The 72089-nt window shown below is 45.1% G+C and overlaps 1 protein-coding gene, 2 non-coding genes and 2 pseudogenes across 5 annotated transcripts in view; 3 read left to right on the forward strand and 2 right to left on the reverse strand.

Annotated features, from left to right (window-relative positions):
- TFAP2A (transcription factor AP-2 alpha) overlaps nt 1–3492 on the reverse strand; it is a 21305-nt gene extending 17813 nt beyond the window's left edge. For 2 of the 3 annotated variants that reach the window (XM_058285210.2, XM_058285209.2), the window contains exons 1-2: nt 3363–3492; nt 2801–3053 (exon numbers count right to left, since the gene is read on the reverse strand). In XM_058285210.2, coding sequence (XP_058141193.1) covers nt 2801–2873 — 73 coding nt within the window. In that variant the 5' untranslated portion in view covers nt 2874–3053; nt 3363–3492. Of the gene's footprint in view, nt 1–972; nt 1013–2800; nt 3054–3362 lie in introns of those variants that run through there. The other variant, XM_071210962.1, reaches the window with a different exon arrangement.
- Nucleotides 3493–25353: 21861 nt separating this feature from the next.
- LOC101429186 (dehydrogenase/reductase SDR family member 11 pseudogene) lies at nt 25354–34285 on the reverse strand (annotated as a pseudogene).
- On the forward strand, nt 32936–33090 carry LOC111760115 (U1 spliceosomal RNA; annotated as a pseudogene).
- A 21686-nt stretch (nt 34286–55971) lies between the features above and the next one.
- On the forward strand, nt 55972–56157 carry LOC111760121 (U2 spliceosomal RNA). Its single transcript, XR_002793907.1, has one exon. It is a non-coding gene; the product is annotated as a U2 spliceosomal RNA (small nuclear RNA).
- Nucleotides 56158–71684: 15527 nt separating this feature from the next.
- LOC111760119 (U2 spliceosomal RNA) lies at nt 71685–71875 on the forward strand. The gene has a single exon (XR_002793905.1). It is a non-coding gene; the product is annotated as a U2 spliceosomal RNA (small nuclear RNA).
- Nucleotides 71876–72089: the final 214 nt, after the last annotated feature.

Here is a 72089-nt window from a genome sequence, read left to right on the forward strand (position 1 = left end):
GCTTTCCCATTTGTTCCCCAAACACGTTTCTGTCTGTCATCTCCTTCTTAAATGCCGCAAAGTGCCCCCCACGCACCCCCATAACAGTACGTCTGGCCTCAAAGCTGCTAGACTAACGACCTGGGCCCGATTTCCACAAACCTCCAGGCCTCCGGGTTTCCGCAGTGAGTTCCCGCAGAGAGGGGTGGGGACGCCCTAACAGGTGGAGGGGAGGCGAGAGGAGGGAGGCCAGCCCCCTCTCCAGAGCTGCGGGAGGTCAGTTCTCCCTGGAGAGGACCTTAGCAAATCCCCCAAGCCAGGCGGAGGAGGCCGGAGGAGGCCCCCAAGAGGCCAGGGAGGAGGCCAGAGCCGGGAGGGGGTTCGGAGCCGCCAGGAGGCCCTTTCGACGCCCTGAGCGCGCCCGGGGTCCTCTTCGTCCCCCGGACACGAGTCCTTATCCTAGGGCTGCCTGCGGCTCCGCGCCGCACTTCGCCCAAAAAGTGATCAGCTTCTAGCGCTAGCACCCGGTGTCCCCCGGGGGCTGCGGGGAGCCCGCCCCGCCACTCCACCGCTTGGAATCAGGAGCTGGGCCGCGGGGAGCGACGCCACCTTCCCCGCAGCGGCCGCAGCCCGGCGAGATCTGTAGGCCTAGGCCTGCGAGCGCCGGCTTTACACCCGCCGGCGCCGCCACTGTACGCCTAAAGGGAGCTCTAAGTGCCTTTCTTTCATTTGGGGGGCTGGGAAGGCCCGAAGGCCCTGCGTTCCCCCTCCTACCCCCAAGCCCGGCGCCCGGCACCCCGCAGATTTCCGGCTCCGCACCCGCCGGGACTGCTAAATGGTGGCTGTCCTCCCGCCGACGACGCCACGCAGGTGCCGACTGGGGCCTGCCCGGCCCGCGCCGCCGCCCGCGGGGTGCGCGCCGAAGAAAGGCCCGGCCGAGAGCCGGTGTCGCCCCTGCAGCCAGCCGGGCCGCGAGTGTTTGAGCGTCATTACCACGACAAGTCGCTTCATTGCATGTCAATGCTCCAGCCGCGCCGGGGGGGTAGGGACGGGGAGGGGGAGGGGCAGGCCGGACGCCGGGGCGTGGAGTGTCTGTGCGACGGACGGGGACGTTAACAGAAGGGAGTTTCTCCGGTTGTCACCACCCAGTGAAACCGGGGAGCCCAATAGCCTGAGCCCGGCTGATCCGGACCCCTCGGGGCCCCAAATCTACTCGCCCCGCCCGAGATCCAGGCCTCCCGCCACTTGCCAAACTGTGAGCCCGCAGGAGCCCGGCCGCCAGGTCTCTTCTCCCGTCTGCAGGCGGGGATCGCGCTGCTTCCAGCCCCAGCCGGACCTTCGGGGCCCAGAGGCGGCCGAACCACGGCAGCGGGAGCCTCCTCGCCGTCCCGGAATTCTGCGGCGCGCTTTGCGGGGTGCTGGAGAAGGAAACCCCACTCCCCAGAGCTCCACCAAAGGCTCCCCCACTCCTCAGCCCCCAGAGAAGAGTTAAGGAAGTGCTGTGCGGCCCACACTGGCGAGGCCGGGAAAGGGATGGATTCCCAGGAGTTGGGTTTGGTGCAGCTTTTGTTACTCGAACTTGGGGGTTAAATTGCATATAGTGGGATCAATTGGGGGCGTGTGTGTCAAAAGATCACTCTTAATAATAACAGGGGAAGAAATACAAAGTGCAAAACGCCTCGGTTTCTCCAACTGCAGAAAATGTCGTGAAGGTGGGATTTCTCTGAAGCTTACTTTCAGTGCTCTCAATCAGGAGCAAGTGAAAGAACTTGCCGCAAAAGGAGCAAGGACTTGATTTTTCTTGGGGAAGTTCGAGGCGCTTCCCATCCGAAGGCTCGGCTAGCCCGCCAGGCTTTGGGGCACACAGTATCTGGTCCTAACCAGGTCTCACTTGGCTCGGGCGAAAAGAAGGCCCCGCGGTTCCGATGATGAAATCAGCGAAAGGGAGAGGCTGCTAGTCTCATCAGCCTGGTCAGAGCCGCCCTCGCTCCCGTAGGGAAACGTCTGGAAGGTGGAAGGGGAGCGCCGGAGGAATGCACCGTAGCCGGGGTCCAGTCCCGGGCGCAGGGAGGGCAGGCTCCGGAGCGCAGCCGGCCGCGACGTGCCCGCGGCCTAGTAGAACCAAGCTTGGCGGGCGTTGGTTTTTGGCAAACTCGCGACCCTCTGCGTCATCATCCACCCTTTCCCACCACCCCGATCCTTTTACCCCCCAATCGCCGCCCCGGCGCGGAAAACCAGCTCCAGTAGCGAGACTGCGGGGCGAAACTTCGCGCAAACTCTTCGAAGTATCTCCCCAAGGGACACTCTCGCCGCCGCGCCGCGACCAATCCGACACCTTAACACTTTCCACACCCCCTGGGTCCCCAGAACCCGGGGGCGCGGGGATACCGAGAGAGAGAGGTGCACCCGGACCCCATGCGGACGCGAAGTCTTGGGGTCTGGGCAAGGCCCCAAATGGAGGCAGGAAGCAGGGCACCTCCTTGTGCTCAACGCCCCGAACCCCCTCCCCGCCTCCTAAATTAGTCATCCACCAAAGTTTCTACTGGGGGGGGGCGGCTTCAGTGCAAACCACAAGTGACCCCCCGGGGCCACCTGTGGAGCGTGCGCCCGACTTTCCCGAGTGCCGCGGCCGCCGCCTGCGCTCCTTTTCTTCCTGTCCTCCCTCTCCCCTGGGAGCGCTCCTGGGCGCAGCCCTGCTAGGCGCTCTTGCCCTACGACTCCCCTGCCCAGGGCCATGGCTTCCCCTCCGCCTCCCCCTCCCGGCCCCCTCCCCCGCCCCACCCCCGCCCACCTCAGCCTAAGCCGAGGCAAACCCCCGTACCTGCCAGTCTCCCATTTTGGCAAGTAGGGACATCGCGGCTCCGCGCTCCTGGCGACCGATCCCCGCCGGGCATGGGCTGGAGGGCTCGGCCGGGCCCGCTCCCTGGAATCGCTTAGGCAAATCCTCCTTTTTTTACCTGCTCACCAACATCTCACCTGGTCATAAAGAGCTGGGTTGCTACCTGCCGACGCATGCGCGCTGGCCCAGGAATTCACTCCGCCAGCCCCAGGTCCCAGCGCCTCGCGGAGCTGACCTGGGAAGTGATGGATTTATAGCCGCGGCAATCTCGCCATCAGCTCCTGCTTTTTCCCAACAGCCCCAACCCGCTTTCCCGGTCAGTCCCTGGCGGGGAGGCGAGGCGGACTGCCTGCTGAGGTGTGCGGGGCGCCTTAGGAGTGTGGAGTGTGAGCTCGGGCTGGAGCGGTGGGGGCAGCTGTATGCTCATCCAGGGCTCCCTTCCTCCTCGGAACTTCGGGGCCGGGGGAATCGCCACCCCCACCCCCCCTCCGGGGGAGAAGGGACAGGGCCCAGTGACCTGTCGGATCCGAGAGGCCCTGCGCACCTGAACGCGCAAGGTGGGACGCAGCCCGGGGTCGGGCCTCCCCACAGGCCGAGGTTCAGGTTTCGCCGCTGCGACTCTGCCACCCCCAGGGCCACTGCAGCGTCGGATCCCAGGTCCAAGTGTCACTCCGTAGGTGAAGACGACTGCGATTTGGTTTCGTGTCTACGTTTACTCTCCTCCCACTGCAGGAAGCCCAAAATCCGCGCACACTCGCTACCTTCATGCACCCACGCTCTTACACACTCATGCACCTACACGTGCGTTTAAGCTCCACCTCCTCTCCCTTCTTTCACAACTCCCCGCCTCTCCCGCTCTCCTCTATGGCTCCCCAGCTCTTTAATCTTTTGCACTAAAAACTTTTTAAAGGGAGAATGGGGGCGTTGGTGGCTGGGGGGTGGCCAAGTGAGGTTTGGGTTTGTTTTCTCAGGACAGATAAAATCGCTCCAGTGATTTCACCGCTGAGTCTAATTAGAAGGGAGTTTTAAGAGAAGCCACAGGATGGGGCTCCGGAGGAACTCACCTCCCTCAGGCCCACACACCTGACTTGGAGGGAGGAAAGGGTGAGGAGATGAGCCTTGGGATACGTCTGGGCAATCAGGAGCTGGGACAGTGCAGGGCTCAGGCCTGGAGCTCCCCGGACAGGTCCATTTACCTTCCCAAGCTGCTGTTGCAGAGGAACAAAGAACCGGTTTCAAATCGTCTTCTTTGGCATGTCAGGCAAAAGTGTGTAAAAGGTGAACACCCGGCTGCAGAGTGAAAACATGTCTCTGACATCAAAACCTCCCCTTCCAGGCCTGGGCTCGAGCTCCCAATCTGGGTGGCCTGCCCAGATGGCTTGGCACCCTGCCGGCGTCCCCAGGGGTGGTAGTCTGGGGGGAGGGAGGGATGCGATTAGGTATTTTAATCGTCCCATTTTAACCGTCTCTGAACGCTCATCCTGGTGCTGATTCTCTGGATTGGAAACTTTCCTGGACCTGCCTTAGAAGGTTGCGGATTGTCTTGGTGTTTGAGAATCTCAGGGGTGTGTGAGTACAGTCCTAGGTGGCTCAACAAGTTGGCGGGGTTGTTTCGAAGGGACTGCAAGAATTGTAAAGAATTAAACGGCGTTGTTAACCCAGAAGCGTCTACACTGCACTCTTTCTGGCTTTTCCCACATAGTCGAAATTGGTTGGGTGTAAACCGAATTCTTCAGAGGCCAGGTCACTAGCTGAGGTTGCCCCTGTAGCTTTCCGCGATTCCGGCAGGGGGCGGCGGGGTCTCTTACAAATGGGTCACCTTCCAGGCCCTGGAGACCGCACTTCTCAGGAGCGAGGCTGCAAGGCCAGCTGGAGGCGACCTCGGGCCTTGGCCCAGTGGGCCAGGCCGAGCCAGGGAAGGGCTGCCAGGCGCGCAGGGCCGAGGTGGAGGACCCTAGGGGCGCCATCTCCACTCTCGGTACTTTTGGGGCGAGACAGGCACGTTTACGCAGAGAAGGCAAAGCTCTAAGTAAGGTTAAGGTCAAAGCCAAACCGCCCCCCAGGGTCGAGTGGGTGTAGACAGGGTGGATCCGCAGGGATGCTGTGCAGGCTTTGTGCAGACGCTGGGGGGTAGGGGTAGGGGTGCAGATTGGGAGGGAGGAGGGCCAGGAATCCCAGAGCAGCGAAAGCTAGAATTTAGCCTTAGAATAAGACCACGTGGGGTCCAGGCTCAGCGCTGCCATTTTTACTTACTGGTGCGAAACCTAGGGCAAGTTACTGAACTTCTCTGAACCTCCATTTCCTTATTTGTCGAGTGGATAAGATGTGAGAAGTCCAGGAGAGAATGTGTGTGAAGCGTTCAGCATATGCGCGCCCGAGAAAGGCTGCTGAGCCTTGTCAAGATGGTCCACGAGGCCTCCCCCCATGGGCTCACAGCACCCAAGAGGAGTGCAATTCAGGATTGTGTCTACTGCATTGCGCCATCCTCGGGCTCCCTGCTGCGGGGGCCCTGGCTAACTGCACCTCCCAGGACTCTCTCCCCTGAAGCCCTGGTGATGGCGGGTTGCCACCCCCCACGCACACCCCTGCTTCCCCGACGCCTGCTTCCCCCTCAGAGCCTTCCCCACCCGGACCTCCTCCTCCCCGCTCTGCTCCTGGCCAGCCTGACTCAGCCCCCCCCCCCCCCAAGGGACAGAGAGGACACCTCCCAGCTTCCTCCCACCCCAGGCTTGCATTCGGTGCCCAGGCTCAAGTCAGCCACCACTGCCGGCCAGCTGCGCCCAGTACCAGAGTAGGCCCAAGGCCGGCTCAGCACCCAAAGCGGCCTCCGGGCTTCGACCTCCAACCTATGTCGAATCAGAGAGGCCGGCGGCTTTTTTTTTTTTTTTTTTTTGCCTGGAGAGGCGCGAGGTACCGCCGCTAAGAGGGCAAGGGGCTTTTCTGTAGGTTCCCTGAGAACCACGAGGGGACCCGACCTGAGCCCTTGGAAAGAGCCGGATGGCCAGGTGTCAGACTGTGCCGAGGGCCCAGCTTCGGGTACCAACAAGCGAGCTCAAGCTCGCCGAGGAGGCTGGGGTCCAGGGACCTCCTGGTGGACACCAGTACAGCCTCAGCACCCTGGCCCCCCCGCCGGCAGCCCCGAATTTGGAGCGGGAATAATCTCTCCTTTAGGATCACTCTCTGCTTAAGCCTCATTTTCACCCAGAAATCTTTTCAACACCCTTCCCCCCAGGCTCCTTAAGGCGCTTGGAAGTCTACACTCGGTGAAGTCTCACCAAATCTGAGCAATGGGTGAACGCAGAGGTTGACTGGCTTGTGGTAGCCTCTGCGAGACGTTCCCTTGTGCGGGGTTGGGGCTCACCCGGGCAGGGAGGGGAACTGCTCACCGCCCCTTCTTTCCACGGCTCGGGTTCCCTGCCCTTGGGCTGGAGCCAGCCGCACTCAGCTTTGGCGCCCAGGCTCGGGGCGAGAGGAGCGGGCAGACTGGACCTTCAGGGGAGAAGGTGACACGAGCTGAACCGCGTCTCGCCACGCCCAAGAGCCGCTGCCTTCCCTGGGAGCGATTCCTTCGGGGGCAAAATCCCGCTGGACTCTCCAGTTGGAGTAAGCCGAAGGATTAGAGTTACCAGGGTCTCCTGGTCAACACGGGAGAAGAAAGAAGTCAAAACTCTTACCGAAGGAGGTTGCTGCGGGGAGGCCCCACGACGTGCGCCCGGGGTGTCCCGCGGCCGCTCCCAGGCGCGCACTTTCAGCTGGAGTTCTTTGAGCGGTGGGCGCAGAAGGGGTGGGAGGACGAACAGCAAGGCGGGGAAGGGTGGCCCAGAGGCTGAGAACCTGGCGACGCCCTGGAGGCCTGAGGACCGCGCGGGAGCTGCGTGCGCCGGGTCCACGCGCGGCCTCCGGGCCCTCCCCGCCGCAGGCGACAGGTGCAGTCCCAGCCTCGGCCTTCCACGGTGCCAGGGCGGCCGCCGCGCACTGGCGCGGAACCACTATCCGAACGAGTTTGCGCTTCTGTTTACAAAGCAATCCTGCCGTCAAAAGAGGAACAAAATCACCACTTATCACACCCTGTCATAAAGTAATCTACCCTGGAGGAAAACCCGGGCGGAGGACCGCGCCGAGCGTGTGCGTTGGAGCCCGGGGGTGGGCGGGGGTTAGGGGGGTTAGGGAAGGAAAGTGGGACTCACCTAACTCTCTTCTAGAGGAAGTCGCCTGGACACGCGGTGGGGAAGGCCGGGCAAGGCGAGGGGGTGTCCCGAGGTGTGACAGGAGTGCCCAGCCCCGGCCTGGGCCAGACAGAGCGAGGGCTCATGCTCTTGACTTTTTGGAACGGCCTGTCTGCAGCTCCCCGATCTGATGATTGCTTTCGTGGTGTCTTTCTTAGAAGATGCCCCAAAAGCCTCCGAAATGGACCCACGGAGAGTGAAAAAAAAGTCAGTTCTTGGAGACTACGAGGTTCCCTTTGATCTCTCTAGCCACAGAGACTCCTAGAACTGATAGAGTTTAGGAATTCCTACCCGGTGGAGGGGGGCTTTAATCTCCCTGCCCTCCCGTGCCCCTGTGCGCTCCCCCTCCCCCCGCCCCGGCCCCCCAGGACTTGTGCCTGAAGGGGTGGGGGTTAAGGATATAGGGCAGCCTCTGCCTAGTGGGCGGGAAATGGGGGGAAATGGAAAGTCCTGGAAGTTGCAAACAATCCAGTAGGGACCCAGTTCCCTTAAATGACTTCCTCCCCGGGGTGCCTTTTCTAGAGTGAGGTGAGAAACACTTCACAGCCAAAACCTGGGGGGAGGAGAGGGGGAGGGTGTGCCGCGTGGCCTCTCCCCAGGGAAGCTGCTGTGACGATGGTCCTGGTGTCAGTATTTCACAGCGTAATATAACCCAAGTTTGAGTATGTTCCTGAGCGCTCCTAGAAGCCAAGTCCCCTCCCCAGGTCACCTAGCCACGGGAGAGAGTTTTCCTCCAGCCAACACTGATACAGCACGTCAGCGTTTGCAAGTCTGGGTGCAAGTGCGTGGGTTTCAGGACTCGGGCGATCAAGGTCACCATAACTCCAGCGGGAATAAATCTGCAGCCACTGATCCTGAGAGATCAATTCGGTTCCCAATGGGATGTCCTGAGCTTGGGCTGTTGAGCAGGCTATACTGGTGGGTGAAATTCTCAATGTTAAATTACCACGTACATTTACATTTACTGAAGGCCTTGGGGAGATTGTTTCATCCTTAGAATCCCCAAAGGGGTGATGAAAGCCAACCGTCAATGTTGTGCTTGTCTCTGTGCATAACGTTTATAGGGCAAGGATTTTCTTTTCCTGGGATTGGGAGCTAGATCGGAAGCCAGCAGAGTCAGCGAGAGAGTAGTGGGAGAAGCTCCTACCTGTGCCCTGAGGTTGGGTGCTGGCACCGGATGACTTGGGGACAGCAGCTTTGACAGCTTCGCGGTAAATTAGAATCACCCGGAGAGGCTTTTTAAGGTCTCCAAATCAGTGCCCCAAACCTATTAAATCACCATATCTGTGGCTAGGAAACCCAGCATGCATTTTGTTGTTATTGTTGTTTTAACCATCCCAGTCGATTCCAACGCACAGGCACGTTTGAGAACCAGTGGCTTAGGATTGTGGTTTTCAAAGCATGGTCCAGAGACCAGTAGGATCAGCCTCCTCAGGGAACCTGCTGGAAAAAAACAAATTTCGGCTCTACTGAAAACTTTGGGGGTGGGGCCTAGCAATCAGCATTTTAACAGCCCGAATTTGAGAACCACTGGTTTAGCGAAATGCATGACTCTGAAGCAGCTTTGGGGTTGACTTTCCCAACTGCAGCCACTCTTCATCTTTGGCCTTGGGAAACCCCAGGCTTTACCTGTCCCTTCTTTGGGAAACCAGACGTGCCTCAGTCCTAGGTGTGGCGAGGCATAAACCTCACCGCATCACCTCTCCAGCGAACTGTCCTTCATTCCAACTAATCAATTTAAGAACAAGGACCGAGTTCCAAAGTCACTGCTAAACCAGACAGCCTCTGCGTTTCCCGCATCGGCCGTTTTCTCGGGGTATAGGTTTAGAAACCCCAAAAGGGGGCGTCCTCATTTTAAGAAATCGAGATAGCGTATGGGTTATAATAAAGTTTACTTGGGGCCAGATGTAACTTTTACTCCCACTCTGAACTCTACGCTTCTTCTCCTTCCTCAGTTTCCCCTCCTTTGCCCTTTCTCTTCTCCCAGCTCCCCAGCTGCTTCTGCCCTACCAGGCGCCTCAGTCCCATTCGTTTAGCCCCTGTGCTTGGGTCTCAGAATCGGGGAAGTTGGAAAATTCCAGCCACCAACTTCTTTCTGAATAAGGGAGTGAACCCCCCGCCCTGCGTTCCATCTTACCCCAAATTCACTTGGTAACATTTGCCGACCAGGTGCGCGCCCAGTCGCTCCGCCCTATCTATACCCTCCCCGCACACGCGCAAATTTCCGATATGTGTCTATAAAGTGCCCCTGGTCGGCTGCGAGTTGCTGCCTGGATGCCTTTGGCCGCAACCGGAGGCCGGCGGCGGCGGCGGAGTCCAGCCCCACTCGTTGGCATCGGTTTTACGCACGCTGGTGCCCGCGAGCGCGTGGCCTTCCGGCTTCACACGCACCTCGCGGCCTGTCATCTACAGCAGGGTGTGAGTCTGGAAGTGTGTGTGTGTGTGTGTGTTGGGGGGGGGCGGGTCAGTCGTGCCCACGTGGGGCCCATTCGCCATTCGGGTTACAAGGGCCTTACCTGAAATTGGGCGAACAGGTGGGCGGTGCGGAGGGCGCGGACCGAGACGCTGGCGAGCGGCGCGCCGAGGTCCAACGCGACCGCTTTGCGCTTCCTCTAAGTCCCGGGTGGCCCCTGCGCTGCGGGCGGGCCCAGGCGGAGACCGCCGACCCCAGCGTAGGGCGCCGTCCCCTCTGCGCCCTGGCCTCGGCCAGGAGGGCGCTCGGGCACCAGACCTGGGACCGGCAGGGGGGATGGAGGGGTGGGGCGCGGGGAGCTGACGGGGCTCTTTCACATTCAATGTTTGGAGACTGGTGGAGACAGAGAGTCTCCTCAATTCATGCAAGTCTCCTGAAAGTCTGGGAAAGAAGCCCAAAACTTTCCGCCACTCTTCCCTTTGTGCAGACCCCTAAACGTTCACCCTATTTTCCCGCTCCCGGAAGGGGTCCAGATAGTCGATCGACTCAGCGAAGCCCCGTTGAACTTCCGTGTGTTTTAGCTGACTAATGGCAGAGCAGGCTGGAATGCGTGCTCTGAGATTTCCTCGAGGATTTGTCGCCTTAGTTTAGAAGGACAAGGCCAGGCCTTGGTTGAAAAAGTGGCGATCACTCTCGTTGCCTTTTCTACCTTCCTAAAGGGAACTTCTGCTGATGTCCAACAGGCGCGCGGAAACACGTGCCCATTGCTTTTCCACGCAACCGCAGATTTAAAAAGAACAAACCTCAGCGGCCGTTAAAACCTCTCCGACTTCCATGTTTACACGTCTGGTCATTTCTTAATAGTGGAATCTGTTTTTGCGCATGAAGCTAAAAATATTGCTCTACGGTGAAGGTGGGGTGCCTCTGTGCATTTCTCAAGCTGTGCAAGACTATTTATCAAAGATCTTGACGGGAAGGCCAGGCACCTGTGTTTCAAATCACGTGAACGTGCAGAAATCAAAGATGCCTGTCTCTAGCTTCTGAGTCTAGAGAGGCTTTCTTTTTGAAATCCTTAATTATTTTTTTTCCAAAGTAAAACAATATTTAACCTGACTGCAGAACCTTGGGGAGGCATTTTTCAAACGGCAATGTGTTTTGCTGTATTTATTTCAACAGGGCAAGCTGCATTTGAAATTTAAGTTGACAATTTAACAAGGCCAGATAAAGTATATGAGGTGTTTTTTTTTTAAACTAACATAGCACACACCATTTCATCTGTTGCCAAACTCAAAATGCGTTCCCCCCCCAATCTTACAGTATAAACTGTACGGCTTTTCTAATTAGATAATTTCAGTCATGCTGTTGTGGATATAAGAATTTTACAATTTTCTTTTCAAATTAGGTGCTGCGAAGGAAAAGGAAGTTTTATTTTTCAGGAAGTGATTGAAAGCAAATGCCAGTGCTGGACAATCTATACAATTAGCTCCCTCTGACTTGATTCACTCCTTTGAGAATTACTATTTAAAATATAAAAGTTATAGGGTAAAAGTTAACGGTGGTCTTTGACTTAAATATTTTATTTCTAATTATGAAAACCAGGCTTTCATTTGTCTCAGGAACTCTTTAAAGGAAAGAAGTTGTTTAAGTTATAGCTGAACAAAGACTCAGACAATAGGATTTGACTAATTTTCAATGATCTTAAAATTTTTAAAATTTTAAAGCCACAGCTTGAATGAACCTCTCGATTGCACTGAATAAAGAATAAATAGATTTAAAAACTGTTCACATACATGTTTTCTCCTTCCATTGTTGGGTCATCCAAGCAACCATTATATAAAATTCAGGTTAACTAAGACAGAGAAAATACATATCCAGTTTTCATACTCTTATGCATTCAAATATTTATTTAAAAACACCCCCAGGATATTGGCATAATTTTAAAGGTCTTTTTTTCTTTCCCTTTTACTACTAGGAAGAGAGGCTAAACAAAGCAAAACCTCTTCAAACAATGGAATTTCCTTGGAGTTGGCAGTTCTGGTGTGTTCCCATGCCAACTCTAGATAGGAAAAATCTGACTTGTGATACTAGAGATTAAATAGTAGCCTGGCTCAAATTCCCCAAAGAAAGGAAATTCAGTATGCATTCTACACTTTTATCCCAAAGAGGAAATAATCGGAATCACTGAATTTTGAGCCTGAGCTCTCCATCATAACCTGCCTCATTCCAGGTGTGTATACTGAGCCCAGGGACGCGCCACTGGTTGAGAGCTGAGGGACTCAGGACTAGGTGTCCAGGCTGATGGCCTCTCCCTCTCCACGCCTATCCCATGATGAGTCAGGCCACCGTGGCGGGACCATGGTGCTCAGGATGAAGTGCCTGATAAAATACCTTTCCGGTGAAAGAAGGTTTGTAAACCTAAAGATCCAATCTGCTTTAAAGGGAGTCAAAGAGAATATAAATTTGAATCTACTTATGTCAGTTCCTGTGACATGGACTCTCACGAGGGAAGGTGCAGCTCAAACTTAACAAGCATTGCGACGAAGACACGTTTCCTATTTACAAGAAATGCTCTTAATAGTCTCTTAGCTGGGGCACCTTTGGAAGCAAAATGATTCACGTGGTGATTAACACTATCTCTGAATTTACCTGTCCTACCTTGAAGCAGACGGATCATAAGCGATACCAATACCATCAGATAAACAAACAAACAAAAAACCGCAAAAAAAACACCCAAAATAAAACAAAACAAAAACCCCCTAAATATCCCTTTCCCAAACTTTTCCAGATATAGAGAGGCTGGTGCAAGTTAAAAGAGGAATTTTTTTCCCTAAATGTTTGCTGCCCCCACGCGTCCCTTTGGAGAAGTGAGTGTTAAAGTTAAACCATGTTTATTCAGTATCTCACATACAGCATTTCCAGTTCAGTTACACAGAAGGACAATTAGTGAAGTACCCGAAAGATTGTAGGGAAAGCAGCAGAGATAGAAAGTGGGAGTAGGGATAGGGGGTTCTTAATTTTTCCTCAGACTACGTGAACAATCTCCAGTCATTTCATAACCTTTCTGTGCCTCAGTCTCCTTAAGCTTATACTGGGTGTCAGTTTGGTGGGGTGGGGTGACTGTGTGGACTAGATTTTCCCTAAGATCCCAATTTTCTCTAATAATGGGCCATTTTCATGGAGGATAATAAAAGAGAAGTAGGAAAGGCTAGTTATCCCATTTCTGGCTAAGTAGTCAATTTGGAGGTGTGCCAGAAACCACTCCTGAATGAATTTCCTGTTTCATCACCGGAATCCATTACCTCCATCCTCTGTCATCTTGACAAACTTGCTTCTCAGTGTCTGAGTAGCTGAGCCTCAGGAGATAAGAACGAATTTGTTTTCTTCAATGCCCAATGATTATGTGGTATACAGCGTGTGAATCTGAAAATGAAAAATCGTCTTCAGTATTTATAGACTGTGCCAACCAACAGCTGCTTCTACAGCTCCAATTAGTTCTTAAATCTCCTTAATGGCATCGTGGCCAAGGCAAAGCCATTTTCTACCCATTTCCTTGATAACAGAACCCTGGTTTTGTTCATGTTTCAGGCAACCACGTGTTTCAAGAAGACTGGGACCCTCCCTTGCCCCAGGGGGTAAATCTTGATTTGTCTAAGAATTCCTCTGTCCACTGCTTCTCAACCTTCACTGTTAGTCAGAATCCACTGGGGAGCTCTATAAAGATACTGATGCCCAGGGACCATCTCCAGAAATTCTAGTTTAATTGGTTTCAAGTGAGGCCTTGGAATTTTGAAAATTCTCAAAGTGATACTAATGTGCATCACTGGGCTGAGAACCACTTAACCCAGTGATGAGGCTTGTACCCCCTCTCTGGTTTAGGAATGAGTGTATGATACCATTTTTAGTCAATGAGATATAAGGGAATCCTTTTTTTCACTCTTAAAAAGGAGCAGGAGAAAGGGTTATATGTTAATTTTCTCTTTAGTTTTTAGTTGTTACCAGGTAGGGATTGAAGGATGTGATGTCTGAAGCTGCTGCAGTCAGCTTGCAGCCATGAAGAGAGCTCCCACACGTCAGGAATGGCGGAGTAGAAAGAAGGAGAAAATGCTGGGTCTTTGATGGCCTCATTAAACTGCTGAATTAATCTACCTAGTAGCTGTCCAACCTCAGGACTTACTATGAGAGAAAGAAACATTTAGTTGGAGACAAGATCATCCTAACAGATACACTTATAGTTCTAAAAAAGCAGGCATAGGCATTTTAAATTAAGTAATTCAAACCATGTCCAGGGAACCCCTGGAATCCCAATCTTGCTAATATTCTAAAGGAACTTTTTACAAGTAGGATTTTGTGGAGGTGGATGTATGTTTGCATAATAAAATGTGTGAGGGTATCATTTCAGAATGCTGTTCCTTTCTCTTCTGTCTTTAGACGTTTACTTACAGATATAAATAAAATAAGGTTTGGGGAAGATATAACCTAAAGATGAAAATTTCTTATTGGACCTGGATAAAATTAAACTGAAAAAGGAAATGGATTTTTCTTATAATCCAAACTTTATGCCCAAATGAAACTGTCACAATATGCACAATTATTAATGTTACTTTTATCACCACCATCTTTGATAGGATTATTATTGATATAAAATATATTGTCATTTGCCCTAAGTATGTGGATCATTACTATCTTATCAAGGTTTTTAAAATTTTTCTTAACGTTTAGCTTCAGTGACTGAAATATTTGAAAACTCTTGGACTTGAATGATTTTCTTTTAAAAGGGTGACTTTTGAGACCTTCCATTTTACTTTTATTTTTTGGTATTGCTTCCATCATTAATGTATTCATCAGCACTTGTTGCAAAACCGTGACTTATTCACTGAAAAGCACTTTAGCTCTTTTCTTTGTGTCTTATTTTTTGCATACATGAAACATTCATGCACTAGATAGATATCCATCTGTCCATATCATAATTAAAGTCAATTAAACATCTGATCTATTAGATGCCAAGTCATACTTATGAACTCTACTCTGAATTCTATATCTTATGCTAGAATATTCATGTATTTCCATACTATGCCTGATAAAACAATGTGATCAGTGAATTTTCTCAAAGTTACTTGGAGAAACTAACTCTAACTCTAATCTTCAGGATTCATGTGTTTCCTAAGCCTACTGGTATGTCAGTAAAACATGTGCTTGCCATGGGAATTACATGCACACACAGATTTAAACACATGCATATATATCAGTGAGGTATCACTTTTACTCCAGACCACCATCTATTACAACATGAAACTTAAACATTCAAAGCCCCCAAGGCAGGAAGTGCAAAATTTCTGCCTAACCTGGGGTGGAGATTTAAAAACTTTTCTCCATTACCAGATGGGCTAATATATAACTGAATAGAAAACAGACTTACGGTGTAGAAAACATTCACGTTTCATTACCTAAATAATGAGTCTGTTCTTCGGTTACTTTCTGTGTACTGAGAAACCAAGCAAATATACCAAGTGTAATTGGAAGTATATGATGAGATGCACGGTGGCGATGTATGTCCATAGAACAAGGGGCAGAGTGACAGGTATGAAGTAATTGTCTTCAGAGCCACAGTTCAGATGGGTGGAACAGCATGTCCTGAGTGCCAAGACTGCTCATGGTCCACTCTTCATTACTAGGGTTTTGTCATTTCTGGAATGGTTCTCAATGACATTTCTCCATTCCCATGCTGTGTCTCATTCTTTGACAAAGGCATACGATGTGTCCAAATACAGTATTTATCCTTCCCAAAACTGCATTGTCCCATTAGCTCATATTATAGTGTTTTGGAAGTTGGCACATTTTTCTGAGTAGCATGGGATAAAGGGAAGGGACCTGGGCTGGAATCAGAAGAACTGGATTCTAATGTTGGCCTAGCCACAGGCCAGCTGGATGTCCCTGAAAGTTGCTTCCTATCTCTGGGCCACATTTCCTGACCGGTAAGGCAGGAGTGTTGAACGTGGTGATCTCTGGGGCCCCTTGCAGCTCTAAATGTCCCTTCAATCTGATTCAACTACACATACATCCTTCAGCTGAGCGCCAAAACAATACCGCCTAGGAACAGTGGTTCTAGAAATCGAACATGCAGGGAAACGGACTTTGGCCCAGTGGTTAGGGCGTCCGTCTACCACATGGGAGGTCCGCAGTTCAAACCCCGGGCCTCCTCGACCCGTGTGGAGCTGGCCATGCGCAGTGCTGATGCGCGCAAGGAGTGCCGTGCCACGCAAGGGTGTCCCCCGCGTGGGGGAGCCCCACACACAAGGAGTGCGCCCGTGAGGAAAGCCGCCCAGCGTGAAAAGAAAGTGCAGCCTGCCCAGGAATGGTGCCGCCCACACTTCCTGTGCTGCTGACGACAACAGAAGCGGACAAAGAAACAAAAGCAGACAAAGAAACAAGACACAACAAATAGACACCAAGAACAGACAACCGGGGGAGGGGGGGAAATTAAATAAATAAATAAATCTTTAAAAAAAAAAAAAGAAATCGAACATGCAGCTAAGACATCACCCTAGAAGACATATCATCTAATTTGTTTCTTTACTTTCAGATGGAATGTAAGCAAACAATTCCATACATAAGAGCCTCAATCCTATTTTCAGATCCATCATTATTTATTTAGGCAAAGCATTTTCACCTATTTGCATCTCTATACCCTAACTTATAAAACCCAGATAACTTCTGCCTGACATGAAGATAACATGCCACTTAATCACATTATTGGTTTCATTGACGAGCGCTACATAAACAGTCAGGGAGACCATGAAAATTGTGACAATTTCCTTAAGGGAAGTGAGTCCAGCAAACCTATGGATGGATTAGATATAATAACCTTTATAGGCATGTTTGCTGTTGTGTTATTTAAAAAAAAAAAAAAAGATTAGTCTGACAATGGTATTCATTGCTTATACAATCCTCTATGTAATTTTGCATTAGCATGTTTAAATGCACAAAAGTCAGAAAATGCGTAGATTTATTTTAGCCATAGCTACCAGGTGCTGGGAGGCCACGAAAGCTGCCAGCCAGTCCTTCGTCTTTAGACAGGGCAATGATAAACATCACCAGCAAATGTAGAATCCATCCTATTTTACTTCTATGTGGATTTGGCTGCTTTTCTTTATACGCTATGGCAATACTTAAGAATCCTCACTTCCTGATTAAAAAAAAAAATTTCGTCTAATCCTTCGTGCAGCAGTTTACATTTAATTTTGCTTATTCTCTCTGTGTGAGATGTTGGCAGCTCTTGGGAAGTCTTTACACGATAACTTTTCTCATTCCTAGGAATTATCACTAGGCCAGGCAACATGTTAGAGTTCTTTCAATTTTTCAGCAGAAACTCACTGAGTATCTTCTGTGTGCCACATGCTATTCTAGGTTTGGGGGCTAGAACAGTGAAAACAAAAGAAAAAATTTCCTGTCCTTGTGGAATTTATATTCTAGAGGGGGAGGAAACCCACTAAACAAGATAAGTAAGTGAAGTATATACTATGCTAAATAATGGTATGGACTACAGAGAAAAATAAGTGAAAAGAAGAAGTTAGGAAAAACTGAGCAGGCATGAGTTTTGAAATTTAGCTATGGAGGCCCCTGAGGATAATTTGATATTTGCTAACCAAGGGAGGAGTGTTGTAGGCAGTGCAAAGGCCCTGAGGCAGAAACAAGACTGGCTGGAACAAATGAGCCAAGAAAAGGTAGGAACAGATCAAGCCAGAGAGAAATTGAAAAAATGGTGGAGGCAGGGGAAGGGCAGGGATAAAGAGCTTTGTGAGGCATTTATTGCTATTATTATTTTTAAAAACATTTATATATTTATTTTCCCCCCTTCCCCTCCTCCCATCCTGCTGTTTTTGCTGTCCGTGTTGTCTTCTCTTCTTGTCTTTCTCCTCTAGGATTCACCAGGATTCAATCTTAGAGACCTCTGATGGGGAGAGAGGTTCCCTGTCAATTGTGCCACCTCATTTCCCGGCTTTGCTGTGCTTCACCTTGACTCTCCCCTCGTCTCTCTTTCTGATGTGTCATCATCTTGCTGTGTGACTCACTTGTGCAGGGCACTGGCTCACCACGTGGGCACTTGTGCAGACACTGGCTTACTGCGCGGGCACTGACTCACTGCACAGGCACCGACTCACTGCACAGGCACCCTTTCTTTTCTTCTTTTTCACCAGGAGGCCCCAGGGATTGAACCCAGATCCTCCCATATGGCCAGTGGAAGCTCTATCACTTGAGCCACATCCGCTTCCCTGTGAGGCATTTTAAAGATCTCTGCTTTTCCTCTGAGTGAGAGAAGAGCCCGGGGAAGGTTTTGAGTCAAGGAGTGGCATGCTGGCTCAGATTTTAACAGGGTCTCCTTGGTGTCTGTGTTCAAAAGAGATCAGCAGGGGCGAGCATGGAAGCAGAAAAACCAGTTGGCAGGCTGTAGCGATAGGCCACGAGCCTGGCTGAGATCCCCCAGGGAGCGCTTGCAGATGAACAGAGGAGTCCCTGAGGATCTCCAGTGTTCAGTGCAGGGATGTGAAGGGACACCCACCTAGCACACCCAAGAAGGAAAGGCCAAAGGTGAAGGCCAATGAACTTGCAATCTGGAGGCCAAATTTCCAGGAAGAGGGATGAACGGCTGTGCCAATTGTCGCCTATAGACTGAGCTGGGTGAAGATGGGAATTTGATCACTGGCTTTAGCAACCCAGAGGTCTTTGTGAATGATGGAACCAGCAGGGACACTGGATCAGCAAGCCCTATTGTCATGGCCAAAGTCACGGCAGCAAACCCGGGTTCTGTTAAGCAAATTACTTATCCCTCTGACCCTCAGTTTTCTCACTAACAGAACAGGTGTAATAAGTTCTACTTCGGTGGCTGGTGATAAGGAGCTAAGAAGACCATGTTAGGGGAGCCCCTGGCTCTTGTTAGTCCTCGAAAATGTTACTTTGTCACTCAGTTACTCTATTATTATTATTTTTAAATTAGCACTTCAGGTTTTTAATTATTTTTTGCAATTTAGAGCACACCATATAATAAAATACATATTGCATAAATACATATTAAATTCTTATATAGAAATTTAAATAGTTCTAACTTGCCTAACCTTAATGAGCATCTTTTTAGGGGAAAAGTTGGCTAATACTGCCATCTGCTGGAATTTTGCTCAAAGCTGATTTGTTGGGCACCTTCTGCATTCTTGGCCAATGAGTATTTTTCTCTTTCTAATGAATGTAAAACTGGAGAATTTTGTTTTCAGCTTAATGTTAGGATAAGTATTTTAAGAAATAATCATGGGAGTGGGGCATGTGGGAATCCCCTATATATTTTATGTAACATTTATGTAATCTAAGTATCTTTAAAAAAAAATTAAAAAAAGAAAGAGTTTAAGATTCTAACGTAATAGATTTTGTCATTTCCTATTTCCAAGATTCATTCTAAATTTGACACAAGCCAAGTGTGGCCAGAAAAGCTTCAATGGACAATTACTGCTTCTGGGAAAACGTAAAATCTCATTAGTATTCATTTTATTTTTCTTTCTCAATTATAAAATATTTGGTGTTCTGACCCACTTAATCCACAAACAAAGATGGTGACTCTCAGAAACCAGGTAGTGGAAAATGACGATATCACATCTTCAAGCCAACAAAAGATCATAGGTAAGGACATTCAACCTCATAAGAGAAATGCAACTATAGTATTGTTTTTCAACTTCCCATTTTGTCAAAGAGTAAAAACATTGATAATACTGTTGCTGAGGGGAGGATAAATAAGCATTTACATACTTTACAGGAGGAATTTAAGATGGCACAGTCTCTATATGACATCTACTCAAATAAATAGGTGCGTTTTCTTTAACCTAGTAATTCCACTTGTAGGGACGTATCGTACAGCTGTATTTACATGTGTATGAAATGATGGATATATTAAGTGTATCATTTTTTATTATAGAAAATATCATAAGTAACCTAAATACTACGAGTAAGACACTGTTTACATAGTTTATGGCACAGCCACATAAAGGAACACCATTAAGCCATCAAAAAGAAGGAAGCAGTTCTCTATGTACAGATATGGACTAATTTCCAAAATACATTGTTAAGGAAAGAAAAAAAGACAAGGTGCAGAGCAGTGTCTGGAATGCATATCTTTTAAGAGTTGTGGGGAAGTAGATGTGGCTCAAGCAGTTGGGTGCCCGCCTACCACATGGGAGGTCCCAGATTCAGTTCCCAGTGCCTCCTAAAGAAGTCGAGTAAGACAGCAAGCTGACACAATGGGCTGATGCAACAAGATGATGCAACGAGGAGACACAATGAGTAAACACAGTGAGAGATACAACAAGCAGGGAGCAGAGGTGGCTCAAGTGATTGGACACCTCTCTCCCACGTGGAAGTTCCTGAGTTTGGTTCATGATGCCTCCTAAAAAGAAGACAAGCAGACACAGAGAGCACACAACAAGCAGACAGTGAACTCAAACAACGAGGGAGATGGGCAGAAAGAAATAAATCTAAAAAAATAAAATTGTGTTTGGCTGAAAATAACAGTAATGTCACAATAGTGGCTTAAGCTATTTCTCTTACCTATAAAAGAAATCCAGGTATACATGGGCCATGGCTGGTAAGGCGCCTCCGTGATTTCCAGGTACTAGCTTCCTTTATCTTGCTGCTCTTCTGTCCTGAGTGGGCTGTTTCATGGTCCAAAAAGGCTACTCAAGCCCTAATCATCATGCTCACCCTCCAGCCAGCAGAAAGGAGGAAGACTTGAGATGTGTAGCATGCACTTGGGCTTCAATTACAATTGCATTATCTAGAACTTAGTTACCTAGCTATCATAAAAGAAAGCCTGAGAAATGCAACTTTTTAGATGCACAGCAATGAGAATTCCCAAAGAAATTTGGGGTGCTGCTGTAAGAAAATTTATGAGAACAGATGTTGGGAGTGGCAACTTACCATGGCATGCCAACATTTACACAGTGGTAGTGGGTAAATAGTATGTACACTTGTATATTTGGAAAAACTTGGAATATCTAGAAATACACAAGTACTTACTAACAGCAGGTATCTTTGGGGAAACTGGATGACTCAGGGAAAAGATGAGGAATAGAGACAATTTAGCCACATACCCTTTTCTATATTTTGAATTTTATGCTATTTGTATGTACGTTCCATGGAAAACATTTACAGTGTAAAAACACACATTTGGCTTTGAGATTTTACACCTAGACTTGCTTTATTAGCTAGAAATTTCTAGAGGGAATAAAGTGGAGAGGAGAGGAGAAATCCCTCTAGAGGAAGAAAAGACTTGTAGAAATAATATGATTTATGTTTTCATTACAAACACTGGGAAGAAAAGGTTTGGGATCCGGTTTCGGGTTCATACCCTTTCCATGACTGTGGTTGCTGGAGCATGTGCTTCTCAGCTGAAGTGAGATTTGAGACGATTTTGCAAGAATGGAGAGAAGATTAAAACACAGTCGAGGAAAAGGAAATATTTTTTTCCAGCATCACTGACTTTTCTTTATTATATACCTGTGTCCTGCCACATATACCAATAAAGTTACACATGAAAAATACACATTCAAATGTTGAAATCAGATATCCTGGACAAAATGACCAAATTGGCTGAACAAGTTGGAAAGCTTCGATTTTCTTTCTTCCCAGAAGAAGAGTCAGAGAGCTGGAGAAGTGGACAAAATGTATTAGCTTGCTGGGGGGGGGGGGGGGTGAGTCTTCCACCAAGGGCTGAGTGGTGGGTGGGTGGACTGTGGGAGTGGGTGGCAGCCTCCGGGGGGTGCCTGGACTGGCCTCCTACCCCACCTGCTTGTTGATGCCTGAAAATCCTTTAACACGAGATAAAACCTCTCCTTCCGCAATTTAGAGATAAACTGTAACATAAGAGTGCAAATTAGACTTATTATTATTCTAGTAATGGAAGAGTGTGTAACACTGATGTAAAGACAGTGATCGCCAGAGATTCTCAGGGGAGAGAGAGTGAATAGGTGTAACATGGGGCAATTCTGAGACGTTGGAATTGTCCTGCATGATACTGCAATGATGGACACAGGCCTTTATATATTTTGTCAAAACCTATAAAATTGTGCGGGGGCAGGGGTGGTGAAGTGTAAAACATAATGTAAATTTTAGACATGGTTATTAGCAGTGTTTCAATATGTGTTCTTTGATTGTAACGAATGTACCACACTAATGAAAGATGCTGTTAATGGGGGAAATTGTGGGAGGGAGAAAGGAAGGGTATATGGGACTCCCCTATATTTTCAATGTAACATGTATATAATCTAAAGCTCCTTTAAAAATAAAGAAAAAAATTATTTTAAAAAAACATACGTGCAATGCACACGCAAGTGGTCTTAAGGGCAAGCTTAGAACCCCAGAGAGGCTGAAGCGGCGTAGTTTAACATGCAGCTGCTACAAGAGAAGAATGGAATGAAGCTGTGTGGAGGGCAACACCGAAAGTTATGGCAGAGGAAGGGGTGTTTCTGGACTGATTGGGAATGACAGTGAGCCCTGAGCCCTGAGATAGAAAGATACACACTCTCTCCCTTTTTAAATTGCGGGAACATTTATATTACATAAAATGTGCCATTTTAACTGTGTTTAAGAGTACAGTTCTAGCAATGGAAGACACTGTATCACTGATGTGGAGACAGTGGCCACAGGATTTGCTGAGGGCAGGGAGAGGGAAAAAGAGGTGTGATGTGGGGGCATTTTCGGGACTTGGAGTTGTCCTGAATGATATTGCAGGGACAGATGTAGGACATTATATTATATATCCTGCCATAACCCACTGAACGTACTGGGGGAGAGTGTAAACTACAATGTAAACTATAATCCGTGTGGTGCCGCAGGGCTCCAACATGTATTCACCAAAGCAGTGAATGTGCCACACTGATGAAAGAGGTTGTTGATGTGGGAGGGGTAGGGGTGGGGTGAGGAGTGGGGTATATGGGAACCTCTTATACATATATATATATATTTTTTTTTTTAATTAAAGATTTATTTTTATTTCTTTCTCTCCCCTTCTCCCCCTCTCCCCAGTTGTCTGCTCTCTGTGTCCATTTGCTGTGTATTCTTCTGTGTCCGCTTGCATTCTTGTCAGTGGCACTGGGAATCTGTGTCTCTTTTTTTGTTGCCATTATCTTGCTGCGTCAGCCCTCCGTGTGTGCAGCGGCACTCCTGGGCAGGCTGCCCTTTTTTTGTGCAGGGTGGCTCTCCTTGAGGGGCTCACTCCTTGTGTGTGGGGCTCCCCTACATGGGGGCACCCCTGGGTGGCACAGCACTCCTTGCGCACAGCAGCACTGCGCATGGGCCAGCTCACCACATGGGTCAGGAGGCCCTGGGTTTGAACCCTGGACCTCCTATGTGGTAGGTGAACGCTATATCCACTGAGCCAAGTCTGCTTCCCATCTCTTATATTTTTTAACGTAACATTTTGTGTGATCTATGAATCTTTAAAAAAAAGATTAAAAAATTGGAAAAAAAAAAGAGTACAATTCAATGGTATTAATTACTTTTACAATGTTGAGCTACCATCACCTACTTTTGTTCCTAAAACTTTGCATCATCCAAAGAAACTTTGTACCCATTAAGCCATTAACTTGACTTTGTACCTATGGTAGATTGAATTGTGTACCTGGGTTTGGACATGATCTTGGTCTTGGTCCATGTTCTGGTGGGTGTGGCCCCAATGTAAATAAGAGTTCATCAAGATGTTACTTCTGTAGACGTGTGGCTCAGCTGGTTCCAGGTTTAGTTTCCTAGGCTGCTTAAGCAAAAATGCCACGAAAGGGATAGGGTTATACAATGGGAATTTATTCATTCACTGTTGGAAACTGAGGCACAGTGGTCTCACAAGCAGAGATGTGCTGTTTCCATGGCTATGCTTGCACCCCTGGGAATGAGGTAATTAAGAGTTCCCAGCAAACAGGATGAAGCTATTAAAGGCTGAAAGAAAAGATGAGCACCTACCTTTTGTAGTAAATAGAACACTTAGACTTTGTACCTTGAGATAAGATTTTTTGAGCTCCTTAGAGTTCTTTAGTAATGCTAATAGTCAGCTGCCAGTTGCTGCTTGTTGTCACGTAGACTGGGGTATATAGAGACCCCCTTGTAAACAATAAAGTCTGATGAGTTTATACTCGCAGACCCCCTGATCCCAGCTCTCTTGTTCTTTCTTTTACTTTCTTTCACTCTCCCTTTTCTCTTTCTTTCATTCCCGATACCCTTCCGGTCCAAATATCCAACAATTCACATTGTCTTGAGCATCTGAAAAGGAGGGGGGACTGGACGTGCTGATCCTGAGATCGTGCGTCTTTCTGTGAGGTCAAGGCATAGGACGACTGCCTAGTCCAGTGACTCCAAACCCTGGCTGCCCATGTGAACCATTAGGAGAGTTTTTACCAATGGTTGGTATAGTAGTTTGATATTATTGATGAATTCCAAAAAGAAATATTGGATTATGTTTGTAAACTGATCTTTTCCTCTGGGCATATTAGATTATATTGGATTCATAAGTTTCCTTGATTAAGTAATCATGTAAACCTCTTGTGCCAGTAAGGCATTGAGTCCCTGCCCCTTGGTGGGTGGGGGCTCACAGATAAAAGGCATGGCAAAGGACAGAGTTGAGGGTTTTTGATGTTGGAGTTTTCATGTTGGAGTTTGAGCTGGAAGCTGGGGCTCCAAGGAGAGAGACAGAGCTGTTTGCCTGATAGTCTACAGCTGACCTTGTGGAGAGAGGCAAAGACTAGAGAGCCTCATAGTCTACAGTTGACCTTGTGGAGAAAACAGAAGAGCTGAGCCCAGAGGAACCCAGGAAGCCTGAACCCTCGCAGACGTCAGCAGCCATCTTGCCCCAACACGTGGAAATAGACTTTGGTGAGGGAAGTAATTTATGCTTTATGGCCTGGTATCAGTAAGCTCCTACCCCAAATAAATACCTCTTATAAAAACCATTTCTGGTATTTTGCATTAGCACCCCTTTAACTAATACATATACCTTGACCCGTGTGGAGCTGGCCCATGTGCAGTGCTGACACGTGCAAGGAGTGCTATGCCATGCAGGGGTGTCCCCCTCGTAGGGGAGCCCCATGCTCAAGGAGTGAGCCCTGCAAGGAAAGCCACCCAGTGCAAAAAAGTGCGGCCTGCACAGGAATGGTGCTGCACACACACAGAGAGCGAATGCAGCAAGATGACACAACAAAAAGAGACACAGATTCTGGGTGCTGCTGACAAGAATACAAGTGGACACAGAAGAACACACAGTGAATGGATACTGAGAGCAGACAGCTGGGTGGGGGGTGCAGATAAAAAATAAATCCTTAAAAAAAAAAAACTCAATTTATTTTAGCCCCTGTTGAGAAAGGGGAAGCAGAATCCAGGAGTCCAGAAATCAGCATCTAAAATCCAGAGGCAGGGAGACAGCAGACTTGGCCCAGTGGTTAGGGCGTCCATCTACCACATGGGAGGTCCGCGGTTCAAACCCCGGGCCTCCTTGACCCGTGTGGAGCTGGCCCATGCGCAATGCTGATGAGCGCAAGGAGTGCCGTGCCACGCAGGGGTGACCCCGCGTAGGAGAGCCCCACGCACAAGAAGTGCACCCCATAAGGAGAGTCGCCCAGCGCTAAAGAAAGTGCAGCCTGCCCAGGAATGGTGCCGCACACACGGAGAGCTGACACAACAAGACGATGCAACAAAAAGAAAACAGATTCCCCTGCCGCTGACAACAACAGAAGCAGACAAAGAAGAAGACTCAGCAAATAGACACAGAGAACAGACAACCGGGGTGGGAGGGAAGGGGAGAGAAATAAATAAATAAATCTTTAAAAAATAAAAAATAAAAATAAAATAAAACCCAGAGGCAGGAGCCCAGCGGGGGCTTAGGGAGGGAAGGAGGACCCCACAGGATGCCAGGCACCCCTGCTCCATGACCTCCTCTGAGTGCCTCCAATCTGGAGGCGTGGAGGGGTGCTGAGGCTGCAGATGACACCTTGGCCACATCCTCGGGTTTGAGGCACTTCAGGCTTTCATAGGTGCTGGCTGCCTTTTCAGGCTCCTTGTCAAGGAGTTTGAAGGTGAATCGGGTCTCTACCAGCCCTGGGGAGGTGCCCGGGGCTGGGATATGGGTCTGAGCCTCCGGGAGCTCTTGCCCCTCTGCCAGGGCAGCGACCGTGTACTTGCTGGCACTGTAGAAACGGACCACGGGCTGGGGCTGCGCTCGGTGGCCCGACCCGCTGTCGACGCCAACCTGTGCCCTCACCTGCCTCCCACTGCCTCGTGGACTGGCAGGCTCCCCGGGCACAGGTGCTGAGGGCCAGCGGTTCTCACGTCCTTCCAACCGCTCGTGCTGCCCGACGGCAGGGTGTCAGGCCGGGCCAGGCTGGCGTCGTGGATGCGGATGTCCACACCGCCACGCTGGGAGCGGACAGCTGAGACCAGGGAAAGGATGTCCTCCTGCTTCGACAGGTCACATCTGCAGGGGATCCAAGTCCCGGGGGAGCCTGCGCCCTTGCATTCGGCAGCCAGCTCCTCGATGTTGCCCACGGGGCGGGCACAACCCACCAGCTCCAGCCCCTGCTGGACCAGGGCCTGGGGCACCGCGCTGATGCCCCCCCGAGGTGCCCGTCGCCAGCGCCAGCCGATTGTGCCACCGCTCGACGCTGGGTACTTGGACTGGGGTGCCCCAGCCCTGGTGAGGGAGGCCTGGCAGGTCTTTGGTCACTGCTGGACCAGCTGCCGCTGACCTGCTCGTGTCTGAGCCGCACCTGATGCTGCCCCCATCCTGGCCGGCCTTGGGCTGGGGCTCCACTGCCCCCACCCACCCCCAACCCCCCCCACACCCCCCTAGCTCCCACCCCCACCCCATCCTCGGCACTCCTGCCACGTCCAGCCCACGGGCGGCTGTAGTCTGGCCACCCCCTGCTTTTTTTTTTTTTTTTAAGGAGGCACCAGGAACTGAACCAGGGACCTCCCAATGTGGGAAGCAGGCTCTCAACCACTTGAGTCACATCCTTTCCCAAGGCCTATTAATTTTTACAGGTTTCTATATAAGCAACATAAAGCCCCATCCAGCAGTTAAAGTTCTTTAATTGTTCAACATCCCTGGCAGTTAAGGTTGTGTTCATTCTTGATTTTCCAACACTTTATGCTAGCATCTTTAATAACAGGGTAGAATTCTACTGGGTAAATGCTCTTGGAGGACAAGAGTGACACCGTTTAATGAGAGAGGTGTACCACAGACAAGGAGCTGGAGGGACTCAGAAAATCAAGCCTAGATTTTTGTTCCCAGAAGTCTCACACTTTTCTTTATTTTTAACTAATTTCGGGTTCAGATATGATACTCCACAAATTAGCCTGTTACAAAATTTATAATTTGAGGCATTTTTATTAGTACTATGTACAAGGCATTTGCAATGCATTGGGAGATGAGACATTCCCAAGCTCTTATTTTTCACTGTTCTCACACCAAAAGAGTAAAGTTGAACAATCAGAAGAGTTGAAAGAATGGTACACAAACACTCAAATACCCCTCCCCTGGATTCAATAATTGTTATTCCCTTACCACTTTAGCTTATTTCTTGATAAAGAGATAAGTAGACAGATAGATGCTAGATTAGATACATAGACAGGTGGTTGGATAGATGGGTGAGTGGGATGGATGGATGTATAGATAGATAGAGAGGGAGAGAAAGAAGAGAAAGAAAGGAAGAAGGAATGAATGAAAGAAAAAAAGAAAGAAAGAAAAAGAAAGAAAGAAAGAAAGGAAGGAAGAAAGAAAGAAAGGAAGAAAGGAAGAAAGAAAGGTTTAAGAAAGGTTTATGTTCTAGTCTGCTAGGCTGCTACTGGGAATTTATTAACTTACAAGCTTACATTTTCAATGCTGAGGAAAATGTCCAAATCAAGACTTTCTCCCCAGAGCCTGGTTGCCAGCGATCCTGGGCTCCTCTGTCACGTGGCAAGACACATGGTGGCGTGTGCTGGGCTCTCCCTCCTCCTCCAGGCTTCCTTGCCTTCAGCTTCCTGCTTCCGTGGCTTCTTCTCCCTCTCTTCTGAATGTCATTCTCTTATAAAGGACTCCTGTAAGAAGATTAAGACCCATCCTGATTGTGGTGGGTCACATCTTAACTGAAGCTCCTTCTCACCCAAAGATCCTACTTACGTTGTGTCCACACCCACAGGAACATACTTTTCTGGGATACTTAGAGCTCCAAATATCATAATATATATTTTTTCCTACACAGTTGAAAGTAAATTTCAGTCCTCATGACATGCCATCCCTATGTACTTCAGAATGCACATCTTTAGTTTTTTTAAAGATTTATTTAATTTTTTATTCTCCCTCCTCCACTTGCTGCTTGTACTCGCAGTCTGCTCTCTGTGCCCATTTGCTGTATGTTCTTCTGTGTCTGTTTCTCTTCTTTTCTTCTCTTTAGAAGGCACCAGGAACCAATCCTGGGAACTTCCGACGTGGGAGAGAGGCGCTCAATTGCTTAAACCACTTCAGCTCCCTGGTTTCTTTCCACAGTGTCTCATTTTTCTTTTTTGTTGCATCATCTTGTTGCATCAGCTCTCCATGCGGGCCAGCTCGCCTTCACCAGGAGGCCCCAGGAACTGAAACTGGTACCTCCCATATGGTAGATGGGAACCCAAACACTTGAGCCACATCTACTTCCCTTAATAGGTTCTTGTCAAGCTAGAGTTGGCGAGTAAGATCAGAACCTTTCACTCTTTCTATCTCTGTAGTTTGTATCCCCACCTCCCAACCCCCTAATCCACACACCAAAATTTTCACCTTGAATCGATTGGCCGAGCATGAGGTATGCGTTTTATTTTAAATTTTTATTTATTTATTTGTCTTTTTTTCCCTTTCTTCTTCTTTATTTTCTTTTGAGTGTTACATTCAAAAAATATGAGGTCCCCATATACCCCCCACCCCACCCACGCCACCCCTCCCACATCAACAAACTCTTGCATCATTGTGGCACATCCACTACACCCGGCGAATACATTCTGGAGAACCAGTGCAGCACGTGGACAGTGGTCCACATTGTAGTCCACACTCTCCCCCAGTCCAGCCAGTGGGTCACGACAGGACACACAACGTCCAGCATCCATCCCTGCAGCACATGAGGTACGCTTTTGAACCACCTGAACATCTAAAATTCTGTATTAGAACATTGCCAAAGTGTAAAGTAAACGTCCTTGTCCCCTCCCCCCATTAAGTCTTAGGGTAGCAAAAAGGGCCTCATAGTATACTTATGGACAGTCTGTTTGGTAGAAGTTCATTTTAGGACACTAATTTGGCCCAAATTATAATTCAGTCCTCAGTTCATAAGTTGCTTTCCATTGTAGTTTTACCATAATTATACCACTGAGTTGATCAAATATCGCCAACTTTTTCCATCTGTTTAGTGTACAGTATCCTGACTTCAAAATTGGTTTTAGATTTAGTCCCAACAGTTTTTAGAGTACATATTTAAATATAAAAATTAGTGCAGAAAAAAATAATGTTTTGAGATTTTAAAAATTTAAGAACAGGCGGCGGACTTGGTCCAGTGGTTATGGCGTCCGCCTACCACATGGGAGGTCTGCGGTTCAAATCTCGGGCCTCCTTGACCCGTGTGCAACTGGCCCATGCGCAGTGCTGATGCGCGCAAGGAGTGCCCTGCCATGCAGGGGTGTCCCCTGCATAGGGGAGCCCCACACGCAAGGAGTGCACCCGTAAGGAGAGCCGCCTGGCGCGAAAGAAAGTGCAGCCTGCCCAGGAATGGTGCCACACACACGGAGAGCTGACACAAGATGACGCAACAAAAAGAAACACAGATTCCCGTGCCACCGACGACAACAGAAGTGGACAAAGAAGAAGCAGCAAACAGACACAGAAAACAGACAACTGGGGTGGGGAGGGAAGGGGAGAGAAATAAATAAATAAATAAATCTTAAAAAAATAAAAAATTAAAAAAAAGTAAAGCTATTAAAAATTTAAGAACATTGAATTAATATAACAGATTTTATTTATATATATTGTATTAGTATAGATTTTATTTATATATATAGTATTAGTCAGGGTTCTCCAGGGCAACAGAATCAGCAAGAGATATTGGTCAATAGTATGTGATTCTGTAAGAGTCTCTCATGCAGCTGTGGGGATGCACAAGTCCAGGTTCCACAGGCAGGCTGCAACCAGGGGCTGCAATGAAAGTCCAATGAAGGTTCTTCACGAGTTCTGGGAGATGTTGGCTGTCCAAGATGAGCTGGGAAATTCTCTCTCAAAGCTGGAATCACTTCCCCTTTTGAGGGATTCAACTGATTGGGTTAAGTGTCATTCACTGCTGATGGCAATCTCCCTGACTGATGTAATTATAACCAGCTATCTATGATTTACCACTACAATAAAGTCAATGGTGACTAAAGTCCATAAATTCCCTTGTATTACAGTTATCCCAGTGCTATCAACTGGGCAAAATTACCTGGCCGAGTTGACACAATAGCTTAACCATCACACATATATTTATATATATGTGATATATACACACCTTCATGTTCAAAGTACATATCCACTACATTAGAGACTCAAAGAAGAAACAAAAGTATCACATTTACTGCCACAATAAGCAATACGACACTTTTAAAATAATATGTGTTCATAAACAAGAGCAAAGATAGTAAGGCAGTATAAAATTAAAAGGCTATGAGAACTGGACTGTGTAGGAAGAGACAGTCTAATTTCTTCCAGCAATGCATTTTCATCAAAACTCATCCAAAATCAGTGAACCAAATAGCCTGCCAATGAAATCGATGAACTGCCACTGAAACCAGAACATCTGTTTGTGGTAATTATGTAAAATACCTAAAGCGATGTGTTTTCACTGCAATCCTGTTTGTGCTTCCCAACCAGTGAATTTTCGTTTAAACGAGTATGTTTACCGGACACCTGCATACATTTATTGGAACTGAAATACAATCACAGATACAGGCAATGTGTTGGAGGCCAAAGCACTGCATTTTTATGCAATTCAGCCAATTTTCCATGACATGTATTCAGATTCTCTAGGGGTATTTAAAAAACCCTGTCATGGTAAATGCACGTGATTGTGAGAGAGAGGAAGAGCAACTGGTTGTCCTGGTTTGTAGAGAAATACCACGAGGGCCATGGCTCTCTTAAAACCTTGCTACTCCAAGGCTGCTCCATGGACCGCAGTGGTGGCATCACCTTGGAGCCTGTTAGAAAGGCAGAATGCTGGGCCCATCCCAGACCTGCTGATTCAGAATCTGTGTTGTTGTTTTTTTATCTCACTGCTTTAGCTTATTTCTTGTATCTATTTCTCTTTTTTAAAATATTTATTTGTTCCCCCCCCTTCCCCTACCCTGCTGTTTTTGTTGTGTCCATTTGCTATGTGATCTTCTGTATCTATTTTCTCTTTTTGTCTTCTCTCTTGCCTTTTTCCTCTAGGGTTCACCAGGATTCAATCCTGAGACCTCTGATGTGGAGAGAGGTTCCCTGTCAATTGTGCCACCTCAGTTTCTGGTCTCTGCTTTGTTCACCTTGACTCTCCCCTTCATCTCTCTTTTGTTGCGTCATCATCTTGCTGTGTGACTCGCTTGCGTGGGCACTGGCTCGCCACATGGGCACTCATGTAGGTACTCAGCTCGCCATGCAGGCATGCTTTCTCTTTTTCTTTTTTACCAGGAGGCCCAGGGATAGAATCCAGCTCCTCCCATATGGTAGGTGGAAGCCCTATTACTTGAGCCACATCCACTTCCCACAATTGATTTTTAATTGTGTGGCTATGTTGGTTTTTCTTTAATAGCTGAGCTTGCAGTACGTTTGAGTTGCTTGGTTAACCCAGAATGTATAGCAAGACATTTTTTGTGTATTTCTGATCTGTACTTTCCAATAACTAGACTTAAAGACATGTTTAAATATGCTTAAATATGAATGATACTTGCCATTATTGCTAAAAAAAGTACATTGGTTCTTGTTATTCGCAATAGTTATGTATGTTGTAGAAATTCACCATGAACACTGAATTAGCAAATACTGAACCCTTTTTCCTAGGGGAAATACAGGGCTAAGTTCCTCAGAAGCTATAGAAAAATCCTTGTCTTCAACAGATCAACACACAACCTTGTTTTATGTGCATTTCTGTTTAAAGACATTAAATATTACATATATGGTTAATATGTATAATTGATACGTTAACATTGAACCCACAACCAACAGCACTATAACTCATGCCTGAATGACTACTTAGCTAAACATAGGTTTTCTCCATAAGGCAAGGCACAGACTTCTTGACTTGAGAACCCTAGACACACAAATAAAATAAATAAAATAAAATAAAATAAAATAAAATAAAATAAAATAAAATAAAATAAAATAAAATAAAATACAGCACTTTAGTGCTACACTTGGGGACCATTTTAAACATGAAATCACCAAGTGAAAGTACCAAAATGCAAAATCAAGGCACTAAATACACCATGGAAAAGACACTTGTGTATACATGAGAGCTGAAACAAGAAGGCAGAGTGTCGCCTTGTTCAGCTTCCGCTGGGAATGTTCACATTTTTCGCCCTTCTGTGCACATCTGCAAATGATTGCAAAAGCCGGGCGAGTATGGATTTTGGGGTTATGAACAAATTTTTGTGAGCAGGTGAGTTCACAAATATGGAACCTGTTACTAAATACGATTGACTGAGTATATCCATTCCTCAAATTGTGGTAAGACTGTGAGTGACACTTCACGGCTGGCATGCTCCTTATACATATGTTATTAATTTTCAGCATGGTATCAAAGAGAAAATAAGTAATTTTTAAGCTTATTGGGCATACTCTGATGTAAATAATACCTTCTGTGTTCCTAGGCTTTGTCATTACAGAGTAACTTTTCCATCAGAAGGTCGGGAGGTTGGGGGTGGGTTGAGGAGTATTCCTAAGGGAAAGGCTGGTGAGCCGCTCAGGATAAGGCACACATACTGGGTTAGCTCTCAGGCCAGATACCCTAGCAGGCAGCAGGGATGTAATCTGATGGCTTTTCAAGTCAGTTGCCCATCTCTGGTCCAGGAGATGGGGCCCTGTGGGAAGAGACACGTGTGAGAAAGCACAAGGAATTGTCTAAAGCTGAGTAGAGCAGATGCTCAAAGATGGAAATCCCCATCTCCAGTGCTCCCGTTCTGTTTTTCCAACTTTCAGGCATTTCTGCAACCCTCTTAGGCGGTGCTGTATTATAGTTATACATTGTTTTTATAAAGAAAACAGTATCGATGAGTTAAATTTCTTCTCTTACACAATAATTAGGAAGCAGTTCACTTTATGCTGCTCCGAATCTTTGTTATTGGAGTTATGACTAAATCATCAGCTATCCTCAAGAAACTCATAATCTAATGGGGAGATAGGTTTAGAAACATCCAACTCTAATAAGGTCATACTGGCAAAAACAATCATCACGATGAACCAGAATACTTACCTGGCAGGGGAGATACTGTGATCACGAAGGTGTTTTCCGAGTACATCCTTGTACTCTGGATGTGCTGACCCCTGCAATTTCCACAAATGTGGGAAATTCAGCTGCAGAATTTGTGGTAGTGGGGGACTGTGTTTGCGCTCTCTCATGGGGGCAAGAAAGATGAACCAGAGGGAGTGGATGTAGCTCAAGTGATTGGGCACCTGCTTCCCACGTACGAGACCCCAGGTTCAATCCCCGTTACCTCCTAAAAACACACACAAAAAAACAAACAAATGAAAAAGCCAACTCTCCTTGGGGAGTGGATGGAGCTCAGTTGTTGAGTGCCTGCTTTTGTATGAGATCCCAGTACCATCTAAAAGAAAAAAGAACTAGAGATATGGGAATTCTGGAGCCTGACCACGTGCATCAAAACCTTGGTTCTGACGTCAGCACTCAGGTGCTTACTAGCTGTGTGATCTTGGGAAGTCATCTAACCACTTGGTGTTTGTTCACGCAAGGGTTTTTTTATAAGGATTAATATTTGTAAAACACTTAAGGAAGGATTTGTGCTTATTAGTTGTAAAATACTACAAAAGTGTTTGCTAAAGGAAATACATTTTAGAAAGCGTATGCGGGAGGACGATTAGCAGGAGATGGTATGATTTCCATATGTGGATATGGGGATTTTAACGCCTCTCCCTCCTCAGCAGTGTAGGGTTAATTCCTACCTGCAACTCCAGGGACAGGCCCTGATTGCTTCAGTTCTATCAGCAAATCCCAATCATAGGTCACAGCGATTCCTTTAGAAATGGGCAAGGGGTTCAACTTGGGCCCATGGGACAAAGAGAGGCTGCCAGGAATTGTAAAAGAGAGTCCAGTATAGAGCCCTTTTCCACCTTTGGTTGATGTAGAGTGAGAATGAGAAGTCCAGAACTACGGCAGCCTTTTTGCAACCACAAGAAAGTATTCGTAGCCTGATAATGATGCCAACTCTATGGAAGACAGAATGACAAACGGAGAGAAACTGTGTCATTAACTGTATTGTTTGAACCCCTAGATCAAACCTTACTTGAAGGCAACTTTCCACATTACATTTATATTTCTGAGTTACAAAGGCAGGAAACTCCTGTCATTTAAGCAAGTTGGAGTGTGAGTTCCATCACCTATAACGGAAAGAATCCTACAGTGACCTGTTCTAGGCACTAGGGATTCAGCAGACAACAAGATCAAGTGCCTGCTATCATGGAGATCATGGAAACATTAAAAACACTTTTTAAAAATCTAGAAAGAGGGATTCTACTCACCCACGACTCTTCTCTTTCCTCTTGTCATGTCTTCCAGGGCAGAAGCTGAGCCTGCCCATGGTGCCCTACAGGGCAGACTTGTCATTGCCAGTCTTCAAGATGGCCGCCATGGCTTCCATTGATCCTTGCCTCCTGCTGTCCATGTCTTTGTTTAGTCCTTTCCCACTAACACACTTAGTGATGGCTTGAAGCTGTATGGACACCAGAGATTATGTTCTCAGAGTTAATCCATTCCTGTGGGTGGGGCCTTTTGACAGGTCACTTCAGTAAAGCATGCCCCAGGGTGGGTCTTAATCCTCTTTCCAGAGTCCTTTATAAATGGGATGAGTTCGTTGAGGAAAAAAGCTACAGAAGCAGAGAGGAAGGCAGCAGTTAAAGCAATGAAGCCTGGAAGAGAAGGGAAAGGCCAGCAGGTATCACCTTGCCATGTGACAGAGGAGCCCAGGATCCCCAGCAGCCAGTCTTCAGAGAGGAAGCATCGCCTGATGATGCCTCGATTTGGACATTTTCACTGCCCTGGAACTGTAAGCTGTTAAGCTAATAAATCCCCATTGCAAAAGCCAATCCATTTCTTTTTAAATTTATTTTTATTTTAAAAAGATACTTAGATTACATAAATGCTACATAAAAAATGTAGGGGATTCCCATATGACCCACTGCCTCCCCTCCCACACTTTCCCACATTAGCAGCATCCTTTTTCAGTGTGGTACTTGTGTTACAATTGATGAACAAATATGGAGCATCGCCACTAAATGTGGATTATACTTTACATTATAGTTTAAACTCTCTCCCACACACTTTTGTACGTTATGACAAGATATATAATGGCCTGTATCCATCACTGCAACATCATTCAAGACAATTCCAATGTCCTGCAAATGCCACCATAGTACACCTATTTTTTTTTTTTAAAGATAGTTAGGTTACATAAATGTTACATAAAGAATATAGTGGATTGCCGTACGCCCCGCTCCCCACACCTCCCACATTTTCCCACATTAATCACATCCTTCATTAGTGTGGTACATTCATTGCAATTGATGAACACATTTTGGAACACTGTCCCTAAGCGTGGATTAAAGTTTACATTGTAGTTTGCACTCTCTCCCACCCAATTCTGTAGGTTATGGCAAGATATATAATGGCCTGCATCTGTCATTGCAATGTTATTCAGAACAATTCCCAAGTTCCAAGAATGCCCCCATTTTACACCTGTTTTTTCCATTCCCTGCCTGCAGAACCTCCAGTGGCCTCTGCCTCCATATCAATGATATAAGTTCTTCCATTGCTAGAATAAAAATTAGTCAATAGTAGAATCCAGTAAATCTACTTTAGTCCATAGTTCATTCCTCAATTCAGAGGCTTCTGGGATGGTGATGTCCACTCCACACCATTTCTTTATTTTTTATTAAAATTTTTTTTTTAAGATTTAAAAAATTTATTTATATCCCCCTCTTTCTTTCCTTCCACCCTTCTGTTTTTGCTTTCTGTGTTGTCTTCTCTTCTCATTTACTCTCCTCTAAGATTCACTGGGATTCGATCCTGAGACCTCTAATGGGGAGAGAGTTTTCCTGTCAGCTGTGCCACCTCAGTTTCTGGTCTCTGCTGTGCTTCACCTTGACTCTCCCCTTGTCTCTCTTTTGATATGTCATCATCTTGCTGCGTGACTCACTTGTGTCATCATCTTGCTGCATGACTTACCTGCGTGGGGCACTGACTCACCATGCGGGCACTCATGCGGGCACTGGCTCACCATGCGGGGACTGGCTCACCATGAGGGCACTCATGCGGGCACTGGCTCACCATGCGGGGACTGGCTCACCATGTGGGCACTCATGCGGGCACTGGCTCACCATGCAGGCACTTGCGTGGGCACTGGCGTGCCACACGGGCACACTTTTTCTTCTTCTTTTTCACCAGGAGGCCCCAGGGATCGAACCCAGGTCCTCCCATATGGTAGGCGGAAGCTCCATCACTTGAGCCGCATCCCCCTTCCCATCCCATTTCTTGTATATTTCATTTTGTCAGCCTAGGAAACTGAATAAATAAATGTCACAGTACTTATAGTATTTAAAGTCCTGAGGATGGATGGACGAGACAGCTTACTAAGATGGAAGAGAGAAAATCTCCAGGACCTTGGGTTCTCCAGGATTTAGGAAATACTGGATTCTGGATTCATCCTTACTAACCGAAGTATATTAGGGCATAATAGCTTAGATACAGGGAGCTGCCTTGAGTGATGGTGGGATATTGTGGCAGTTCTTTTCTGATTACTTCACTTTTTTTCAGAGAAGTAGGAGGTATATCGTCAGTTGAGAGTGACAGCTGATAGGAATTGCTAGAAGCTTGAGGAGAGAAAAGATGATATAAAATAGTCCTCTGGGAGAGGGAGGGTAACTAGATTAAGGAAATACCGGGTGATGGTGAGGCCGGATTAAGGACCCACTACGGTTAGTGACCATGCATTTAAAGTAGTGGGAGTGAGGAGTGGGGCAAATGGGAATCTCCTATATATTTTTAATGTAACATGTGTGATCTATGTATCTTTTAAAAATAAATAAAAATACATTAAAAAGAAAAAAGAAAGCAGTAAGGAGGGAAAGTTAATAGTCTTTGAAATAATCTCTTGGCTGATTGTTGTGTAATAAATTTTAATGCTGTGAAATTACAATTAAAAAAATAAAGTAGTCTGCTGGATTGAGTGCTTTTCCACAGCTTCATTCACTTGCTAGGGTCCAAGCATGGAGAAGGAAGACAGTTGGATTTAACCAGGGTTGGGGTTGTCAATGTGAAAGTGACTGAGCAAGAGAGGGGCAAAAGAGCTGAGGGTTCAAGCAGGAAAGGATTCTAATATTTGATCACATAATTTAGTTGGATAAAAAGGGAAGAAAATATATGGGAATAACAAAGAAAATAAAAAGGCGATAGGCTTGGGAGGTCTTAGGTTCGGTTCCTGGTGCCTCCTAAAGAAGATGAGCAGATGCAACAAACTGACAAAATGAACTGACACAAGGGGCTAATATAATGAACTGACAAACAAGCAGACACAACGAGCAGGGAGCAGATGTAACTCAAGTGGCTGGGCACCCATCTCCAACATGGGAGGTCCTGGGCTTGGTTCCCAATGCCTCTGAAAGAATATGAGCAGACAATGAGTAGACACAATGAGCAGACAATGGAGCAGACACAATGAGCAGATACAGCAAGTAGACAATGAGCAGACAGATGAGGGAGGCATCTTGGGGGGCAGGGGAAATGTGATAGGATCAGTGGGTTGAAGTCCCAAGGAAGCCAAAGACTTGTTGAATTGGAGATATTAGCTGGGGAGAAGGTGACTGAAGGAGAATAAGTATGGAAATTGAGAATATGTAAGGGTTGCAGTTTTTGACAATGACAGAGTCAAGGATGTGGCTAGATCATGGGACTGAAGGACAAGGGTGTTGGAGGGACATCTAAATGGATATTGAAATCGCCAAGAATTAGAGAAAGAGCAGGGCTGGAGAGAGTGGCAGTGTGTGTCTACAAGGAATGAGGACACTCTCTTTCCTTGTAGACACACACTGCCACTCTCTTTTTACAAGTTTTCCTTGTGTAGTTAGTAGATGTAGAAAAAGCAAATGGAATTGTAACACTAATGTAAGCTGCTAATAATAGGGAAAACTGTGTGTGTTGGGTGGTGGTGGGGTGTTTATCTGGTGTAATTTTTCCACAAATCTAAAATTTCACTAAAAATAAAGTTTATTAAAATAAACAAAGCAAACGGCTGCTATCAGAGAGAGAATTCATGTGAAAGCAGGCAGTAAATGGAAAGTGCTGTAGATGTAAGGTGTTATTATTTAAAAAGAAACAACCCCGTATCTTTGGACAAAATGGCCTCAGTTAATGCCTTTGAGTGCGATTCCAGAATTTGTTTTATCCCTGCACAAGTTCTCCTTCACTGGAAAGTCTTATTCTGATCTCCTATTTAAAACAACACTTCCCCTCATCAGTCTCATACCCTAACTCTGCTGAGTTCCTCTTCATAGCACTCGTGACCACCTAACAGATATTTTGCTTATTATGGTTCCTGGTCTACTGCAAGAACAATTACTTTGTTTTTGTTCATTGCTGGTTTTAGGCAGAGCCTGGATGTATGTGCTCAAAGGATACTGAGTGAATTAATGAGTGGATGCAATGCCTCAGTCCAACAACAGTCCATTAGATGTAGGTTAGAATAGGGGAAAGAGGGAAACAGATGTGGCACAGCTGATTGGGCTCCCGTCTACTATATGGGGGTCCTGGGTTCAGTTCCTGGGGCCTCCTGGTGAAGGCAAGCCAGCCCGTGACAGGGAGAACTGGCCCGTGCTGCTGAGACCTGGCCCACAACAAGCTGACACAACAAGAAGACACAACAAAAAAGAGACACAGAGGAAAGACAACGAGAGACGCAACAAATCAGGGAGCTGAGGTCACTCCAGCAATTGAGTGCCTCTTCCACGACGGAGGTCCCAGGATTGGTTCCCAGTGCCTCCTAAAGAGAAGACAAACAAACACAGAAGAACACCCAGAGTGGACACAGAGAGCAGGTGGGAAGGGCAGGTGGGGAGGTTGGGGGTGAATAAATTTAAAAAAAATTAGGGGAAAGAGCATGGGCTTTAGAGCAAAAAATCCTTATCCATAAAAATCCATAAAGCCTAATTCCAAAGTCTCCAAGTCTGAGTTTCCTCATTTATAATATAGAGATGATGAGACCTCTCGCAGTTGCCTGGAGATAAATAAGCAATCAAATGCATGGTAAGTACATTATGGGATGCCTTTCTAGCTCATAATGACCCCTTATTGGGCCGGCTTTCTAGGAATGACCTTTCTCCATCGAGTTTGGTTGGTTGGACCAGGAATAGACACATGATTCAACTAAGATCACTCAGAAGCACCCTCTGGGAAACTGGGTATCAGGATTATGAGTTTCCAGTTCCATCTGGACCACTTTCTTGAATGGGGAAGTATAAACCAAACAGCTCTGGAGTGGCTGTTTTTCACCTGCTGAAGAACCAAGCTGATCTGTAGAAAGAGGAGAACGACACAGCGCTTCCTTGCTTAGATCCCTAACTATTTCTCAGTCTTTCTTTCTAGTACTTTTCAAGAGTTGTTTTCTGCCTTTTGGGCTCCATGAGACATAGCTTTGTTGCTAAAGCTAATTCAAAGGATTTATTACTTGCAACCAAACTATTGTGTTAATACAACTTACAGTGTGCCTGGCACACAGTAGTTGTTTAAAAAGTAGTGGTGACCATTTTTAGCACCTGGAACTGTTCAGTTTATTCAACTTACTGCCAATCATTGGAACCCAGATATCGGGGGGGGGGGGGGGGGGGGCGGGTAGGGGGAGGAGAAGGTCAGAAGAGGTGCCATCAGTTCTGAGCCATCTGGGCAGGGCTTTGAATTGGGAGCTCCCAGCAATGGGGGGCTTCTCCGTGCTTTGGAGGTGAGGGGCAGGGAGCTCAGAAGGTGGAAGAAGGTGGCCGAACTCTCAGACACCTGCAAGGCTAAGCCGGATAAGAGATCTTTCTTGAGGAGATCAGGAAAGCAACCTGGAGTGAGTCCAGTCACAGGTTTTGGAGTTGACTAAGAAGACTATGTGACCACTAGATGGCAGTAAAACACAAGTTATCTACTGGGGCAAGGCTGTGACAGTTTTCCCGCGGAAGGCGAGCTTTCCAGAGGTCATCGGCTCCAGGGAACCACGGGGTGGGTTGGGCAAGGGAAAACTCCCAGACTCCTGGGGCAGAGGAGAAAAAAAGAGAAGAGGAGGTTTAGAGGTCAGCCGTCCCAGCATCATAATGGCAGGGAGCTGCTAGGTCAGAGCCCAGAGGTGCCAGAGCAGCTTGTAGCATAATTGGGAATAGAAGTTGAGTATAAAAAGCAGGCTAACTCTAAATGACTAAAAAGTGCTGATTTGGGCTATTTTTTGAAAAAATATTTATTTTTATTTATTTATTCCCACCTTTTCTCTCCTCCCGCCCTGCTGTTTTTGCTGTATGTGTTGTCTTCTCTTCTCATTTTCTCTTCTCTGGGATTCACCGGGATTTGATCCTGAGGACCTCTGATGGTGAGAGAGGTTCCCTCTCAATTGCACCACCTCAGTTCCTGGTCTCTGCTGTGCTTCACCTTGACTCTCCCCTTTGTCTCTCTTTTGATCGTCATCATCTTGCTGCGTGAGTCACTTGAGCAGGACACTGGCTCACCACACTGGCACTCATGTGGGCACTGGCTTGCCACGTGGGCAGGCATGCTTTCTCTTCTTCTTTTTCACCAAGAGGTCCCAGGGATCGAACCCAGGTCCTTGCATATGGTAGGTGGAAGCTCTATCACTTGAGCCACATCTGCTTGCAGTGATTTTGGCTATTAAAAAAAAAATTGGTCGTGTAAGAATTTAAGTTTGGCTCCCCTGGGTTTCACTAAGAGACCCAGGGGGTGGGGATGGGGGGTGGGGTGCAGAATTAGAGATCCAGTTAGCCTTGAGGCAGTAAACACACAGAGTTATAGCAAAGAGGCCTTGCTGGGGTCATTCAGAAAACCCAAAGAGAAGAGAAGATTTAATACACAAATGCTGCAGCCAATAGTTACATTATTAATATTTAAAGGAAAATATCTTAGGACTAGTTCTGATATTCCAGCATTTCATTTTCTGGTGAACTCTAAAAAAACTAGTTAATTAAACCAGGAAATGGTCTAATTCAATAGGAGTTTTTAATGTAGTGGCTTTCTTCTAATTTTTTAACATTTATTTTTATTTTTTCAGGAAACACCAAGGAACGAATTGCGGAATGAACTGGGGGTTTGAACCCTAGACCATGCACGTGTGAAGCAGGTACTCAACCACTGATCCTCACCCACTCCCCTCTTCTAATTATTATCTACCTTGTAGGAGCATAGATTTAAATTTTTTTCTACCCTCATTCTTACAGCATGCTTTGCAGGATGAACCTCTCTTCAGACAGTTTCTGAGCCTCTCCTTTCTCCAGTTATGTGTGGCATAATTGTATTAGTCAGGGTTCTCTAGGGAAACAGAATCAACAAGGTATATCTGTCGATAGTAAGAGATTTATCAGAGTCTCTCATGCAGCCGTGGGGATGCACAAGTCCAGGTTCCACAGGCAGGCTGCAACCAGGGGCTCCGATGAAAGTCCAGTGAAGATTCTTGACAAGTTCTGGAAGATGTTGGCTGTCCAAAGATGAGTTGGGAAATTCTCTCTCAATGCTGGAATCACTTCCCCTTTTAAGTCATTCAACTGATTGGGTTAAGCATCACTCATTGCTGATGGCAATCTCCTTGATTGATGTAATTGTAATCAGCTATCTATGGTTTACCACTTCAGTAAAGTCAATGGTGACTAAAGTCCATAAATGCCCTTGTATTACAATTAGCCAAGTGCTTGCTTGGCCAAACAACTGGGTATAATTACCTGGCTGCGTTGACACAATAGCCTAACCATCACAATAATCATCTATGATCTCCAGTGCTCTTTATCTACACTGTGCAACTCAAATACTTACACACCCAAATACTTATGCACATGTTTACCGTTCAGACCTATCGTGTCTCAGCTGCAAACCCACCTATCTATTGCTCTGCAGGACGGGACTGGCAGTTCCACGAACTACACTTCCTTTGTCAGATGGCTCTGTTATACTCCGCCCATCAGAGGCACTGAAGGGGGATTTGGAGGCAGGAGGAAGATTGGAGGTACTGCCCTTTCCTTGCTTGCACACTGATTCAGAGATGGCACTCAACCCCGCAGCAGCAGGTGGTCTCCGTTCTCCTTTGGGACTCCCACACTAGCCTTGTGGCTTCCCCTAGAATGTGCAGCAGGCAGTGCCTGCCTTTTCAAAGTCTGAGCCCCAGCTCCGAAGGTCCCCTCCATCAAACTTCTAGGTTCTGACACCCCCAAACTCTTCTATTTGTTCCTGTCGTCCTTGGAGAGGATGCTATTGAGCATTATGTTTTCATTCTTTCAGCCCTTCTTAAAGCCCTGTATTACCAATTCCCTGTATTGAATTTCTTCTGTTGAAATGCACTGTGTGCCTTCTCTTTTCCTGACGTGATACTGTCTGAGTCAGTCCCTGTTTCAGGAGTGTGTCCAGGAAATGGACGATCAAAAGTGAGATTCTGGGATTCACTTGGTAATTTTCCCTGCTTGAACACAGTGCTGAATCTCCTTGCACACTGGAATAATAGTAACTCATGGCATGCCATGGCATCGCAACGAATTCACTTATCACCTGTAGAGATTGTGATGTGATGCCTAATGGAGCAAGTGTTGAGAGATCAAGTAGCGGCTGCACTCGACTGTTTTGGTAGTGATGATGAGCACAAGGACTGTGGGATGGTGTATTAGCTTTCTTTTGCTATATAATAAATTGTCACACAGCTAGTAGCTTAAAGTGGCATCCATTCATTAGCTCACCATTGCGTAGGTCAGAAGTTCAGACATAGCAGAGCTGGGTTCTCTGCTCAGAGTCTCAGCAGGCTAAAACCAAGGTCTCAGCTTGGCTGCATTCCCATCTGGAGCTTGGAGTCCTCTACGATTCCCACATGGTTGTGGCAGGATCCAGTTTCTTGCAGTTGGCAGACTGAGGTCCCTGTTTCCTTGCTGGCTGTCAGCTGGGGATCACTCTTCACTAGAGCATTCCTTGCCCGTGGTCCTCTCCATCTTCAAAGCCAGCAGTGGACACTATCCTTCCCACTGAATCCCTTTCACACTTTGAATACCAGAGACTGGTATCTAGTCCCAGATTTAGAAGACTGGCATCATTAGCTCAGGCCCACCCAGATAATCTTGCTTTTGGTAAACTCAAAGTCAACCGATTGGTAATCTTCATTGCATCTGCAAAAATATCTTTTGCCATGTAATTCCCACCCCCCCCTCCGGATGTCTCCCTCATCTCTTTTGCTCATCTTTTTTTTTTAAAGATTTGTTTATTTATTTATTTATTTATTTCTCTCCCCTTCCCCCCCTCCCAACCCTGGTTGTCTGTTCTCTGTGTCTATTTGCTGCATCTTCTTTGTCCTCTTCTGTTGTTGGCAGCTGCACAGGAATCTGTGTTTCTTTTTTTTGTTGTCATCTTGTTTGTCAGCTCTCCGTGTGTGTGGCACCATTCCTGGGCAGGCTGCACTTTCTTTTTTGCCCTGGGCGGCAATCCTTACAGGGAGCACTCCTTGCACGTGGGGCTCCCCTAACCGGGGGACACCCCTACGTGGCAGGGCACTCCTTGCGCAAATCAGCGCTGAGCATGGGCCAGCTCCACACGGGTCAAGGAGGCCTGGGGTTTGAACCGTGGGCCTCCCATGTTGTAGATGGACGCCCTAACCACTGGGCCAAGTCCACCGCCCCTTCTTTTGCTCATTTTTGTTCTTTAATTTTGCTCATTGTCTATGCTTGTTGTCTGCTCGTTGTCTGTTTTTTTCTTTAGGAGGCACCGGGAACCGAACCTGAACCTCCCATATGGGAGGCAGCCGCTCAATTGCTTGAGCCACATCTGCTCCCTGCTTATTGTTATTGCTGGTTGTCTGCTCATTGTTTTATCTTGTTTTCTGCTCTTTGTTTTTGTTTGATGTTTGCTCATTGTCTGCTCATTGTTTTTTCTTAAAGATTTATTTTTTATTTATTTCTCTCCCTCCCACTCCCTGTTTGTTTGCTCTCCATGTTCATTCACTGTGTGCTCTTCTGTGTCCACTTGTATTCTTGTCAGTGGCACCAGGAATCTGTGTATCTTTTTGTTACATCATCTTGCTGCAGCAGGTCTCCGTGTGTGTGGCACCAGTCCTGGGCAGGCTGTGCTTTTTTTCATGCAGGGCTGCTCTCCTTGCAGGGAGCACTCCTTGCACGTGGTGCTCCCCTATGCAGGGGACACCCCTGCATGGCAGGGCACTCCTTGCGTGCATCAGCACTGCACGTGGGCCAGCTCATCACATGGGTTAGAAGGCCCTGGGTTTGAATCCTGGGCCTCCTCTATGTTAGATGGACATTCTATCAGTTGAGCCAAATCTGCTTCCCTCATTGTTTTCTTTAGGAGGCACTGGGAACTCAACCTAGGACCTCCCATGTAGGAGGTGGGCGCTCAACTGCTTGAGCCACATCTGCTCCCTGCCATGTAATATTAAAATCACAAGACTGATATTCTATCATATTCACAGATTTGAGACTGGACTGGAAAGGCTCTGGGTTCACAGTTGCTTTAGTTTCCTAGACTTCTCAAGTAAATAACATGCAAATGGAGGGCTTAACCAAGAGAACTTTAATGACTCATGATTTGGAGGGCAGGAAAAAGTACAAATCAAGCCATCATCAAGGCAATGCTTTCACCCGGAGACTGTTGTTTTGGGGCTGGCTGCTAGCAATCCTGGGCCTCGGGTGCCTCTGTCACATGGAAATGCATATGGTGGCCTCTCCCTTCTCTTTCAGGTTCTATTCACTTTCAACTTCTTGCTTTCCATGGCTTTATCTCCCTCTGTCATAATTTCATTCTTCTTATAAAGGGCTCCAGTAATAGGATTAAGATCCAACCTGATTGAGTTGGGCCACGCTTTAATGGAAGTAACCTCATCAAACATCCTATTTCCAATGTGTTCATGCTCACAGGAATGGATTAAGCTTAAGAACATGTTTTTCTGGGTGGTACATACAGCTCCAAACCACCATATCACTCTAACCCTTTGGAATTTAAATACATCTTTCCAAGGACCAGAAAAAGCCCAGGTGTGTCTAGCTGCAACAACCTAGAGATGTCTCCAAATTCTAGGCTTCATCCGTTCTGACATGTAAATACGTAGGGAGGTGGTACTTTAGTTTTCTAGGCACTTTGGGGCTTAGCAGAGGGCCTTAGTCTGGGCTGTAACCATTTGGCCCCCAGGGAAATAAAAGAAATTTTATTATCCTTTCAGATCAGAGATGTTTACTAGATAGATGGCTGCAGATCTAATTCTTATGGTTGTGGAGAGTGAAATAATACTGGGAAAAGTTAAATCAAACATTCTCTGTTTTATATCCTATACATTTCTATGTCTCAGGAGGCTAGAGCTTTTTGCAAGAGCACCAGGAAATCCAGGGATATTTCAATTCCCCACATGATGGCATTGAAAAATTTGAAGGGTGCTCAGGATCCTGGAAAAGCTCAGGGATGAACATCCTCTTGAGGCCAGAAAAAACAGTGGGAGATCCTACCCTTAGGGTGGGCTCCCTGATTTCAGTGGGAATGTGGGATCCGAGAGGCCAATTTTACTACCAGAACTGAAGTGGGTACAAATCTATGATGGGCAACAGGGATGAAGTGTTCATCAGAGTGTTCTAACCCACAGGGATCTTTGGTGATGACTAACTGTTTGCACTGTCCCTAGGAATAAAGAAGATGGCACCAGGGGTGTGTATGGAATTCTACACATGGCATGATTGTTTTGTAAGTTCACGACTTCTGTAATACAAATATATTTAAAAATAATGTGAGTTGGCGGGAAAATAAACCAAATATAAGATACGAGCTATAGTTAGCAGTAATATTTTGATGATACTCTTGCATATTTTCTAACAAGTGCTTTACAACAAAGCAAGGTGTTGGTGGAAAGGTAATATGTGGGACCTCTGTATGATGTTATGCATGTTTATCTTATAAGTTCACAACTTTTACTATACACTTACTGTTTATGTATGTTCATGCATGAATGATACACTTTAATTTTAAAAAAAGATGTCAGCCAACTTGTTAGTGATTGAGTCATGTCCCCCAGAAAGGCATGTTCAGGTCCCACTCCCTGTCCTGTAGGAGTGAATCCATTTGTAAATAGAACCTTTGAAGATGCTATTAGTTGAGGTGTGCCCTGGATGAGGGCGGGCCTTCATCCAATGTAGCTGAAGTCCTCATAAGCAGAGGATATTGGACATGGAAGTAGAAACCTCAGAAAGAGAGAGAGATGTCCATGGTGGGAGGCAGAGATGCATATACAAGCCAAGGAACGCCAAACATTGTGGCAAGCCAGCACCAGAATGCTACAGACTCCAGGAGAAAGCATGGTCTGTCACTATCCTGGTGTCGGACTTCTAGCCTCCAAACTGTGAGCCAATAAATCCTTGTTCAAGCCAACCAGTGTGAGGTATTTGTGATAGCAGGCCTGACGAACTAAAGCACTATTCAAATATTACTTAACGTATATTATAAGAAAACTCTACGTCTGGTTACCAGAAACCTGACTTGAATTACCACAGTGGAATGCCACAGCCTTGCTTCTAGTCTTTAGATCTAAGCCAGTTATCAGACCAGGATCCCTTGCTGAAGAGGAGGTTGGGTCATCTTGTGGACCCCGAAACATGGCCTTAAGGAAATATTATATTTCTTCCTCCAAATCTTCCCCCAATAGATCATTTACTAAGACTACTATGCATGGATAGATGGAAATACCCAGCTTCATTACCTAGATCTTTTGTAGATTACTAGATACTGACTCTGAATTGTTGCTAATTCTAGAAGACCTAAATCACCACTGTGGGCCATTCAGAGTTGGAGCTTATAGCAGATGAGGTGGTAAATGGAGATTTTACTAGGTCTATCTCACAGTGGACACACCAAGTCTATGGATTCACCTTCTGGGTTATTACCCTAGTTCCTGAATATATAATTAAGGTGTCAGCAAACTTTCTGTAAATACCCACATAGTCTAAAAATAGGGCTATATGGTCTCTGTGGCAACAATTCAACTTTGTCATGGTAGCATGAAAGCAAGTATAGCCAATATAGAAATGAATGGGAATCACTGTGTCCCCCCCTCCCCCCAAAACCCTTTATTTACAAAAACAAGCAGTGGGCCAGATTTAGTCCATGGGCCATAGGTTGTGAACTCCTAGATTGTACTAGTCATATTCAGCATCTGGAAGAATTCCCACTTTATCCCTGATCTGCAGAATGAGGGCTGTTATGATAAGCAGAACCAAGTTTAAGACCCCTGAATTTCTCTTTCCTGCAAGAGCAGTAAAAAAAAAAAAAAAAAAAAAAAAGTAAACAATATATCCCTTGGGGAATTGCAGAAATTAGTGCCAATATCAGATTCAAAAGACGCAGAGCTGATGATTCCTATTCCACATTACTTGCCTTTTTGCCCTGTATGGAAGACAGATAGATCTGGAAGGATGATTGCTGTTTATTGGAAATCTAATCAGGTATTGACCTCTTTTGCAGCTACTGTTCTACATGAGGTATCTAAGTGGAACAAATCAATTGAGCACTTGAAACTGAGTTCACCACTATCGATCTGTAATTTTTTGCATGCCAAATTGCAAGCACCACCAGGAGCATTTTTCTTTTACCTAGCAGGGACAGTAGTCTACTTACACAGTCTTTCTGTATCAGGGCTCTGTCAATTCCATCCGCCATAATTTAATCTGCAGAGATTGTATTTGCCTTGGTTTCCCACAGAACATCATACTGGACCACTAGATTGAGAAAACCTGCTGAACTGAATTTCATGAGCAGAAGTGACAAGTATCTTGCATGCCTTACAGCCATGTGTGCTGTAAGTGGGAATTAATTTTACAAAATTCAGGGCCCAATAACTTGGTAATGTTTCTGAAGGTCTAGGAGCATATTGAAAACCTCCTCAAAGTGAAGGACAATGCCTACCACTAAAAAAGAGGAGCATTGCTTTGTTTAACTAATATAACCATTATGGTGACTATAGTGATTTCTTCTTATTGGAAGAGATGTGGATATGCCTACCCTACACACAATGCTTCTAAATTTACTATCATCCTGAACTTACAGAATACTCTACTTGCATCCCTTATAGCATTGTTAAAAGGAAATTATTTTAATGGGGGTAGGGGGAAGCAGCAATGGTTTCTTGTGTATGGAATTCACTAGTTTTTACCACAATTTCCATCACTCAGAAGACTGGCCTGATAAAATTTTGGAAGGATCTACTATAAACCTAGTTACAATGACAATTGGGAGAAAAACACATGCAAAAAAATGGGGTTCTCTTTATAGGATGAAGTGTATGTTTTAAATTAAGAGCCGATTTATGGTACTGTTCCTTCCATAGTTAGTTTTTGGGTTTTTTTTAAGATTTATTTTTTATTTATTTCTCTCCCCTTTATGCCCCCTCTCCCCTACCCCCCATTGTCTGCTTTCTGTGTCCATTCACTGTGTGTTCTTCTGCGTCCACTTGCATTATCTGGCAGCACTGGGAAACTGCGTCTCTTTTTTTGTTGCATCAGCTCTCCGTGTGTGCGGCCCCACTCCTGGGCGGGCTGTGCTTTTTTCACACAGGGCAGCTCTCCTTGCGGGGTGCACTCCTTGCACATGGGGCTCCCTTATGCGGGGATGCACCTGCGTGGCACGGCACTCCTTGTGGGCTGCAGCACTGCACCTGGGCCAGCTTACCACATGGGTCAGGAGGCCCTGGGGATTGAACCCTGGACCCTCCATATGGTAGACGGATGCTCTATCAGTTGAGCCATGCCTGCTTCCCCCATAGTTAATTTATACAGGTTTAGGAATTAACGGTTGGAAGAAATAAGGAATCCATTCCCTGTTATACCTAAAATAAGTTATCATGGAACTTTGCTTTCCATCCCCACCACTTTAGACCCAACAAGTTTGGACATCTTAGTTCCAAGGGAATGAATTCTTTCACTGTGGGACATACATGGCTGCATTGACTTGGAAATTGAGACTGCCATCTGGCCTTTTTGAGCTACTCATGACACTAAACCATCAGGGAAAATAAGAGGTTATTGTGATGGCTGGAGAGATTTATCATGATTACCAAGAGGACATTTGGGTTGCTCTTACATAATGGGAGCAGAGAGGAAGTGCTGGATATTTACTGCTGCACTCAGACCACCCCAAACATAGTGGCATAAAACAACCATTTTACATGTACACAGATTCTCTGGATCAGGAATTAAGACACAGTGGAGAAGCTATTTCTTTGCACCATGATGGTGTGGAATCTCAGCTGGGAAATCTCAAATGGCTGAAGATGACTTGACTGATGAGGCTTTGCTCATTTCTGGAGGCTTCTTTGCTCTTATGTCCAGTAACTGAGCTGGAATGACTCAAAGATTGGGCTCAGCCAGGATGGTCTAACAGAACATTTACATGTGGCCTCTTGTGGCTTTGATTCTCACAGAATTGTCCCAAAGGTTCAAGAAGAACTATCCTAAGAGATCAAGATAGAAACTGTAAGTCTACTTCTAACCACCATAGAAATCACACAGCAATAGTTCTGCCTTATCCTATTGGTTTCAAGTGAGTCATTAAGGCCAGGCTTGATTCAAAGCGAAGGGAACTAGATATCACCTTTTGTTGAAAGAGTGGCAAGGTCACATTGAAGAAGAGAATATGGGATAGGAAATAATATTACAACCATGTTTGGAAAATATTGTTGGCCACAGGGGGCTATGTGTAGAACTTAAGGGTTCTCTAGGGTGCCTCTTAGAATTCCACATCCAATGGAATACGTTAATGGGAAATTATAATAGCCAAAAAAGGCCAAACCACCAAAGATTCAGGAATAAATGCTTGGATAGCTCCACTAGGTATATAATCCTAACCAGCTGAAATGTTGACTGAGGACATTAAATGGGAGTAGAAAAAGGAGGTTGTAGCAGTTTGCTGTGGTTATGAATTCCAAAAATAGATATTGGATTATATTTGTAAGCTGGTCTGTACCTGGGTGTGATTAGGTTATGATTAGAGCTTTGACTGGGTCATGTCATTAGGGCGTTGAATCCCTACCCACAGATAAAAGGCATGGCAAAGGACAGAGCTGAGGGTTTTTGATGCTGGAGTTTTGATGTTGGAGTTTGATGCTGAAACCTTAAACTGGAGCCCTGGGAGGCAAGCTCACAGAGGAAAGAGAAGCCAGCCCCAGGAAGACAGGAACTCTGAGCCCAGGAAGAAGCAAGCCCTGGGAAGAAAGGAACCCTGAACCCAGAAAAAAGTAAGACCCTAGAAGGGAGGAACCCAGGAAGCCTGAACCCTCACAGCCATTGGCAGCCATCTTGCTCCAACACATGAAAACAGACTTTGGTGAGGGAAGTAACTTGTGCTTTTTGGCCTGGTATCTGTAAGCTCCTACCCCAAATAAATACCCTTTATAAAAACCAACTAATTTCTGGCATTTTGCATTAGCACCCCTTTGGCTGACTAATACAGAAGTTAAAAATGATCTACTACATGGGAAGCAGATTTGGCTCAACTGATAGAGCATCTGCTTACCATATGGGAGGTCTAGGGTTCAAACCCAGAGCCTCCTGACCTGTATGGTGAGCTGGCCCATGCGCAGTGCTGATGTGCGCAAGGAGTGCCATGCCATGCAGGGGTGTCCCCTGCATAGGGCAGCCCCATGCACAAGGAGTGCACCCCTCAAGGAGAGCTACCCCTCACAAAGAAAACACAGCCTGCCCAGGAGTGGCACCGCACACATGGAGAGCTGATGCACCAAGATGACACAACAAAAAGAGACAGAGATTCCCAAGTGGCTGACAAGAAAGCAAGTGGACACAGAAGAACACACAGTGAATGGACACAGAGAGCAGACAATGGGGGGCTGGGGAAGGCAAGAGAAATTTTTTTAAAAAATTATCTACTACAGCCTCATTAGCAGTTTCTAAAATGTAGACTGCAGCTATGTTTCTGGAAATGGATGATGGAAGAGTTTGGCAAAGAGGTTATTTATTAGAGTTCAACACCTGTGGAAAGGATATGTAGGAAGTAGGATTGGGTAGAGGGAGAAGGCAAACTGCTTTGGGGGCATGAATAAGTCATGGCCAATCCCATGGGGAAACCCAGAACTTATGCACATTGGTAGTTGTCTAGCACTTGGTCAAGGAGGTTGGGCTTTCCTACCCCAGGAGTGATCCATCATTGGAAATGAGCTTCCTCAGGAAAGGCATGGCCTTAGTCAGGCATCTCCCTGCAGCTGAGGCAAGCACTGAAGGATCTGAATGCTGCAGGCTGTCTACTCATGGCATTCCCAATAGCTGGGACAAGTCTTTCCTTCAAGAGGGATCTCCATGTTCACTTCAGTGGTTCCATGGCTTCTTCATTTACATTTGGTATGCAGCTACTGCAGGATGCCAGTGGTCCTCTCTTCCTGGGAGAAACTTAAAAAAAAAAAAAAAAAGAAAGTAAGAAGGATGAACTACAAACCCTGCTGCTGCAGCTGGTCTCAGGACCACAACTGACACTCATAACATCCTTCCACTTTCCATTCTAGATCCCCTTTCCCTCCCTCTCCATAGCTTACCTGGTAATGTGACTCTGACCCTCATCCCTCTGGGGTATGAGCTCTGGTCTCCATGCCCTTCTGAAAACGATTGCTACATTTGTCCATTTATCATCACAATTGGGCAAGGGAGTACCAAGAGCTGCCGAAGTGGTTTGTCGGTACTGAACGTATGCTTCCCTGCCCTCGTGCTTAATTGCAGCTGTACTGCCTCCTGATGATCAGTGTCAAATGCCACTGCCAAGATGGTGACACTTCATCATTGCTCATCCCTGGTTACAAGGATCCTAAAGTGCCCAGACAACAGGCATAGCTTGTAGGTCAGTGGGACTCTTGCTGTGTCACCTGACAAAACTATGTCCTCTTTAGGGAACAACGCAGAAACTAGAGTTTCTATCAATGCAGAAACTAGAGTTTCAGAGACAAGAAGAACAAAGTTGTCCCCTTGGTCATTGGGAGTGATGATAACTGGGGACACTCCTGCTTCCATTCTTTGGCTCACAGACCCTTGAGTTCTTCTTCCTCTTAGGAGGTGGCATAAAAATTCTGCCCAGGAGACCTGCATTGAGGGAAATGAGTGGATTAGTCGGCTCAGAGCTGAAGCTCAGATGCTAGTAATCTCAGGTCTGTCTAAAGCCATGTTTCCCTGCCATATGGAGGTCACCAGGTCTACACTGGGAGGACCGTAAAGCCAACACACTGCAAAAGTAAAGACTAGAGTTAGAATATAGATGTTGGCATTGCTCAAGTCTCCCAGTCATTGGACGCTTAGGTCTACTTGCACCTTAGCTTTTCCTTCCTCCATAATCCCCTTTGTGCCTAAACCAGTTACAGTTTCTTTTCTGTCACTGCCATCAAGACCCAGAGGTAATTCTTCCTTGCAGTGAATTTGAATGTTTTCTGACTGCCCAATCCCTCTTCTTTGACAAGCAGAGGCTGAGGAGGGGCAACCGGGTGGGCTGGAGGACTGGATTAAAGTCAGAGTACATCTCACTGATGCTAAGAAATACTGAACAGTAATTATTATTATTTTTATTGTATGATTCCACTTTTATTAGAATAAGCAAATTCATAGAGACAGAAATGATATAACAGGGGCCATGGGGAGGGGGAATGGGGAGTTAATTTCTAGTAGGTGCAGAGTTTCTGTTTGTGGAGATAGAAATCTTTTTTTTTTTTTTTTAAATTTTTTTATTTTTTATTGACTTTGTAATAATATTACATTAAAAATATATATATGTGAGGTCCCATTCAACCCCACCCCCCCACCCCCCCTCTCCCCCCCCCCAACAACACTCGTTCCCATCATCATGACACATCCATTGGATTTGGTAAGTACATCTTTGGGCACCTCTGCACCTCATATACATTGGTTCACATCATGGCCCATACTCTCCTCTATTCCATCATGTAGGCCCTGTGAGGATTTACAATGTCCGGTGATTACCTCTGAAGCACCATCCAGGGCAGCTCCATGTCCCGAAGACGCCTCCACCTCTCATCTCTTCCTGCCTTTCCCCATACCCTTTGTCCATTATGTCCACTTTTCCCAATCCAATGCCACCTCTTCTATGTGGACACTGGATTGGTTGTGTCCATTGCACCTTTATGTCAAGAGGAGGCTCAGATTCCACCTGGATGCTGGATGCAATCCTCCCATTTTCAGTTGTAATCACTCTAGGCTCCATGATGTGGTGGTTGTCCTTCTTCACCTCCATCTTAGCTGAGTGTGGTAAGTCCAATAAATCAGATTGTAGGTGCTGGAGTCTGTTGAGGCTCAGGATCTGGCTGAGATAGAAATCTTTTGATAAAGGATGGTGGTGATGTGAGCACAACCTTGTAATTAACGCCACTGAATTGTACACTTGAAAACAGTTTAAAATAGCAATTTTTAGGTTATGCATAAAACAATAAAGTTTTTAAAAAATCTTTCAGGCATATCTGTGTGCATCTATTTTTGGATTCTCTGTTCTATCGTGTTGATCTGTCAATACCACACAGTCTTTATTAATTCAGTCTGGTAGGCTGAAGAATGGCCACTCGCTATCCATAGCCTAATCCCCAGAATCTGTGAATATTTTACCTGAAAAGTAATTATGCGATGCTACCATGGAGGGCTAGACCAACATTTAGTACACAATAGGAAATTGATTAGCCAATCTATATAAAGCTAGACAAGTGGGGGGATTCTCCAGAGAGCGTTTCCTTTCTGGAAATAATATAGTCAATTGTGGCCCTGAAGGTCAAGGGGGCACTGCTGTGTGACATTCTTTGTCTTGTCTTCTGAATTTCAAGCTTTTTGATCTTTAACCTCTCTGTCTCTCATAGAGAAAATTCCAAGGGTTACCGCTATGAAGTTTTCCAAATCGTATGAGAAGAAATCGTTTTTTTATTCCCTAGTAATTTTTCCCTAGCTCACTGTACATTTTAAATCTTAACATTTTAATTTTCTATGGTATCTATCAGTTTTAAAATTTTTACCCTACTAACATGTAAAACACAAAATTTCCCCCGTTATACCTCATTCACAGATATAATTCAGTGCTGTTAATGACCTTCACAATTTAGTACTACCATTACCACCAAAAATTACGAACACTTTTCCATTATCCCAAAGAGAAAATCTGTGCAACTTAAGCGTTAACTTTCTACTCCCTACCCCCAAACCCAGCCCCTGGTATTTTATATTCTGCCTTTTGAGTTTGCTTATTATAACTATTTTCTATCAGTTAGATAATACAATATTTGCCCTTTTGTGTCTGGCTTATTTCACACAATATGATGTCTTTAAGGTTCATCCATGGTACTGCAAGTATCAGAACTTCATTTCTTTTTATAGTGAATAATATTCCATGGTATGTACATATCACATTTTGCATATCTATTCATGGGCTGATAGACACTTGGGGGTTGCTTTCATCTTATTCACATTATCTGTTTGAGTTCCTCCTTTAAATTCTTTCAGGTATATATCTAGAAGTAGGATGGCTGCGGTATACTTTTATTTTCAGCTTTCTGAGGAACTGCCAAAACGTCTTCCACAGTGGAAGCATCGCTTCACATTCCCACCAGTAATGACGGTGTTCTTATTTCTCCATATTCTCTCCAATATTTGTAATTTTCCATTTTTAAAAGAGAAGCCATGCTAGTGGGTGTGCATTGTATTTCATTATAGTTTTGATGTGTATGTCCTAGATGACTAATGATGGTGAACACCTGCCCACGTACGTTTTGAACACTTGTATATTATTTTTGGAGAAATGTCTATTCAAATCTATTGCTCATTTGTTCATTGGATTATTTGTATTTTTGTTGTTGATTGGTAGAATTTCTTTGTATGTTCTGGATATTAAAACCTTATCAGATATGTGATTTGCGAATATTTTCTCTGATTGAAAAGTCTGTCTTTTTGCTTTCATGAAAAAATTCCTTTTTGGTGCAGGCAAGTTTTAAATTTTGAGGACGTCCCATTTATCCATTTTTTCCCTTTGTGGCTTGTGATTTGGGTGTAAATTCTAAGAAACTATTGCCTAGTAACAAATACTTTTCTATATTTTCTTCTAGGGTGTTTTATAGTCCTGGTCTTATATGTAGGTCTTTGATCCATTTTGAATTAACTTTTGTATATGGTGTAAGACAGGAGTTCCCCTTCATTCTTTTGCATATGGATATCTAGTTCTCCCATTCATTGAAGAGATTATTCTTTCAAAATAATATAAAAACAATACATAGCACTCTATCACATCCCACCCAGATATCCAGGTAAACAACTTAACATTTTGTCACATTCCTTATATCATTCTAGCATGCACCGTATGTCATATCTCTATCATCTATAAATCATCTATTTATCTATATCTATCACCTACCTATCATCTTCTAAACATCTGAGAGTACTTGCATATATTTCATGCTCCTCTTACACCTCCATGTACATTGTCAAATAATTCACTTATGTAACCACCTTCAGTAGTTCAAGAAACTTAATGATATAAAGCACACAGTCCATATCCCAATTTTTTGTTGTCCTATTAATTTCTACTACTCTATAACTTGCCCCTAAATGTCTACTTCTCAAGGTTTTAGGCCTCCTTTTCACTTCAGGAATACAAAAAATATTCTTAAAATGCAGTCAGTTGTCTGTCCTGTTTAGAAGCCCTAAAGTTTGCTAGGAACGCCCTGAAAGGCAGAATTGGTAGGAGCTGGGCCAGGGGTGGGCGGGGTTATTCAAATAGGGTGCCTTTCAGCCCGAGAGTGGGAGGAGACTCTATGTTCAAGAAGCCAAGTCTTGAAATCCAAGATCCCAACTTCTCGTTATGTGCTTTTAGGGTTGTTTTATTGGAAAGCCCTTACTATGTGATTCCGGTACCATTTAGTTGTTTCAGCAGCCTGTGACAAGAAATAGGCTGGAAACATGGTTCATGTGACCATGAGTGCAATAGGGAGAGGTGAGTGGGGCCTGGCAGGACAGGCAGTATCAAAAAATTGTTTTTTGGTATTTTGGCTAAGATTAAATGTAGTGTTCTTGTCAGTCGTATATCTGACATGCTCTCTCTGTGAGGACGATATGTTAGGTTGGTTTTTGAAACAGGGTTGTATAAAAGAGGCCTGCTCTGCTGATTACACACATTATCTGCGTATTCCAGTTCTCCCAGGCGTGGGTGGCTAGTTTCTCTTCTAGGGATATCCTTCTAATAAAAGAGACCTAACCAGGTTATTTCAGTCTTTTTTTACTCTTAATGTGTGTCTCAGTTGTGTTTTACTGACCATGAGTACAGGTCTTTTAAGTGTAGTTTAAGCTGTTGTGTGGTTTTTTTCTTTTTAAAAAAATATTTCAGCTCTAAGCAGCAAGTTGAACAATGTCAAGACGTGTTCATTCCCGGCCCTTTATCTCACCTTAATCCTAAAGCAAACAGTTTTTCCAGTGTTCCTCCAGTGTTCTACAGCTTGGTTAAGAGACATAATTAAGGAGTTTTTATTTTTATTTTTTAAAGGAGGTACTGGGATGGAAGCAGGCGCACAAATGATGAGCTGCAACGACTCCCGTTTTTTCGTTTTTTAAAAATAATGGTCATTTTGCAAGGTATGAAACGATACTTTTGGTTTCTTTTCTCTTTTATCCCCCATCATCCACCACTGGATTTCCTGTGTTATACAGCCCCATGCTTTATATAATCCATTCAAAATGTATACTCAGTGATTCTCATTTTCATGGAGTTGTGCTGGCATCACCTCAGTCAATTTTAGAACATTTCCATTTCTCCAAAAGGAAAAATCCCATGCTCTCCTATACACCCCTATTGTCCTTTAGGATTGAAAAAAATCTTCTTGGTATTGTTGCAAAATAATATAATATTACTGTTAAATATTGTCCATAAATTACATTCATTATAATTTCCATATGGATTATACTCTTAGCACTTTGTAAAAGAAGAGCATTCTTATCTTTATACTATCAACCACAATCTTCGTCCACCACTGAAATCACTGTTATATATACCTTGGATTGTTCTCTAGTTTCCTTTCAATTGATACTTCCACATTCTACCACTTTCAGCTACAATCACGTGTATAAATCAGGAGTGTTAGTTGTACTCATTTTTTTGTCTTTATTTTTAAAGGAGCTTTAGATTTTGTAAATGTTACATCGAAAATATAAGGAGGGAAGCGGACTTGGCTCAGTGGTTAGGGCATCCGTCTACCACACGGGAGGTCCACAGTTCAAACCCCAGGCCTTCTTGACCCATGTGGAGCTGGCCCAGGCGCAGTGCTGTTGTGAGCAAGGAGTGCCGTGCCACACAGGGATGTCCCTGGGGTAGGGGAGCCCTACTTGCAAGGAGTGCACCCTGTAAGGAGAGCCGCCCAGTGGGAAAGAAAGTGTAGCCTGCCCAGGAATGGCTCCAAACACACGGAGAGCTGACACAAGATGACGCAACAAAAAGAGACACAGTTTCCCGTGCTGCTGACAACAACAGAAGCGGACAAAGAAGAACACACAGCAAATAGACACAGAGAACAGACAACTGTGGGGGCAGAGGAAGGGGAGAGAGACAAAAAATAAATCTTTAAAAGAAAAAGAAAGAAAATGTAGGGAATTCCCATATTTCCACCCTCTCCCCCTCCCACACTTTCCCTCATTAACATCTTTCATCAGTGTGATACATAATAATAAATAATATTATTATTATAATAATTAAACAAAAATTAATATTCATCACCTCTCGACCTCTATATGCTTCCCCTGCTGTATGTAGCTGCTGTTTCTGGCTATCCTTCCTTATTTATTCATTTATTTTTTATTTAAAATCAGTTTTCTCCCCAGCCATAGTAGACCCCCTCTGTGATCCAAAACTCCTTCAAAAATGAAGCCTAATATATTGCCAAGCTCAATTAGTAGGAAAATGAAATAGTATTGACAGGTTTAAAGATTAGAAATAGAATACATAATAATTTAGAAACACTAAAAGTAAAAAATAAATTGGGGTATTAAAAAATGGAAAATATCCTAAAACTTTGTTTTGATGTTTTGCCTTTCATCACAGTAATAGGTGTAGCCCTGCATGTAGAGTGGCAAGGCAATCTCCTTCATTCTTTCCTCAGTGTCTATATCCTTTTTTTTTCTTATTTTTAATTTTGTCCTTTAAAAAGTTTTAGATCACAGTAAAGTCACATATACAATATAGGGGACTCTCATATACCCAACATCAAACACTTTTCCCAACTCCCCGGCAATGATCTTTTTACATGTGGGTGTTATATTTGCTACAGCTGATATACAGATATTGAAACATAGCCACCAACCATGGTTCCTTTCAGGCTTACATTATGGTTTATATTTTAGACTGTACACTTCTCTAAATTTTTGGTGAAATTTAACATGGCTTGTATCGACCGTTGCGTGATCTTGTGGAACACTTCCATTGCCTCCCAGTTACCCCTTCTTCAATCTATTCTATTCCTCTCTCCCCCTCCCCTCCCCTCAGGGCCCACAGTGACAACCAAGCTTCATTGCTTGAAGGACAAGATTCATAAATACTTACAATGCTGAGGGCTTGACACTCTGATCAGTCCTCCCCCACTGGGAGCCACCCATGCTCTTGAGAGATAGCCTCTCCTCTATTTGAGAACATCAGTCCACCCCAGGATGGGGGTACAATACTTTCCTGCTCATTGTATGTGTCTCCACCCGCTGATATAACACAATATGACAAGATGAGCACTCACACACTCCCTAGAAGTCCGTCCAAGGTGAACCCTTTGCCAGATGCTCCTGTCAAACACCATAAACGAGTAACTCTTCCTTATATTTTCTAAAGAGTTTTCTCAACATTATAGTTTCAACCATGTACCTGACAATCTCCCATGTTCACCCACTCACCCCAAACCCTCCCCCCTATTGCATGGACCATCTGCCCCATCCTCCCAACTCTAGCCCCCCTGAGCCTGCAAAGCCCCAACCAATAGTATCCCTATGCCCCCATCTTATCCCTTCACTGCACAACTACTTCCTCCTCTTTGCCCCCAACTATGGCTGGGAGGGAGCACTGGTGTGGGGTGTCACTGATGATGGATGCATAGGAGGGAGGGAGTTCTCCAGGGCACGCATGTAGAGTATATAGATATGTTTGGATGTTCATCGGATATTGTCATAGTGGATAGAGTTACACATGACAATTGAGGGAGGGCTGAGTTCCCATTCTGGGGAGTGCTGTCGCATTCCCCAATGGAACAGCAACAATCCCCCAAGTGCAAGGACAAAGACCAGTGAGGAAGGATGTTCCAATGATGGGCCCTTGATATTGATAACTATGCTTATGAGCCTGTGTGCTTGAAATTTAAACTAGGCTTAGAGCTGCAGGGTGCCTACGAGTTACCTCCTGGGAGCCTCCATGTTGCTCAAATGTGGCCACTCTCTAAGCCAAACTCAGCATGTAAATGCATTACCTTCCCCCCAGTGTGGGGATGAGCTTCCCTGGTGCCGAGGGATTACTACCATCACCAGCTGGTGATGCAACTAGAAAAAGACCTTGAATAAAAGGGGGAAATGGTAAAGACAAATGAGTTAATATGGCTAAGAGACTTCAAAATGAGTCAGGAGGTTATCAGAGGGGTCGTGTTTATGCACATCTCAGCAGGACCCCAGAGAGAGCCAAAGTAGATACAACCCCAGGTACTGGTGCTCCTGAGGGCTACAGAGACACACAGATCCTGCGGTCATGGCAGATGGTTCTGAAGTTCAGTGCCTTGCCAGCGGGCTCTACTTTGGAATTTGTACTCCTGAATGTGATGCAGTTGGACTCAGATGTGACCTCTCTACACATGCCTCTTCTGTCACTTTTACTGAACCGGTGGTTGGTGCTGGGGTTTGTGTATGCTCAGGAGACTTGAATCTCTGGACTGTCCATTTGCCAACTTGGCCCTGAGCCTCAGCAGAGTTGCAACATTTACTCTCTGGTTCTTTGGACTTACCCAGGTCAGCTGACAGGGGGGTGAGAATGGTCACTCACCGCACCAGGGAACTGAGAGTGTCTACAACTGCAAGCAGGAGAATCATATCCATAAGCCATGTGGGATCTAAGCCACCTTTTGATTAAGAGGTAGTGGACATCGTCATCCCAGGGTCCACAGGATGGAGAAATATAATATGGATTGGAGGGGACTTGAGGTATTCTACTATAGAGCTGTTGTGACTCTAGCAATGGAGGTAATTGTATCATTGATGCAGACACAGTGTCCACAGGAGTTGCTGAGGGCAGGGAGAGGGAGGAAGAGGTGTGATATATGGCATTTTCAGGACGTGGAGTTGTTTTGAATGATATTGCAGGTACAGATGCAAGACATTGTATATCCTGCCATAACCCACTGGATGAACTGGGGTAGAGTGTGAACTACAATGTAAACTATGGTCCATGTGGTGTGGCAGTGTTCCAGGGTGTATTCACCAAATGCAATGAATGTGCCTTAGTGATGAAAGGGGATGTTGATGTGGGAGGAGCAGGGGTGGGGGGTGGGGTATATGGGAACCTCTTGTTTTTTAACGTAACACTTTGTGTGATCTATTTATCATTTAAAAAAAGACAATAATAAAAGCAAATACACTTTTAAAAATATCAGTTTAATTGATATATATTCACATACCATACAATCTATCCAAAGTGTGTAATCAGTGGCTTTTAGTATAATCAGTGTTGTGCATTCATCACCACAAAAATTTGAGACCAATTTCATTATGCCGAAAAGAAAAACTCCACATCCCTTAGCTGTCACTCTTTATGCCTCTATCCTTTCTCAGGCCTATATAACCGCTAATCTAATTTCATCTTTATAAATTCATTTATATTTTCATTTTATGTAACTCCTTGTTTCTGGTTTCTTTCACTTAGAAGAATGCTTGGGTGTTTTGTTTTGTTTTGTTTTGCCTGATATTACCATCTACTAATATTAACATACATTCATTCAGTTTCAAAGAAAAACAATATTATATATGTGATATTACCCATATTCATATTTCACATAAGGTTTCACTATGCTATACAGTCCCACGTTATATTTTTTAGCAGTCTTTCTAGTAATATATATGACCTTAGATGTTCCCTTCCAAACACTGTTATACCCATATAATAGCACTGCTGGTTTCAGATATTGTGTTGTGCTTTCACGTTTTCCAAAGATTAACATACATCCTTTTTACCAAGTCTGCATGAGTTAACCCCCAGCTTCCCAATCTCTAGCCTCATTCTATTTTTTGGTGACCCATATTCAAGTTATTAACTCCATGAGATTACACAATATCTTTAGTTCATAACAGGGCAATCATACAATATTTGTCCTTTTGTGCCTGGCTTACTTCACTCAACATAATGTCCTCCAGGTTTATCCAAGTTGTTATATGCTTCATGACTTCATTTCTTCTTACAGCTACGTAGTATTCCATAATATGAATAATATTCATTGGTTTTTGGTTACCTAGGTTATTTCTACTTTTTGGTAATCATGAATAATGCCACTATGAACATTTGTGTGCAGATGTCTGTTTGTATCACTGCTCTCAGTTCTTCTGAGTGTATACCCAGTAGTGGTATTGCCAGGTCATGTGGCAAATCTATATTCAACTTCTTTAGGAACTGCCAAACAGTCCACCACAGTTGCTGTAATTCTACATTCCAACAGTAAATAAGTGTTCCTATCTCTCCACATCCTCTCCAACACTTGCAGTTCTCTGTCTTTTTAATAGTGGTCATTCAAATAGGTATGAAAAGATATCTCATTGTAGTTTTGATTTGCATTTCCCTAATCACTAGTGATGTTGAAAATTTTTTCATGTGTTTTTTTTAACACCTGTTGTTCTTCTTTGGACAAATGTCTGTTCAAATCTTTTGCCTATTTTTTAATCAGGTAGTTTGTCTTTTTATTGTTGAGTTGTCACACCTCTTTATATATCATGGATATCAAACCCTTATCAAATATGTGATTTAAAAATATTTTCTTGTTTTTTCTTCCTTTTGACAAAGTCTTTGGGGTGCAAAACTGTTTAATTTTAAGGAGGTTCCATTTATCTATTTTATCTTTTGTTGTGTGTGCTTTGGGTATAAAGTCCAAGAAACCACCACTTACCACAAGATCTTTAATATGCCTCCCTACATTTTCTTCTAGTAGTTTTATAGTTCTGGCTTTTATCCATTTTGAGTTGATCCTTTGTTTAATTTTTTTTTTTTTTTTTTGAGGTACTGGGACTGGGGATTGAACCTCAGACCTCATATACAGGAGGCCAGTGCGCAACTACGTAGTCACATCTGCTATCCTCAGTTTACTCCCTCATCTGTTTTCTTGTTGTTTGTGTGGGGTTTTTTGGTACTATTTATTAGGCACTGGGAATTGAACCCGAGATCTCCCATGTGGGAGGTGGGTGCTCAACTGCTTGAGCCACATCTACTCCCTTGAGTTGATTCTTGTGTAGGGAGTTAGATAGGGGTCCTCTTTCATTCTTTTAGATATGGCTATCCAGTATTCCCAGCACCATTTGTTGAAGAGACTGTTTTGACCCATGAACATGGACTTGGTAGGTTTGTCAAAAACCAGTTGGCCATAGAGGTGAGGGTTCATTTCTGGACTCTCAATTCTATTCCAGTGATCCATATATCTATATTTATGCCAATACCATGCTTTTTTGATCACTGTAGCTTTGTAATATGTTTCAAGGTCAGGCAGTGAAATTCCTCCCATGTCCCTCTTCCTTTTAGAATGCTTTCGGCTATCCAAGTGCCCTTTCCCTTCCAAATAAATTCGGTAATTGCCTTTTCTATTTCTGTGAAGTAGACTGTTGGAATTTTGATTGGTATTACATGGAAACTATAAAATAGTTTGGGTAGGATTAACATGATATTTAGTCTTTCAATCCATGAACACGGAATGTCTTTGCATTTGCTTAGGACTTCACTGATTTCTTTTATCATTGCTTTGCTGTTCTTTGTATTAAGGTCCTGTGTGTCTCTGGTTAAATAGCTTCCTAGGTATTTGAGTCATTTTGTTGCTATTCAAATTGAATTTCCCCCCGATTTCTTCCTCATATTGTTCCTATCATGACCTTGCATGTGGGAAAATGGCACCTAACCACCAAGCCACATCGGCTCCCCTGAGTTCTTCTCCTCACGTGTTTAACTTGTTGTTTGTTTTTGCTTTTCCTTTTTTAGGAGGCACTGGGAACAGAACCCATGACCTCCCATGTGGGGAGCAGGTGCTCAACTGCTGAGCCACATCTGCTCCCTCCACAGTTTTTATTCTTCAATTTTCATAAGTCATATTATATTTTTGTCTGCCTTTTTACTTTTTTGGTTATCCTTTCTGCTATTAATATTATTGCCTTCCACATTCTCCTCTAAGCCTCTCCCCTGTATTTTTTTCCTGTATGCTATAAGGCTTCCTTTAATATTTCTTGCAAAGGTGGATTCTTTTTTACAAACTCTCTTAGTTTCTGTTTATTTGTGAATATTTTAAATTCACTTTCATGTTTAAAGGACAGTTTTGCCAGATAAAGAATCTTTGCTGGCAATTTTCTCTTTCAGTATACTAATTAAATCGTGCTGCTGTCTTCTCATCACCATGGTTTCTTATGAGAAATCCACAGTAAGTCTTACTCAGTGCTCCTTGTATGTGATATTTTAGTTCTCCCTTGCTGCTCTCAAAATTTTCTCTTTATCTTTGATGTTTGACATTTTGAGTAGTATAGGTCTTGGTTTAGGTCTATTCTGATTTATTCTGAACAGGGTACACTGTACCTTTTGGACATGTAAGTTCATTTCTTTCATGAGAGTTAGGAAGTTCTCAGCCATTACTTCCTGTAGCAGTTTAATATTATTGATGAATTCCAAAAAGAAATATTTAATTATGTTTGTAAACTGGTCTTTTCCTCTGGGTATATGAGATTATACTGGATTCAGAGGTTTCATTGATTAAGTAATTGTGTCAGTAGGGTGTTGCCTTCCCACCTCTTGGTGGGTGGTGACTCACAGATTCAGGCATGGTGAAGGACAGAGTTGAGGGCTTTCAATGTCGGAGTTTGATACCTTAAGCTGGAGTCCCGGGAAGTAAGCTCACAGAAGAAAGAGAAGCCAGCCCCAGGAAGAGAGGAAACCTGAACCCAGAGAGAAGCAAGACCCTGGAAGGGAGGAACCCAGGAAGCCTGAACCCTCACAGATGTAGGCAGCCATCTTGCTCTAACACATGAAAATAGACTTTGGTGAGGAAAGTAACTTATGCTTACAGCCTGGCATCTGTAAGCTCCTTCCCCAAATAAATACCCTTTATAAAAACCAACCAATTTCTGGTATTTTGCATCAGCACCCCTTTGGCTGACTAAACACTTCCTGAAATACTCTCTGCTCCTTTTCTCTTCTCTTCTCCTTCTGAAACTCCCACGACATCTATGTTATTGTGCTTCATGTTATCATTAAACTCCCCGAGTCCCTGCTCAATCTCTTTCATTCTTTTCTTTCTTCCATTTCAGCTGTTCTGTCCTCTGTGTCACTTTTTTTTTTAAGATTTGTTTTATTTATTCCCCCTGCATCTTGTTGGTGCTTGCTGTCTGCCTCTCTGTCTGTTTGTTGTGTGCCCATCTTCTTTTTAGGAGGCACTGTGGAGCAAACCCAGGAACTCCCATGTGGTAGGTGGGCACCCAAGTACTTGAGCCACATCCCCTTCCCCACTTATTCTTCCTCCTTTCATTTCACATGTGCTATCGTATGCATCTAATGTGGTTTTTAAAAATCACACCTATCATGTCTTTCATTCTCATGAGCTATGTTACTTTCTATTCAAGTTTTCAAATTCATTTTTGTGCCCATTCAGTATCTTATTTTTTTTAAGATTTTATTTTTATTTATTTCTCTCCCCCTCCCCCTCCCCCCCCCCCCACTGTCTGCTCTCTGTGTCCATTCACTGTGTGTTCTTCTGCATCCACTTGTATTATCAGGCAGCACTGGGAAACTGCATTTCTTTTTGTTATATCATCTTGTTGCGTCAGCTCTCCATGTGTGCAGCACCACTCCTGGGCAGGCTGTGCTTTCTTTTGCATGGGGCTGCTCTCCATGTGGGGTGCACTCCTTGTGCGTGGGGCTCCCCTACATGGAGGACACCCCTGCATGGCAGGGCACTCCTTGCGTGCATCAGCACTGTGCATGGACCAGCTCATCACATGGGTCAGGAGGCCCTGGGTTTGAACCTTGGACCTTCCATTTGGTAGACAGATGCTCTATCAGTTGATCCACATCCACTTCCTAATCTGTATCTTCTTGATTTCCTTTATCTCTTTAGTCATATGGTCCTTCTACTCATTAATTTGATTTTGGAAATTCGTATGCATCCTGTTGATTAGTTCTCTTAAAGCCTGTGTTTCTTTTGGGTCTTTGATATATTCCTTTGCTTGGGCCATTTCTTCTATTTTCTTAGCATGGCTTGTAATATTTTGCGATGTCTATGCATCTGGCTAGGGTGGTGAATTTGCTCTGATGCTCAATTTCTTTTTTTGTAGGGATTAGTGGTGGGAGACTGTGTTATTGACGTTCTTTGATTTTTGGTTCAACCTGTCATAGGTCTTTAAGGTTGTCCCTGTTAGTTGCTCAAATCTGGGCCCAGGACCCAGTAATGGGTTGAAGACTGCTTCCAAGAGCCTTGGGGAGGGAGGCTGTGAGGCCAAGAAAAGCCTCTTTTACTTATTTTCTTTTAATTCTCTACGTGCCAGCAGATGGCGCTCTCGGGCAGTTCTCTCAGTTCAGCCTGGCTGGAGCGTTCCCTGCGGTCTGGATATTATCAGCGTGATGGACTATCAGTCTGGAGGCTCAGAGCCTCCAAGTCAAACTTTCTCAAAGCAACCTTGGCTGGCGGCTCCCTCTTTTTTTCCTGGGTAGGAAATAATTCCACTCTCCTCTGCATCCTCAGCAACCAGCCCCAGTCAGGAAGGAAGGTGTCTGTGAGAGTTGGATCTGTCAGGCCCCTGCTTGCTGGCTCCCAGGGAAAAACTGGAGCAGCCCGACCCAGCCGGGACTGGCTCGTGGGACGCAGGAGACCCAGATGGGGGTCAGGAGCTGAATCAGTCTGAGGCTGCATCATTCCCCTTTCCTGGCAGGTGGGTCCCTGGTGTACCCTGTGTCTGTAGCTGCAGGTCTGGGGCTGGAAAATTGACAGCAAAGTGCTTGTAGTGTCCTACGCCCTAGAACTTTCCCCCCCAGCTCATTTCTGCCTGTCCTCTAGCTATTTTTCTGGGAGAGGGGGAAGTTCTTTGTCTTTTTATCTGCCATCTTCTTAAGAGTCTACTATGTTGTTTTGACTCCAGTAACTTTGTAGTAAGTTTTTTTTTTTTTTTAATTGTGAAATTAACCTCTTATGGGGTCCCAGTGAAGCAGGCTAGTAAGATAGGGAATCAATAGACGGATCTAGAACCTGGCAAGTAGTCCTCGTGGACATCAGTAACCCCAAGAGGGCTGCTGGAAGACTGTCCTCGAGATTCTGCCACTCAGAAGAAACTTCACCCAGAAGCCAGAAGAAGCCCCTGATACTCCCCAAGGATTTTACCATTAGGACCTTCTGGGAGATTGATAGGAAAAAGAAGTGATCAAGACTGTAAACAGGGCGGCAGACTTGGCCCAGTGATTAGGGCGTCCGTCTACCACATGGGAGGTCCGCGGTTCAAACCCCAGGCCTCCTTGATCCGTGTGGAGCTGGCCCATGCGCAGTGCTGATGCGTGCAAGAAGTGCCCTGCCACGAAGGGGTGTCCCCGTGTAGGGGGGCCCCAAGCGCAAGGAGTGCACCCCGTAAGGAGAGCCGCCCAGCAAAAAAGAGAGCAACCTTCCCAGGAATGGCACCACACACAGGGAGAGCTGACACAGCAAGATGACGCAACCAAAAGAAACACAGATTCCCCTGCCCCGGACAACAAAAGAAGCGGACAAAAGAAGACGCAGCAAATAGACTCAGAGAACAGACAACCGGGGTGGGGGGTGGGAGGGAAGGGGAGAGAAATAAATAAATAAATCTTAAAAAAAGTACTGTAAACAACTGGAAGTCCTCCTCTGCCATTAGCAAAGGGGTGGGATAATTAATGTTCAAAAAGCAACACCAGGCCTGAGTTCTCTCTCTTGCCTCTGGACCCTGAGTCTGATTGCCTTCTCCTCTGCTTTGATACCCATGCAAATAAACCTGGACAAATATAACCTATAATGGGAAATTGTAGCCTGGAAATCAGCCCTCTTTGTTGCTTTTCACCCCCTTCCTCTCTAAGTGGGGCCCCTGATGGGTTATTTTCTCCCATTTCTCTTCCCTCCCTATCTGAATAAACTACTGGCCTACCTCACCCAACATGCTCTTGAAATTCATTTCTGCAGCATAGTCAAGAACCTAGATAAAATTCGGTAACATATTTTGAGCCAGTCCAGGAGTTTATTGGTGAGTGAAACTATGGCCTACAGCCTGTTTAATGCCTTCCTTTTGTTCTCCATTTGAAATGGGTTTCCCAGGAGGGAAGGGGCCAGGGCTCGGGAATTCTCCACATCCACGCTGCATGCCCAGGCTTGTGAGATCTGACCCCACGCAAGATGGTTGGGTCATAAGGCAAAGGTTTACATTACAGCCTTGCCAAGACAGAGGTTCACCGGCAGAGCACCCAGCCCTGCAAAGCTTCTTTTTCAAGCCCTTTTAGCAGCTGGGGTCTTTGCCCTTGGGCCTGCCTGCTCTTGCCTTCTCCAGCCCTCTCCCCTCAGAGGCAGCAAGGCAATGGCAGAAAGCCCTGGGGGCTTGCCCCTCCCAACGGGCCCTCACCTTTGCAGCCCTCTAGGCAGGCAGAGCCAGGATGGGTCCCATGGGAGTTCTCCTTCTCCAGGAGGGTCACAGGCCAGGATACGCTGCATAATTAACCTTTAGCACGTTTTTACCTTCCTACTTCTTGCTACTGAATTTCTCTTTACAGGTTTGTGTTAGAATGCTTTGGAATGTTTTAATAACTGTGAAACTGGGATAATGCCTTTGCTTGCAAGGAAACTACTGCCCAGGGCCCCAAAGCCCATTAGGTAAAGCAATTTATCATTAGTCACTTAATGGCCTTTTGACGGCTGGTTTAACTGGGAAACTATCAGACGGTGAAGTCATAAAACTAGGATGGCTTTAAGAATCTCTGTAAGAATAGGAAGAAGATTTTTTTGCTCCTTCTCAAAAGAAGGAGCAGTATTCGAGGAAGAAGCACTATTTGGCTTGGCAGAGCCAGGTTGATAGTTATTCAGCCTGTCTCTCAAGTCCAGGTGGCCCCAAGAATGCGCAGCAGCAGGGGCTCTGAGATTCCCTGGGGTGGTGGGAATCAGAGAGCAGCCAAACATTTCCTGAGATTTAACCCAGCAACTGTGCAGTCGATCTCAGACCCTGTAAAGGGCAGGGGTGCCGAGAACCAGAGCAGTAAACTGAATGGCCCCCGTTCCTTGGGCACATCCTTTCAGAGAGCAGCCAAATATCCCCTGAGAGACAGACATCGCAGGCACTTTGATTTGGGGCTGATACTCAAGTCTTTGACCAATTCAGCTGGGGCACATTGACCTGATCACTGGAGGAAACATCAGATATCCCCCGGGACCTAGGTCGCCCACAGGGATACCCATGGGACAGGCAGGCTCTGAAAATTGAAATTCTCAGGATGCGAGGACAGAGCATCAGCTCCAAATTTTGTGGAGTGGTGAATGTTTTAGTCCGATGAGGACTCTGGGATGCCAGATTGGTCAACTAAAAAGGTGCTTCTTCATTCTTCCTAGAATAATGGGCATGGTCTCTAGCTCACCAGTAAACTTCCCATAGGTGTGTCTTCTCAGGAATCAGGAAATTCTGCCTACTCTGGTTCATGTGGTCACAGTATAACTGAGAGTGGCCGCTGTATAGGACCCTGAATTCCAGTTAAACCAGTGTAAGAAAGAGGACAGATAAATCTGAGGCCCAGAAACCTCATGTCATGCCTCCTTTAAAAAATGAGGAAATAAACCTCAAACTTCCATTAGTTTAACCTCAGTTGTGCCTATAAAAGGTGTAAGTAGTGATCAAGATAAAGAAACCTCATATGCCATCGATTAAGATCAAAGAGTTCCTAGAAATGCTAAAGGTATAAAATTCTCTCATCTGTTTTAATTTGTGCTTAACTTTTTGCTCAACTTTGAAATCTGTGCTTAACTTTGTCAGTTTGCTTGTGCCTAGGAAATCAAATTTGGAGTTCACCTGTTACAAATTAGATAACAGTGAAAGGTAACCTAAAAATGAGTCTTTAAATGTCAATACTGTCTTTTGAGTAGATTTAATGTATGAATCACAAGTGGAATTTATTTAATTGTTAGAAAAGCAGAGAGACTGCACAAAATTGTTCAAGAGATAGACTTCAGCATTGTCAAACTCTCATGCCATCAAACCAGGCCTTCAATACACTGCAAGTTGCCTCTCCATTTGAGTTATTGGCTAGGTTGGTCACTGACCCCTATAACAATAAAGATATCTACTACATCTCTGGTTGTGCTCCTGAAGTCAATGGAGACTATGTTGCAGTTTCAAACTCCTGCAGCAGCCAATGATGGCTTGGTACAGCCAAATGTACAATGGATATTGCCACAAGACTGACACTGTTTCATAGTGCCAAAGGGTGCTATGCACCAGGCTGGTGGAATACTGGAACCTACTTTCCTAGCTTCTCTCTAGGGTCAATGGTGCTGCAGCTTGCTCACTATATGAAGGACATAACAAGTGGAGCAATGATCACCAGAGTACTGTGAGCAGAACTTAAACACAATTAGCATTGTGGCCTGCTACCATGGAGAGATAACATGTATGATATTGCAAACCTGCAACTTGAATCTATTAATTGCAATTAAAAGAGAAACTTACACATTGAGTAGTATATTAACCAGTAGTAAGTACTGTACCTATATCCTATTCTAGATATATGCTTGATGATCATGGCAATATCTTTTTTATTCTAGATCATATGCAAAGATACATTGAACAAGTTAAAAGTCCCTGTAAACTTCATTTTCTAAGTAGTTAATGAATGTGCTTAGCCCACGTCTCCCTCCTAGCCCTTATTCCAAAACTTGTCCCACTCATACCCTGGAGAGGACTGGCAAATCCACATGCCATCCTACCAGGTCTAAGCATTTTCCCACCAGAAGGGAAACAGCAAATGGGATGGCTAAGACCCAATTCAGGTTAGCCCCTTAAAAATGGTCCATTAACAACCTTTCCTCATCCAAGACCTGCAAACCAGGTTCTGATAAAAGCTTCGCAAAAAAACAAGCCTTGTTCTCAATTAGAGGCAAAATATAAAGAACTTTACTTTGTAGTTCTGATCACTTCCACAGCTATTAAAGTTAAAGAATTTCCAGTTTGGTGCACTAATCCTGAGTAAAGTCAGCTGCCCAAGAAAGTGCTGGCTCACCAGAAGCACCTGATGGGATGTACAAATGACAGTCATTGAGTGGCCTGAAATACCTCTTCAAGAAAAAAAGCTAAGTGTGATTATGTCAAAGTCAGTTGTTCCTTCTAACTCTAGCGCAAATGTCTATTTCTAGGGGGAGAGCAAATCAAACAACCCTTTAAGAAACCGTGTCTGTTTTCATCTCCTTTAACTTAACTAAAAAGGACAATGCTTCTTCCCATTCCACTGAAGAAAGAATATTCTTTCTCATCAACTTTGGGAAAATGCAGCCTTTGCAGGCACCTAGCCTTTTCTACTTCTGTAGTTCAGTGTCCTCTTAGTGGGACTATATACTCTCAAAATTCTAATCAAGTTTATTTCTTCCAGAATCAACATCTTGTTAGCCATATGGAGACCTCATCCAGCATACATTAATGATACGTAAAAAATGTAGGTGATTCCCATATGTTCCACTCCCACACTTTCCCACATTAACATCAGTGGTGTGGTACATTCGTTAAAACTAATGAACACATATTGGAGCATTGCCACTAAGTGTGAATTATATTTTACATTATAGTTTAAACTCTTTCCCACACAATTTTGTAAGTTATGACAAGATATATAATGGTCAGTATCTGTCATTTCAACATCATTCAGGACAATTCCAAAGTCCCCAAAATGCCCCCATATTACACCTCTTTTTCCCCTTTCTCTTCCCTCAGAACTTCTGGTGGCCACTGTCTCCACATCAGTGATAAAAGTTCTTCCATTGCTAGAACAACGATAAGTCTACAGTAGACATATTCCAATTTTTTAGTTGTTCCATTAATTCAGGTTTCTACTACTATATACCTTGTCCTCTCAAGGTTTTATGGCCCCTTTTCATTTTATGAATATAAAAAATATTTTTAAAATGCTGTCAGATGTCTGCCCTTCTATTTAGAGGCCCTAAGGTGACTTTGCTGGGAAGGCCCTGAAAGGCAGAATGGGCCAGGGGTGGGCGGGGTTATTCAAATAGAGTGCCTTTCAGCCAGGGAGTGGGAGGAGACTCTATGTTCAAGAAGCCAAGTATGGAAATCCAAGATCCCAACTTCTCAGTACGTGCTTTTAGGGTTGTCTTATTGGAAAGCCCTTACTATGTGATTCTGGTACCATTTAGTTGTTTCTGCAGCCAATGAAAAGCAAATAGGCTGGAAACATGGTTTATGTGACCATGAGTGAAATAGGGAAAGGTGAGTGGGGACTGGCAGGACGGGCAACTATGGGGCATCGCTTCTCGGCCTTTTGGCTAAGATCAAGTGTAGTATCTGTTCTTATCAGTTTAATATCTGATATGTCCTCCATTTGAGGACAGCATATTAAATTGATTTTTGGAACAGGGATGTGGAAAAGGAGCTTGCTCCATCCACTCCACGCATCAGCCTGGTATTGCAGTACTTCCAGGAATGGTGCACTTCCCTTCTTGGGATATCCTTTTGGTAAAAAAAAGATTTAACCAAGCTGTTTTTTTCTTTTTCTTACTCTGCTTCAGTTCAGTTCTATTTTTGTGACTACTTATCATAATTATACATAAATGGCATCTCATCTGACTCTCAAAAAGAAGTTACGATGATTAAGTTGGTTGGATGATGTGACCTAGGTTTTTTTGTCAATGAAAAAAAGGAAATGCTTGA

The sequence above is a fragment of the Dasypus novemcinctus genome, chromosome 22, assembly GCF_030445035.2.
Source record: "Dasypus novemcinctus isolate mDasNov1 chromosome 22, mDasNov1.1.hap2, whole genome shotgun sequence".
NCBI classification, from domain to species: Eukaryota; Metazoa; Chordata; class Mammalia; order Cingulata; family Dasypodidae; genus Dasypus; species Dasypus novemcinctus.